Raw genomic sequence first — 68,664 nt, 5'->3', positions numbered from 1 at the left:
TTGGGGGGGATTTGGGGAAATCTGGGGGGTCCTGGGCGGGATTTAGGGAGAATTTGGGGGGTCTTGTGGGGGATTTGGGGGGGGATTTGGGGAAATCTGGGGGGGTTTGGGGGGGTCCTGAGGGGGTTTGGGGAGAATTTGGGGGGTCCTGGGGGGGATTTAGGGAGAATTTGGGGGGTCCTGGGCGGGATTTAGGAGAATTTGGGGGGTCTTGGGGGGGATTTGGGGGGAATTTGGGGAAATCTGTGGGGGTCCTGGGGAGGATTTAGGGGGTCCTGGGGGGATTGGGGGGGTTTTGGGGGGTCCTGGGGGGGGGATTTGGGGGGGCCTGGGGGTGTTGGGGAGAATTTGGGGGGTCCTGGGAGGGATTTGGGGAGAATTTGGGGGGATTTGGGGGGTTTGGGAATTTGGGGGGTCCTGGGAGGGATTTGGGGAGAATTTGGGGGGTCCTGGAGGGGATTTGGGGAAATCTGGGGGGGATTTGAGGGGTCCTGGGGGGATTTTGGGGGAATTTGGGGGGTCCTGGGGAGGTTTGGGTGGATTTGGGGGGAATTTCGGGGTCCTGGGGGGGATTTGGGGAAATCTGGGGGGATTTGGGGGGTCCTGGGGGGTTCGGGGCGATTTGGGGAATTTGGGGTTTTTTGGAGGGGTTTTGGGGGTCTGACCCCATTTTTGGGGTGCTGACCCCGATTTTTGGATAATTTTGGGTGATTTTGGGATGATTTTGGGATGATTTGGGATGATTTTGGGGTGATTTTGGGTGATTTTGGGTGATTTTGGGTGATTTTGGGTGATTTTGGGTGATTTGGGGTGATTTTGGGAGGATTTTGGGATGATTTTGGGGTGATTTTGGGTGATTTGGGGTGATTTTGGGAGGATTTTGGGAGGATTTTGGGATAATTTTGGGTGATTTTGGGATGATTTTGGGGTGATTTGGGATGATTTTGGGATAATTTTGGGTGATTTAGGGATGATTTTGGGGTGATTTTGGGTGATTTTGGGATGATTTTGGGTGATTTTGGTGTGATTTTGGGTGATTTTGGGATGATTTGGGTGATTTTGGGGTGATTTTGGGATGATTTTGGGGTGATTTTGGGGTGATTTTTAGGTAATTTTGGGGTGATTTGGGGGTTCTGACCCCCCCATTTCCCCCCCCAGCCGCCCAACGCGCTCGGGACGATTTGGGGCCGGGTTTGGGGGGGATTTGGGGATTTTGGGGGGGCTCAGGGGTTTTTTGGGGGGCTCAGGGGGGTTTTTGGGGGTGCTGACCCCATTTTTGGGGGTGCTGACCCCGATTTTGGGGTGATTTTGGGGTGATTTTGGGGTTCTGACCCCCCCATTTCCCCCCCCAGCCGCCCAACGCGCTCGGGACGATTTGGCCGCGGCCGAGCGGGAGCTGAAGGAGGCCGAGGAGGGGATCAGGTGGGGACCCCAAAAAATCACCTGGGACACCCCAAAAATCACCTGGGACACCCCAAAAACCACCTGGGACACCCCAAAAATGGATCTGGGACCCCAAAAATCACCTGGGACACCCCAAAAATGGATCTGGGACCCCAAAAACCACCTGGGACACCCCAGAAATGGATCTGGGACCCCAAAAATCCACCTGGGACCCCAAAAATCCACATGGGACCCCCCAAAAATGGACCTGGGACCCCAAAAATCACCTGGGACACCCCAAAAATGGATCTGGGACCCCAAAAATCACCTGGGAGACCCCAAAAATCACCTGGGACACCCCAAAAACCACCTGGGACACCCCAAAAATGGATCTGCGACCCCAAAAATCCACCTGGGACACCCCAAAAATCACCTGGGACACTCCAAAAATGGATCTGGGACCCCGAAAATCACCTGGGACACCCCAAAAACCACCTGGGACACCCCAAAAATCCACCTGGGACCCCAAAATCCACCTGGGACCCCAAAAATCACCTGGGACACCCCAAAAATCACCAGGGGACCCCAAAAACTCCCTGGGGGAATCCCTAAACTGGGGGAGGGGACCCTGAAACCCCCCCATGGACCCCAAAATCTGTGTGGGGGACCCCAAAAATCACTTGAGGCACCCCAAAATCTGCCCCAGAACCCCAAAATCCCCCCTGGGGACCCCAAAATCTGCGCCATGACCCCAAAATTCCCCCTGGGCACCCCAAAATTTGCCCCAGAACCCCAAAATCTGCCCCAGGACCCCAAAATCCCACCCAGGGCACCCCAAAATCTGCCCCAGAACCCCAAAATCTGCCCCAGGACCCCAAAATCCCACCCAGGGCACCCCAAAATCTGCCCCAGAACCCCAAAATCTGCCCCAGAACCTCAAAATCCCCCCTGGGCACCCCAAAATCTGCCCCAGGACCCCAAAATCCCCCCTGGGCACCCCAAAATCTGCCCCAGGACCCCAAAATCCCCCCTGGGCACCCCAAAATCTGCCCCAGAACCCCAAAATCCCACCCAGGACCCCAAAATCCCACCCAGGGCACCCCAAAATCTGCCCCAGAACCCCAAAATCTGCCCCAGGACCCCAAAATCCCCCCTGGGCACCCCAAAATCTGCCCCAGAACCCCAAAATCCCACCCAGGACCCCAAAATCCCACCCAGGGCACCCCAAAATCTGCCCCAGAACCCCAAAATCTGCCCCAGGACCCCAAAATCCCACCCAGGGCACCCCAAAATCTGCCCCAGAACCCCAAAATCTGCCCCAGGACCCCAAAATCCCACCCAGGACCCCAAAATCCCACCCAGGGCACCCCAAAATCTGCCCCAGAACCCCAAAATCCCACCCAGGACCCCAAAATCCCACCCAGGGCACCCCAAAATCTGCCCCAGAACCTCAAAATCCCCCCTGGGCACCCCAAAATCTGCCCCAGGACCCCAAAATCCCCCCTGGGCACCCCAAAATCTGCCCCAGGACCCCAAAATCCCCCCTGGGCACCCCAAAATCTGCCCCAGAACCCCAAAATCCCACCCAGGACCCCAAAATCCCACCCAGGGCACCCCAAAATCTGCCCCAGAACCCCAAAATCTGCCCCAGGACCCCAAAATCCCCCCTGGGGACCCCAAAATCTGCCCCAGAACCCCAAAATCCCACCCAGAACCCCAAAATTCCCCCCTGGGCACCCCAAAATCTGCCCCAGAACCCCAAAATCCCACCCTGGGCACCCCAAACCCCCTTTAGGGCTCCCCCGTGCCTCAGTTTCCCTGAGTCCCAGCAGGAATTTGGGGCGGTTTGAGGCTCTGGGGGGGGGTTTGGAGATCGGGATTTTTTTGGGGGGGGTCCGGGGGGGGTTTGAGGACCCCCCCTGACCCCCCCCCAATTTGTGCCCCCCCCCAGGGCCCTGGAGCTGGAATTGGGGTTGGATTTCGGGCCCGAGGGGGAATTCTCCTACCTGTACAACCAGTGCTGGGAGCTGGGCACCAGCGAGTGCGTGCGGGGCGGGGGTCCGGGGGGGGATTTGGGGGGGATTTGGGGGGTCCCGGGGGGGATTTGGGGGTCCTGGAGGGATTTTGGGGAGTGCTGGGGAATCTGGGGGGTACCTGGGAAGTTCGGGGGGAATTTGGGGGGTCCTGGGGGGGATCTGGGGGGTCCTGGGGGGGTTTGGGGGGTCCTGGGGGGGTTTGGGGGGTCCCGGGGGGTTTGGGGGGTCCTGGGGGGGGATTTTGGGGGATTTTGGGGGGGGATTTGGGGAGAATTTGGGGCGTCCTGGGGGGGATTTTGGGGGGTCCTGGGGGGGGATTTTGGGGGGTCCTGGGGGGATTTGGGGAGAATTTGGGGGGTCCTGGGGGGGATTTGGGGGGTCCCGGGGGAGTTTGGGGGGTCCCGGGGGGGTTTGGGGGGTCCTGGGGGGGATTTTGGGGGATCCTGGAGGGATTTAGGGGAGTTTGGGGGGATTTTGGGGGGTCCCAGGGGGGATTTTGGGGGCATTTGGGGGGTCCTGGGGGGATTTTGGGGGGTCCCGGGGGGTTTGGGGGGGTCCTGGAGGGATTTTGGGGGGTCCTGGGGGGAATTTGGGGAGAATTTGGGGGTCCTGGGGGAATCTGGGGGTGTCCCTGGGAAGTTCGGGGGGAATTTGGAGGGTCCTGGGGGGATTTGGGGGGTCCTGGAGGGGATTTTGGGGGGTTTGGAGGGGTTTGGGGGGAATTTGGGGGGTCCCGGGGGGGGTTTGGGGGTCCTGGGGGGGATTTTGGGGAGTGCTGGGGGAATCTGGGGGGGTGGTACCTGGGAAGTTCGGGGGGAATTTGGGGGGTCCTGGGGGGGATCTGGGGGGTCGTGGGGGGGTTTGGGGGGTCCCGAGGGGTTTGGGGGGTCCTGGGGGGGATTTGGGGGGTCCTGGGGGGAGTTTGGGGAGAATTTGGTGGGTTCTGGGGGGATTTTGGGGGAGTTGGGGAGGGATTTGGGGAGAATTTGGGGGGTCCTGGGGGGGATTTGGGGGGTCCTGGGGGGGATTTTGGGGGGTCCTGGGGGGATTTTGGGGGGTCCTGGGGGGGATTTTGGGGAGTGCTGGGGGAATCTGGGGGGTACCTGGGAAGTTCGGGGGGAATTTGGGGGGTCCTGGGGGGGATTTGGGGGGTCCTGGGGGGGATTTTGGGGGGTCCCGGGGGGGTTTGGGGGGGATTTTGGGGGGGGGATTTGGGGAGAATTTGGGGGGTCCTGGGGGGGTTTGGGGGTCCTGGGGGATTTTGGGGGGTCCCGGGGGGGTTTGGGGGGTCCTGGGGGGATTTTGGGGGGTCCTGGGGGGATTTTGGGGGGTCCCGGGGGGGTTTGGGGGGTCCTGGGGGGATTTTGGGGGGTCCCGGGGGGGTTTGGGGGGTCCTGGGGGGAGTTTGGGGGGTTTTGGGAGGTTATGTGGGGGTTTTGGGGCGGTTTTTGGGGGGGTTTTGGGGAGTTTTGGGGATATTTTTGGGAGGTTTTTGGGGCAGTTTTTGGGGCAGTTTTTGGGAGGTTTTTGGGCGGTTTTGGGGATATTTTTGGGAGGTTTTGGGGGGATTTTTGGGATGTTTTTGGGCTGTTTTTGGGGCAGTTTTTGGGAGATTTTTGTGGAGGTTTTTGGGAGGTTTTGGGGATGCTTTTGGGGTGAATTTGCGACGGTTTTTGGGTGGTTTTGGGGATATTTTTGGGAGGTTTTTGGGTGGTTTTGGGGATATTTTTGGGAGGTTTTTGGGGGGTTTTTGGGGCAGTTTTTGGGGGGATTTGGGATATTTTTGGGGTTTTTTGGGGCTGTTTTTGGGAGGTTTTAGGGGGGTTTTTTGGGCTGTTTTTGGGAGGTTTTAGGGGATATTTTTGGGAAGTTTTTGGGAGGTTTTTGGGTGGTTTTTGGGGCAGTTTTTGGGGTTTTTTTGCGGCAGTTTTTGGGAGGTTTTTCGGGGGTTTTTGGGATGTTCTTGGGAGGTTTTTGGGGCAGTTTTTGGGATATTTTTGGGGTGGCTTTGGGGTGGTTTTTGGGAGGTTTTTGGGGTGACTTTGGGGCAGTTTTTGGGAGGTTTTTGGGAGTTTTTTGGGATGTTTTTGGGAGGTTTTTGGGGCAGTTTTTGGGAGGTTTTTAGGGGGTTTTGGGATTTTTTGGGGAGGTTTTTGGGGCAGTTTTTGGGAGGTTTTTAGGGGGTTTTGGGATTTTTTTGGGAGGTTTTTGGGCGGTTTTTGGGGCAGTTTTTGGGAGGATTTCGGGGCAGTTTTTGGGAGGTTTTTAGGGGGTTTTGGGATTTTTTTGGAGGTTTTTGGGGGGTTTTTGGGGCAGTTTTTGGGAGGTTTTTGGGGGGTTTTGGGACATTTTTGAGAGGTTTTTGGGGTGATTTTGGGGCGGTTTTTGGGATTTTTTGGAGCAGTTTTTGGGAGGTTTTTGGGGCAGTTTTTGGGAGGTTTTTGGGATATTTTTTGGGTGGCTTTGGGGCGGTTTTTGGGAGGTTTTTAGGGGGATTTGGGATATATTTGGGAGGTTTTTGGGGCAGTTTTTGAGAGTTTTTTGGGGTGATTTTGGGGCAGTTTTTGGGGGGGTTTTGGGCGGTTTTTGGGAGGTTTTTGGGCGGTTTTTGGGAGGTTTTTGGGATGTTTTTGGGAGGTTTTTGAGAGTTTTTGGGGTTCTCTCCCCCCAGGTACCTGTACCGGCTCTGCCCCTTCCAGCGCGTCACCCAGAGACCCAAAAACGGCGGCGCCGAGACCAGCCTGGGGTCAGGGCACCCCCAAAACCGCCCTGGGCACCCCAAAAACTGCCATGGGCACCCCAAAAACCAACATGGGAACCCCAAAAACCGCCCTGGGACCCCCAAAAACTGCCCTGGGACCCCCAAAAACTGCCCTGGGAACCCCAAAAACCGCCCTGGGAACCCCAAAAACTGCCCTGGGAACACCAAAAACTGCCCTGGGAACCCCAAAAACCGACATGGGAACCCCAAAAACTGCCCTGGGCACCCCAAAAACCAACATGGGAACCCCAAAAACTGCCCTGGGCACCCCAAAAACCAACATGGGAACCCCAAAAACTGCCCTGGGAACCCCAAAAACCGCCCTGGGCACCCCAAAAACTGCCCTGGGCACCCCAAAACTGCCCTGGGAACCCCAAAAACCAACATGGGAACCCCAAAAACCAACATGGGAACCCCAAAAACTGCCCTGGGAACCCCAAAACTGCCCTGGGAACCCCAAAAAGTGCCCTGGGCACCCCAAAAAACTGCCCTGGGAACCCCAAAAACTGCCCTGGGCACCCCAAAAACCAACATGGGAACCCCAAAAACCGCCCTGGGCACCCCAAAAACCAACATGGGAACCCCAAAAACTGCCCTGGGAACCCCAAAAACCGCCCTGGGCACCCCAAAAACCAACATGGGAACCCCAAAAACTGCCCTGGGAACCCCAAAACTGCCCTGGGAACCCCAAAAACCGCCCTGGGCACCCCAAAAACCAACATGGGAACCCCAAAAACTGCCCTGGGAACCCCAAAAACTGCCCTGGGAACCCCAAAAACCGCCCTGGGAACCCCAAAAACTGCCCTGGGAACCCCAAAAACCGCCCTGGGAACCCCAAAAACCAACATGGGAACCCCAAAAACTGCCCTGGGAACCCCAAAAACTGCCATGGGCACCCCAAAAACCAACATGGGAACCCCAAAAACTGCCATGGGCACCCCAAAAACCAACATGGGAACCCCAAAAACCGCCCTGGGCACCCCAAAAACCAACATGGGAACCCCAAAAAACTGCCCTGGGAACCCCAAAAACCGCCCTGGGCACCCCAAAAACCAACATGGGAACCCCAAAAACTGCCCTGGGAACCCCAAAACTGCCCTGGGAACCCCAAAAACCGCCCTGGGCACCCCAAAAACCAACCTGGGAACCCCAAAAACTGCCCTGGGAGCACCAAAAAACTGCCCTGGGAATCCCAAAATCCCCCTGGGAATCCCAAAAACTGCCCTGGGAATACCAAAAACCGCCCTGGGAACCCCAAAAACCAACATGGGAACCCCAAAAACTGCCCTGGGAACCCCAAAAACTGCCATGGGCACCCCAAAAACCAACATGGGAACCCCAAAAACTGCCATGGGCACCCCAAAAACCAACATGGGAACCCCAAAAACTGCCATGGGCACCCCAAAAACCAACATGGGAACCCCAAAAACTGCCCTGGGAACCCCAAAACTGCCCTGGGCACCCCAAAAATCATCTTGGGGGAACCCAAAAACTGCCCTGGGGACACTCAGGGACAACCCCCGGTGTCACCTGAGCCCCCCGCCCCTCCCACAGCTGTAACCTGACCCCCCCCAAATGTCCCCTGACCCCCCCCAAATGTCCCCTGACCCCCCCCAAATGTCACCTGTCCCCCCCAGTGTCACCTGACCCCCCCCAAATGTCCCCTGTCCCCCCCAAATGTCCCCTGACCCCCCAAATGTCCCCTGACCCCCCCAAATGTCCCCTGACCCCCCAAATGTCACCTGACCCCCCCAAATGTCCCCTGCCCCCCCCCAATGTCCCCTGACCCCCCAAATGTCACCTGACCCCCCCAAATGTCCCCTGCCCCCCCCCCAATGTCCCCTGACCCCCCCAAATGTCACCTGACCCCCCCCCAATGTCCCCTGTCCCCCCCCCAAATGTCACCTGCCCCCCCCCAAATGTCACCTGTCCCCCCCCCAGGTGTCCCCTGCCCCCCCCCAAATGTCACCTGACCCCCCCCAAATGTCACCTGACCCCCCAAATGTCCCCTGCCCCCCCAAATGTCACCTGACCCCCCCCAATGTCCCCTGACCCCCCCCCAATGTCCCCTGTCCCCCCCCCAAATGTCACCTGCCCCCCCCCCAAATGTCACCTGTCCCCCCCCCAGGTGTCCCCTGCCCCCCCCCAAATGTCACCTGACCCCCCCCAAATGTCCCCTGACCCCCCAGGTGTCCCCTGCCCCCCCAAATGTCACCTGACCCCCCCCAGTGTCACCTGACCCCCCCCAAATGTCCCCTGTCCCCCCCAAATGTCCCCTGACCCCCCCCCAAATGTCACCTGCCCCCCCCCCAAATGTCACCTGTCCCCCCCCCAGGTGTCCCCTGTCCCCCCCCAATGTCCCCTGCCCCCCCCCGGTGTCCCCTGACGCGCTGCCCCTCCCCCGCAGGCTCTGGGGCTCCTGGGCGGGGCCCGAAGGCGACAAATTCGGGGCCCAGAAATACGAGGGGGGCACGGGGTGCTGGCAGGGCCCCGCCCGCGCCACCACGGTGAGTGGCACACCTGGGGGACACCTGGGTGACACCTGTGTCACCTGTGTGTCACCTGTGTGCCCCCAAACCCCACCCCAAACCCGCCCGCGCCACCACGGTGAGTGGCACACCTGGGGGACACCTGGGTGACGTCACCTGTGTGACACCTGGGTGTCCCCAAACCCCACCCCAGACCCGCCCGCGCCACCACGGTGAGCGGCACACCTGGGTGACGTCACCTGTGTGACATCACCTGTGTGACATCACCTGTGGCACACCTGTGTGACGTCACCTGAGCCCCCCCTGTGTCCCCAAACCCCCCCCCATCCCTGTCCCTGTCCCCAGGTGTGTCAGGTGCCCCCAGGTGTGCCCCAAGTGTGTCTCAGGTGTGTCCCAGGTGTCCCTGTCCCCTCCCAAGTGTCCCCAGGTCTGTCCCAGGTGTCCTCAGGTGTCCCCAAGTGTCCCCAGATGTCTCAGGTGTGTCTCAGCTGTCCCCAGGTGTCTCAGGTGTGTCCCCAGGTGTGTCAGGTGTCCCCAGGTGTGTCCCAGGTGTGTCCCAGGTGTGTCCCAGGTGTGTCAGGTGTGTCCCAGATGTCTCAGGTGTGTCCCAGGTGTCTCAGGTGTGTCTCAGGTGTATCTCAGGTGTATCCCAGGTGTGTCCCAGGTGTCTCAGGTGTGTCCCAGGTGTCCCCAGGTGTGTCCCAGCTGTCCCCAGCTGTCTCCAGGTGTGTCCCAGGTGTGTCAGGTGTCCCTGTCCCCTCCAGGTGCGCCTCAGGTGTGGCCGGGACACGGCGCTGACGGCGGCCACGGAGCCGAGCCGCTGCGAGTACCTGCTGGAGCTGCAGACACCGGCGGCCTGCCGGGAGCCGCCGGCGGGGCACGAGGAGCACGACGAGCTCTGAGCCCCAAAATTATCCAAAATCATCCCAAAATATCCTGAAATTATCCCAAAATATCCCAAAATATCCCGAAATTATCCCAAAATATCCCGAAATTATCCCAAAATTATCCCAAAACCCTGCCGGGAGCCGCCGGCGGGGCACGAGGAGCACGACGAGCTCTGAGCCCCAAAATTATCCCAAAAATATCCCAAAATGTCCTGAAATTATCCCAAAATATCCCAAAATTATCCCAAAATTATCCCAAAACCCTGCCGGGAGCCACCGGCGGGGCACGAGGAGCACGACGAGCTCTGAGCCCCAAAATTATCCAAAATCACCCCAAAAATATCCCAAAATATCCCGAAATTATCCCAAAATATCCCGAAATTATCCCGAAATATCCCGAAATTATCCCAAAGTTATCCCCAAAACCCTGCCGGGAGCCGCCGGCGGGGCACGAGGAGCACGACGAGCTCTGAGCCCCAAATATCCCGAAATTATCCCAAAATATCCCGAAATTATCCCAAAATATCCCGAAATTATCCCAAAATATCCCAAAATATCCCGAAATTATCCCAAAATATCCCGAAATTATCCCAAAATATCCCGAAATTATCCCAAAGTTATCCCAAAGTTATCCCCAAAACCCTGCCGGGAGCCGCCGGCGGGGCACGAGGAGCACGACGAGCTCTGAGCCCCAAAATTATCCCAAAACTGCCCCAAAATCACCCCAAAAATAGCCCCCAAAGAGCCAAAAATTATCCCAAAAATAGCCCCGAAATATCCTGAAATGATCCCAAAACCAGCCCTGAAATAGCTGTGAAAACAGCCCAAAAATATCCCAAAACCATCCCAAAAATCACCCCAAAAATAGCCCAGAAATAATCACTAAACATCCCAAAAATATCCCAGAATTATCCCCAAAATAGCCCTGAAAATTGCCCAAAATTATCCCAAAATATCCTCAAAATATCACAAAACTGTGCCCAAAATAGACCAAAAATAGCCCAAAACTGTCCTGAAATTATCCCCAAAATACCCCCAAAATATCCCCAAATTATGCCCAAAATATTCCCAAAAGAGCCCTAAAAATAACCCAAAAATATCCCTGAAAATCCCCAAAATATCCCAAAATTCCCCCCCCAAAAATCCCCGAAAATCCCCCAAAACCACCCCAAAAACTGCCCCAGAGGAACATTCCAACCCCCCAAAATCCCCCCAAAAACCCCAAATCCCTCCTGAAAAAAAAATCCCAAATCCCCCTCGTGCCTCAGTTTCCCCGGGGGGAGGGGCTTCCCTGCCTCAGTTTCCCTTTTCCTGGGATCCCAAATTTGGGGATTTTTTTGGGGGCGTTTTTCCAACATTCCGAGGGCTCCCTGCCTCAGTTTCCCTTCTCTGTTGGAGCCTGACTTTGGGAATTTTGAGGGAGGGGAGGGGGGTGTTCCCTGCCTCAGTTTCCCTCTCATCCCCAACTCCCAGATCCTGGAATTTCGAGATGGGGAGCGGCCCAAAATCCCAAAAAAAAAAAAAAAAAAAAGGGGGGGGGGAAGGGGAAAAACCCCAAACCGGGAATAAAAATAAAAAGTTTATTTGGGAATAAAATGGGGAAAAATAAAAAAACCAAACCAGAATTAAAAATAAAAACTTTATTTGGGAATAAAATGGGGAAAAAAAACCTGAACTGAAATTAAAAATAAAAAATTTATTTGGGAATAGAAGAGTGAGAAAAAAAAAATCAAACCAGAATTAAAAATAAAAACTTTATTTGGGAATAAAATGGGGGAAAACCAACCCCAAACTGGGATTAAAAATAAAAATAAAAACTTTATTTGGGAATAAAATGGGGAAAAAACCCTGAACTGAAATTAAAAATAAAAAATTTATTTGGGAATAGAAGAGTGAGAAAAAAAAAAACCAGAATTAAAAATAAAAACTTTATTTGGGAATAAAAACCCCCAGATTTTGGGGATTTTGGGGTCAGAGCTCCTCGTGCCGGGGCTGGGAATTCCGGGATTCCTGCAGGAACTGTTCCCAAATTTCGGGGGGCTCCGGGGGGCTCTCAGTGTTGCTCTGGGAATTCCGGAATTCCCCTGGGAATTTTTCCCAAATTTCGGGGGGCTCCCGGTGTCTCTGCCCTGCTGGGGCTGGGAATTCTTCCCAAATTTTGGGGATTTTGGGGTCAGAGCTCCTTCCACTGGGGCTGGGAATTCCAGGATTCCCACGGGAATTCTTCCCAAATTTCGGGAGGCTCTGGGGCTGGGAATTCCGGGATTCCCGTGGGAATTCTTCCCAAATTTTGGAGATTTTGAGGTCAGAGCTCCTCGTGCCGGGGCTGGGAATTCCGGGATTCCCGCGGGAACGGCTCCCAGATTTCGGGGGGCTCCGGGGGGCTCTCAGTGTTGCTCTGGGAATTCTGGGATTCCCGTGGGAACTGTTCCCAAATTTTGGGGTCAGAGCTCCTCGTGCCGGGGCTGGGAATTCCGGGATTCCCGTGGGAACTGTTCCCAGATTTCGGGGGGCTCTCGGTGTCTCTGCCCTGCTGGGGCTGGGAATTCTTCCCAAATTTTGGGGATTTTGGGGTCAGAGCTCCTTCCACTGGGGCTGGGAATTCCAGGATTCCCGTGGGAACTGTTCCCAAATTTTGGGGATTTTGGGGTCAGAGCTCCTCGTGCCGGGGCTGGGAATTCCGGGATTCCCGTGGGAACTGTTCCCAAATTTTGGGGATTTTGGGGTCAGAGCTCCTCGTGCCGGGGCTGGGAATTCCGGGATTCCTGCGGGAACTGTTCCCAGATTTCGGGGGGCTCCGGGGGGCTCTCGGTGTCGCTGACGTAGCCGGGCTCGCCCGTGTAGTGCGTGGGGAAGAGCAGCAGCGGCTCCGCCGAGAACGCCACGAGGTCCCGCCGGGAAAAGTGCCGGGAGTACTCGGGGCTGGGGGAAAACGGGGGGAAAAGGTCAAAATTGGGGAAAAGGGGGAAAAAAACGGGGGGGAAATGGGGGAAAATGGGGGGAAAAGGTCAAAATTGGGGAAAATGGGGAAGAAACTGGGAGGGAATGGGGGAAAAAAGGTCAAAATTGGGGAAAAGGGGGAAAAAACTGGGGGGGAAATGGGGGAAAATGGGGGGAAAAGGTCAAAATTGGGGAAAAGGGGGAAAAAACGGGGGGGGAAATGGGGAAAATTGGGGGAAAAGGTGAAAATTGGGGAAAAGGGAAAAATCGGGGGAAGGGGGGAAAATGGGGGAAAGGTCAAAATTGGGGAAAATGGGGAAAAAACGGGGGGGAAATGGGGGGAAAAGGTCAAAATTGGGGAAAAGGGGGAAAAACGGGAGGGGGAAATGGGGAAAAATGGGGGGGAAAAGGTCAAAATTGGGGAAAATGGGGAAAAAACGGGGGAAGGGGGGAAAAGGTCAAAATTGGGGAAAAGGGGGAAAAAAACGGGGGGGGAAATGGGGAAAATTGGGGGAAAAGGTGAAAATTGGGGAAAATGGGGAAAAATCGGGGGGGGAAATGGGGAAAAATGGGGGGAAAAGGTGAAAACTGGGGAAAATGGGGAAAAATCGCGGGAAGGGGGAAAAATAGGGGCAATGGGGAAAATTGGGGAAAATTAGAACCTGGGGGCGCCGGTCGAACATGAGGGGCAGGAACTCATCCCTACATCCCATATCCAGTATTCCCAATCCCATTTATCCCATAAATCCCATAAATCTTTGTGGTACCTGGGGTGCCGGTCGAACATGAGGGGCAGGAACTGATCCCTGTGTCCCATATCCAGTATTCCCAATCCCACAAATCCCATATCCACTATTCCCAATCCCATAAATCCCATTTTTCCTGTAAATCCCATAAATCTTTGTGGTACCTGGGGTGCCGGTCGAACATGAGGGGCAGGAACTCGTCCCTGTGCCCCATATCCACTATTCCCAATCCCATAAATCCCATATCCACTATTCCCAATCCCACAAATCCCATATTCACTATTCCCAATCCCATTAAATCCCATATCCACTATTCCCAATCCCACAAATCCCATGGATGTGGTACCTGGGGTGCCGGTCGAACATGAGGGGCAGGAACTCGTCCCTGTGTCCCATATCCACTATTCCCAATCCCATAAATCCCATAAATCCCATATCCACTATTCCCAATCCCACAAACCCCACAAATCCCATGGATGTGGTACCTGGGGTGCCGGTCGAACATGAGGGGCAGGAACTCGTCCCTGTGTCCCATATCCAGTATTCCCAATCCCAGAAATCCCACAAATCCCATATCCACTATTCCCAATCCCACAAATCCCATATCCACTATTCCAATCCCATAAATCCCATATTCACTATTCCCAATCCCACAAATCCCATATCCACTATTCCAATCCCATAAATCCCATATCCACTATTCCCAATCCCACAAATCCCATATCCACTATTCCCAATCCCATAAATCCCATATCCACTATTCCCAATCCCACAAATCCCATTTATCCCATAAATCCCATAAATCCCGTAAATCTTTGTGGTACCTGGGGTGCCGGTCGAACATGAGGGGCAGGAACTCGTCCACCGGGATCATCTTGCCCAGGGGCTCGGCCGCCAGGAGCTTGCGGGCGCCGCGCAGGGACAGCGCGTAGCCCAGGCTCCAGTAGGAGTAGCCCGGCCGCAGCAGCTGCCGCACGCCGGGCACGCCGCGCTCCGAGCGCTCCGGCTCCAGCCGCTTCCGGCCCAGGTAGCTGGGAACAGCGGGAGCAGTGGGGTCAGTGGGGACAATGGGGTCAATGGGGTCCATGAGGTCATTGGGATCAATGGGGTCAATGGGGTCAATGCAATCAATGGGGTCAATGGGGTCATTGGGATCAATGGGATCAATGAGGTCAATGGGGTCATTGGGATCAATAAGGTCAATGAGGTCAATGGGGTCAATGGGGTCAGTGGGGTCAATGGGGTCATTGGGATCAATGGGATGAATGAGGTCAATGGGGTCATTGGGATCAATGAGGTCAATGGGGTCATTGGGATCAATGAGGTCAATGGGGTCATTGGGGTCAATGGGATCATTGGGATCAGTGGGTTTTGGATCATTACAATCAATGGGATCAATGAGGTCAATGGGGTCAATGGGGTCATTGGGATCATTGGGATCATTGGGGTCAGTGGGTTTTCGATCATTACAATCAATGGGATCAATGGGATCAATGGGATCAGTGGCACTGGCACAGCACGTAGCCCAGGCTCCAGTAGGAGTAGCCCGGCCGCAGCAGCTGCCGCACGCCGGGCACGCCGCGCTCCGAGCGCTCCGGCTCCAGCCGCTTCCGGCCCAGGTAGCTGGGAACAGCGGGAGCGGTGGGGTCAGTGGGGTCAGTGAGGTCAATGGGGTCATTGGGACCAATGGGGTCAATGAGGTCAATGGGGTCATTGGGATCAATGAGGTCAGTGGGGTCAATGAGGTCAATGGGATCAATGAGGTCAGTGGGGTCAATGAGGTCAATGGGGTCAATGAGGTCAATGGGGTCATTGGGATCAATGAGGTCAATGGGGTCATTGGGATCAATGAGGTCAGTGGGGTCAATGAGGTCAATGGGATCAATGAGGTCAGTGGGGTCAATGAGGTCAATGGGGTCAATGAGGTCAATAGGGTCATCAGGGTCAATGCGATCAATGGGGTCAATGGGGTCATTGGGATCAATGGGGTCAGTGCGGTCAATGGGGTCATTGGGGTCAATGAGGTCATTGGGATCAATGGGGTCATTGGGGTCAATGGGGTCAATGGGACCAATGGGGTCAATGGGGTCAATGAGGTCAATGGGGTCAATGCGGTCATTGGGATCTATGGGGTCAATGGGGTCATTGAGGTCATCAGGGTCAATGCGATCAATGGGGTCAATGGGGTCAATGAGGTCAATGGAGTCATCAGGGTCAATGCGATCAATGGGGTCAATGGGGTCAATGGGGTCATTGGGATCAATGGGGTCAATGGGGTCAATGAGGTCAATGGGATCAATGAGGTCAATGGGGTCATTGGGATCAATGGGATCAATGAGGTCAATGGGATCAATGGGGTCAATGAGGTCAATGGGATCATTGGGATCAATGGGATGAATGAGATCAGTGGGGTCATTGGGATCAATGGGGTCATTGGGATCAATGGGGTCATGGGGTCAGTGAGGTCAATGGGGTCATTGGGATCAATGGGGTCATAATTGGTATTCAGTGGGATCAATGGGATCATTGGGATCAATGGGATCCACAGGGTCAATGCGATGAATGAGATCAATGAGATCAATGGGGTCAATGAGGTCAATGGGGTCATTGGGATCAATGGGATGAATGGGATCAGTGGGGTCATTGGGATCAATGGGGTCAATGGGGTCATTGGGATCAATGGTATTCAGGGGGTCATTGGGATCAATGGGGTCAATGGGGTCAATGAGGTCAATGGGGTCAATGAGGTCAATGGGGTCATTGGGATCAATGGGATGAATGAGATCAATGGGGTCATTGGGATCAATGGGGTCATTGGGATCAATGAGGTCAATGGGGTCATTGAGGTCAATAGGATCAATGGGGTCTATGGGATGAATGAGATCATTGGGATCAATGGGATCATTTGGATCAATGGGATCCAAGAGGCCTCAGGGAATGGGGAGCAGCGGGATGAGGATGAGGAGGATGAGGATGAGAGGATGAACGCTCGCACGAGGTCCCAGGGGACCGGGATGAGTTTTGGGATGAGGATGATAATGAGGATGAGGATGATGGGATGAAGGCTCACACGAGAACCCAAGGGATTAGGATTGGGATGAGTTTTGGGATGAGGATGAGGATGAGGATGAGGATGACGAGGACAATGACAAGGATGATGACGACGACACGATGAAGGCTCACACCAGAACCCGGGGGATTGGGGTTGGGGTTGGGATTGGGACGAGGATGATGAGGACGAGGATGAGGAGGAGGGGACGAAGGCTCACATGAGGTCCCAGGGGACTGGGATGAGTTTTGGGATGAGGCTGAGGATGAGGAGGAGGGGACGAAGGCTCACATGAGGTCCCAGTCGATGGCCGCCTCCTCCAGCTGCTCCATCAGCTCCTGCAGGCGGCTGCGGAAGAAAACCTCGAAGCGCAGATCGTCCTCGAACACCAGCGAGCGCTGCAGGCCCCGCGCCGAAATCTGGGAACGACGGCGGCGCCGGCAGTGCCGGGATTGGGCGTGGACACCGGGAATGACGGGATTGGGGAATGACGGACACCGGGAATGCCGGGATTGGGGAATGACGGACACCGGGAATGACGGGATTGGGGAATGACGGACACCGGGAATGACGGGATTGGGGATGGACCCCGGCAGTGCCGGGATTGGGCGTGGACACCGGGAATGACGGGATTGGGGAACGACAGCAGTGCCGGGATTGGGGATGGACACCGGGAATGCTGGGATTGGGGATGGACCCCGGCAGTGCCGGGATTGGGGATGGACACCGGGAATGACGGGATTGGGGAATGACAGCAGTGCCAGGAATGACGGGATTTGGGATGGACCCCGGCAGTGCCGGGATTGGGGAATGACGGACACCGGGAATGCCGGGATTGGGGAATGACGGCAGTGCCGGGATTGGGCGTGGACACCGGGAATGCCGGGATTTGGGATGGACCCCGGGAATGCTGGGATTGGGCATGGACCCCGGGAATGCCGGGATTTGGGAATGGACACTGGGAATGCCAGGATTTGGGAATGACGGCAGTGCCAGGATTGGGGATGGACACCGGGAATGCCGGGATTTGGGAATGATGGCAGTGCCGGGAATGGGGATGGACACCGGGAATGCCGGGATTTGGGATGGACACGGGGAATTCCGGGATTTGGGATGGACCCCGGGAATGCCGGGATTTGAGAATGACGGCAGTGCCGGGATTGGGGATGGACACGGGGAATTCTGGGATTTGGGATGGACCCCGGCAGTGCCGGGATTTGGGATGGACCCCAGGAATTGCCCGCCCACCCTCTGGAATTCCTTGGACCACCCCAAAATCCCAGATTCCCCCAGGCGCCCTCCCAGCCCCCGATTCCCAAATTTTCCCTTCCTCACTTCCTGCCAGACCCGGAAGTGGCTGAGGAAGCAGCAGCTCCTTTGGAATTCCCTGGAATTCCCTGAACTCCCTGAACCCTCTGGATCCTTCCAGACCCCCCAGATTCCCAAAAATTCCCGAATTTCCCGCTCCTCACCTCCTGCCAGACCCGGAAGTGGCTGAGGAAGCAGCAACTCCTTTGGAATTCCCTGGAATTCCCTGAACTCCCTGGATCCTTCCAGACCCCCCAAATTCCCATCCCAAATTCCCGAATTTCCTGCTCCTCACCTCCTGCCAGACCCGGAAGTGGCTGAGGAAGCAGCAACTCCTTCCCACCCTTTGGAATTCCCTGGAATTCCCTGAACTCCCTGGATCCTTCCAGACCCCCCAGATTCCCAAATTCCCATCCCAGATTCCCAAAAATTCCCGAATTTCCCGCTCCTCACCTCCTGCCAGACCCAGAAGTGGCTGAGGAAGCAGCAACTCCTTCCCACCCTTTGGAATTCCCAGGATCCCTCTGGACCCCCTGAACCCCTGGACACTCTGGATCCTTCCAGACCCCCCAGATTCCCAAATTCCCATCCCAGATTCCCAAAAATTCCCGAATTTCCTGCTCCTCACCTCCTGCCAGACCCGGAAGTGGCTGAGGAAGCAGCAACTCCTTTGGAATTCCCTGGAATTCCCTGAACTCCCTGGATCCTTCCAGACCCCCCAAATTCCCATCCCAAATTCCCGAATTTCCTGCTCCTCACCTCCTGCCAGACCCGGAAGTGGCTGAGGAAGCAGCAACTCCTTCCCACCCTTTGGAATTCCCTGGAATTCCCTGAACTCCCTGGATCCTTCCAGACCCCCCAGATTCCCAAATTCCCATCCCAAATTCCCAAATTCCCGAATTTCCCGCTCCTCACCTCCTGCCAGACCCGGAAGTGGCTGAGGAAGCAGCAACTCCTTCCCACCCTTTGGAATTCCCTGGATCCCTCTGGACCCCCTGAACCCCTGGACACTCTGGATCCTTCCAGACCCCCCAGATTCCCAAATTCCCATCCCAGATTCCCAAAAATTCCCGAATTTCCCGCTCCTCACCTCCTGCCAGACCCGGAAGTGGCTGAGGAAGCAGCCCACCTCGCCGCGGGTCAGGGGTCTCCCGTGGAAGGGATCCCGATATCCCGGCAGCATCCGCACCCCCAGCGCCTCCACCTGGCTGCTGTTCAGGGCCCTGCGGAGCCCGGAACGTTCCAGAAGGGAATTCTGGGGGGGATTCGGGGGCAATTCCGGGAATTCCCCACCCCCCCCCCCCCCCCGGGGCTCACCGGCCGTCCACGGCCTCCACCAGTTTGGGGGAGATTCCCAGTTCGTGCAGCGTGCGGAGCATCCGCGCCCGGCGGTCCGGGCGGCGCCGCAGGTTGATCAGGAACACCTGGGAACGGGGAAATCCGGGGGGAAATGGGGAATTCTGGGGGGATCTGCCCAAAATCTGTGGGGAAATGGGGAGATCTGGGGGGATTCGCCCAAAATCTGTGGGGAACTGGGGAATTCTGAGGGGATTTGCTCAAAATCCAGGGGGAAATGGGGAGATCTGGGGGGATTCACCCGAAATCCGGGGGGAAATGGGGAAATCTGGGGGGATTTGCCCGAAATCTGTGGGGAAATGGGGAAATCTGGGGGGATTCACCCGAAATCCGGGGGGAAATGGGGAAATCTGGGGGGATTTGCCCAAAATCTGGGGGGAAATGGGGAAATCTGGGGGGATTCACCCGAAATCCGGGGGGAAATGGGGAAATCTGGGGGGATTCACTTAAAATCCAGGGGGAAATGGGGAAATCTGGGGGATTCACCCAAAATCTGGGGGGAAATGGGGAAATCTGGGGGGATTCACCCGAAATCCGGGGGGAAATGGGGAAATCTGGGGGGATTCACTTAAAATCCAGGGGGAAATGGGGAAATCTGGGGGATTCACCCAAAATCCAGGGGGAAATGGGGAAATCTGGGGGGATTCGCTCAAAATCCAGGGGGAAATGGGGAAATCTGGGGGGATTCACCCGAAATCCAGGGGGAAATGGGGAAATCTGGGGGGATCTGCTCAAAATCCGGGGGGAAATGGGGAAATCTGGGGGGGATTTGCTCAAAATCCAGGGAAATGGGGAAATCTGGGGGGATTCACCCAAAATCCAGGGAAATCTGGAGGGAAATCCAGGGGAAAATCCAGGGGGAAATGGGGAAATCTGGGGGGATTCACCCGAAATCCAGGGGGAAATGGGGAAATCTGGGGGGATTCACCCGAAATCCGGGGGGAAATGGGGAAATCTGGGGGGATTTGCCCAAAATCTGTGGGGAAATGGGGAAATCTGGGGGGATCTGCTCAAAATCCAGGGAAATGGGGAGATCTGGGGGGATTCACCCAAAATCCGGGGGGAAATTGGGAAATCTGCGGGGATTCACCCGAAATCCAGGGGGAAATGGGGAAATCTGGGGGGATTCACCCGAAATCTGTGGGGAAATGGGGAGATCTGGGGGGATTCACCCGAAATCCAGGGGGAAATGGGGAAATCTGGGGGGATTCACCCAAAATCCAGGGGGAAATGGGGAAATCTGGGGGGATCTGCTCAAAATCCGGGGGGAAATGGGGAAATCTGGGGGGATTCACCCGAAATCCAGGGAAATCTGGAGGGAAATCAAGGGGAAAATCCAGGGGGAAATGGGGAAATCTGGGGGGATTCACCCGAAATCCAGGGAAATGGGGAAATCTGGGGGGATTCACCCGAAATCCGGGGGGAAATGGGGAAATCTGGGGGGATCTGCTCAAAATACGGGGGGAAATGGGGAATTCTGGGGGGATTCACCCAAAATCCGGGGGGAAATGGGGAAATCTGGGGGGATTCACCCGAAATCCAGGGAAATGGGGAAATCTGGGGGATTCACCCAAAATCCGGGGGGAAATTGGGAAATCTGGGGGGATTCACCCGAAATCCAGGGAAATGGGGAAATCTGGGGGATTCACCCAAAATCCAGGGGGAAATGGGGAATTCTGGGGGGATTTGCCCGAAATCCGGGGGGAAATGGGGAAATCTGGGGGGATTTGCCCGAAATCCAGGGGGAAATGGGGAAATCTGGGGGGATTTGCCCGAAATCCGGGGGGAAATGGGGAAATCTGGGGGATTCACCCAAAATCTGGGGGGAAATGGGGAAATCTGGGGGGATTCACCCGAAATCCGGGGGGAAATGGGGAAATCTGGGGGGATTCACCCAAAATCTGGGGGGAAATGGGGAAATCTGGGGGGATTTGCCCAAAATCTGTAGGGAAATGGGGAAATCTGGGGGGATTCACCCGAAATCCAGGGAAATGGGGAAATCTGGGGGGATTCACCCAAAATCCAAGGGGAAATGGGTAAATTTGGGGGGATTCACCAAAAATCTGGGGGGGAAATGAGGAAATTCACCCCAAAATCCAGATTAGAATGGGATAATCTGCCCCAAATCCAGGGGAATCCAGATGGGAACAAGAAAGTCCCACTGAAATCCAGAGAAAAAGGTGAAAGACCAGCCAAAAGGGCAGAAAATGACCCAAAAACCAGGGAAAAAGTTGGAAAAGAAACCATAAATCTAAAAAAAGGACATGAATTAACACAAAATCCAAAGGAAAAAGGAGGGAAACAACCCAAAATCCGGAGGAAAAAGAGAAACTTATTAAAAATCCCGAAATAAAGGAGGAAAACTACCCGAAGTGCAGAAAAAATGGAGGAAACGACCCAAAATCCTGAGGGAAAGGAGGAAAACGACCCAAAATCCCAAATTAAAAGAGGAAAACGAGCCAAAATCCCAAAGAAAAGGTGGGAAAAGGTCCCAAGTGCTGAGGGGGAGGCGGGAATTCCGAGGGAGGGGCTCCCACCTCATCGAATCCCAGCTTGTCCAGGACCTTGGGAGGGACCCACACGTGGGGAGAGGGCTCGGCCGGAGGGAGCTTCACTGCGGGAAGGGAACGGGAGAATCCCGTGGGAACGGGCCCCAGATCCCGTGGGAATGGGCCCCAAATCCCATGGGAATGGGCCCCAGATCCCGTGGGAATGGAGCACAAATCCCATGGGAATGGAGCACAAATCCCACGGGAATGGAGCACAAATCCCATGGGAATGGAGCACAAATCCCATGGGAATGGAGCACAAATCCCACGGGAATGGGCCCCAAATCCTGTGGGAATGAGCCACAAATCCTGTGGGAACGGGCCCCAAATCCCGTGGGAATGAGCCACAAATCCCGTGGGAATGGGCCCCAAATCCCATGGGAATGGAGCACAAATCCCATGGGAATGGAGCACAAAACCCATGGGAACGAGCCCCAAATCCCATGGGAATGGAGCACAAATCCCACGGGAATGGGCCCCAAATCCTGTGGGAATGAGCCACAAATCCCATGGGAATTGAGCACAAATCCCATGGGAATGGAGCACAAATCCCGTGGGAATGGAGCACAAATCCCGTGGGAATGGAGCACAAATCCCATGGGAATGGAGCACAAATCCCACGGGAATGGAGCACAAATCCCATGGGAATGGGCCCCAAATCCCATGGGAATGAGCTTCAAATCTCGTGGGAATGAGCCCCAAATCCCATGGGAATGAGCCCCAAATCCCGTGGGAATGAGCCACAAATCCCGTGGGAATGAGCCCCAAATCCCGTGGGAATGAGCACGAAATCCCATGGGAATGGGCCCTAAATCCCGTGGGAATGGGCCCTAAATCCCGTGGGAATGAGCCCCAAATCCCATGGGAATGGAGCACAAATCCTGTGGGAATGAGCCCCAAATCCCATGGGAATGGACCCCAAATCCCGTGGGAATGGGCCCCAAATCCCATGGGAATGGAGCACAAATCCTGTGGGAATGAGCCCCAAATCCCACAGGAATGAGCCCCAAATCCCATGGGAATGGGCCCTAAATCCCATGGGAATGGACCCCAAATCCCGTGGGAATGAGCCCCAAATCCCAAAGGAATCGTCCCCAAATCCCAAAGGAACATTTCCCATCCTGGGGGTGAAGAATTCCCGATCCCAAGGATCCCATCCCAGGATCCTTCTCCTCCCCCAGGATCCCGAGGCCCTGGATCCAGTGGGATCCATTGGGATCCTTCCCTCCCACAATCCCAAAGCCCTGGATCCTTTGGGATCCACTGGGATCCTTCCCTCCCACAATCCCAAAGCCCTGGATTCTTTGGGATCCACTGGGATCCTTCCCTCCCACAATCCCAAGGCCCTGGATTCTTTGGAATGATCCCAAAGCCCTGGATCCTTTGGGATCCACTGGGATCCTTCCCTCCCGCACAGTCCCAAGGCCCCGGATCCCTTGGGATTCTTTGGGATCCACTGGGATCCTCCTCTCCCCCACAACCCCGAGGCCCTGGGTGATCCCTCGGGCCGACCCCGAGGCCCCGGATCCCTCGGGATCTGCTGGGATCCCTCGGGATCTGCTGGGATCCCTCGGGATCTCACCCATGATCTCCAGCTGGACGTGCAGGAAGTTCTCGGCCTCGTCCCGCACGGAGCTCTGGGAGCGCAGCGGCACCGGCAGGAACCCGAACTGCTCCCGGTTGGTGACGAACATCTGCACGCCTGGAACGCCGGGAATGGCGTCAGGGATAACGGGAATGGGATCAGGGATAATGGGATCAGGAATGGGATCAGGGATAACGGGAATGGGATCAGGGATAACGGGATCGGGAATGGGATCAGGGATAACGGGAATGGGATCAGGGATAACGGGAGCGGCACCGGCAGGAACCCGAACTGCTCCCGGTTGGTGACGAACATCTGCACGCCTGGAACGCCGGGATCGGGATCAGGGATAACGGGATCGGGGATAACGGGAACGGGACCAGGGATAACGGGATCAGGATCGGGAATGGGATCAGGGATAACAGGATCGGGAATGAAATCCCTCAGGATTGGGATCGAGAATGTTGGGATGGGGAATGTTGGGATGGGGAATGTTGGGATGGGGATCGGGAATGGGAGCAGGGCGGGATCAGGATGGGGGAGTCATTCCTACGTTGGGATCACCCAAAGTTGATCTCAAATCCCAGCCCAATCCCAATCCCAACTGGACCCAACACAACCCAACCCAACCCAAACCCGACCCAACCAAACCCAACCCAACCCAACCCAATCCAAACCAACCCAAACCCAACCCAACCCAAACCCGACCCAACCCAACCAACTCAACCAACTCAACCCAACCCAACCCAAACCCAACCCAACCCAACCAACTCAACCAAACCCAACCCAACCCAACCCAACCCAACTCAACCCAACCCAACCCAACTCAACCAAACCCAACCCAACCCAACTCAACCCAACCCAACCCAACTCAACCAAACCCAACCCAACCCAACCCAACCAACCCAACCCAACCCAACTCAACTCAACCCAACTCAACCCAACCCAACTCAACCCAACCCAACCCAACCCAACCAACTCAACTCAACCCAACTCAACCCAACCCAACTCAACCCAACCCAACTCAACTCAACCCAACTCAACACAACTCAACCCAACCCAACCCAAACCAACCCAAACCAACCCAAACCCGACCCAACCCAACCAACTCAACCAAACCCAACCCAACACAACACAACCCAACCCAACTCAACCCAACCCAACCCAACTCAACACAACCAACTCACCCAAACCCAACACAACCCAACTCAACACAACCCAACACAACCCAACGCAACTCCATCCCAACTCAACACAACCCAACGCAACTCAACTCAACCCAACCTAACGCAACCCAACCCAACCCAACCCAACACAGCCCAACCCAACTCAACCCAACCCAACCCAACCCAACCCAACTCAACCCAACCCATCCCAACCCAACCCAACCCAACCCAACGCAACTCAACCCAACCCAACCCAACACAACCCAACGCAACCCAACCCAACCCAACCCAACGATCCCGTGCCGCTGCGCACCGGCGTGCCGGCAGGCGGCGGCGAAGACGATGATGTCGTCGAAGGCGCCGCTGTAGCCGGGCGGCGGCGGGTGGAAGGCCAGGCTCCGCGAGCGCTCCCGGCGCAGGTCCAGCAGGAACGTGGAGTGAACCATCGGCACCGCAAAGCAGCCCCGGCGCTCCCGGCGCCGGATCGGCAGGTAGGCGGGGGTGCGGCGGTAATAGCCCTGGGAACGGGGAGTGGCCACTGGGAACGGGGAGTGGCCACTGGGAATGGCCACTGGGAATGGGGAGTGGCCACTGGGAACAGGGAATGGCCACTGGGAACAGGGAATGGCCACTGGGAATGGGGAGTGGCCACTGGGAACGGGGAGTGGCCACTGGGAATTGGGAGTGACCACTGGGAATGGGGAGTGGCCACTGGGAATGGCCACTGGGAATTGGGAGTGACCACTGGGAACGGCCACTGGGAATTGGGAGTGACCACTGGGAATTGGGAGTGACCACTGGGAATGGGGAGTGACCACTGGGAATTGGGAGTGACCACTGGAAATGGAGAGTGGCCACTGGGAACAGGGAGTGACCACTGGGAAAGGGGAGTGGCCACTGGGAACGGGGAGTGGCCACTGGGAATGGCCACTGGGAATGGGGAATGGCCACTGGGAATGGAGAGTGGCCACTGGGAATGGGGAGTGACCACTGGGAATGGGGAGTGGCCACTGGGAATGGGGAGTGGCCACTGGGAATGGGGAGTGGCCACTGGGAATGGCCACTGGGAACAGGGAGTGGCCACTGGGAACGGGGAGTGGCCACTGGGAATGGGGGAGTGGCCACTGGGAACGGGGAGTGGCCACTGGGAATGGGGAGTGGCCACTGGGAATGGGGAGTGGCCACTGGGAAAGGTGAATGGCCACTGGGAACGGGGAGTGGCCACTGGGAATGGGGAGTGGCCACTGGGAAAGGTGAATGGCCACTGGGAACGGGGAGTGGCCACAGGGAATGGGGAGTGACCACTGGGAATGGGGAGTGGCCACTGGGAATGGGGAGTGACCACTGGGAATGGGTGAATGGCCACTGGGAACAGGGAATGGCCACTGGGAATGGGGAGTGGCCACTGGGAATGGGGAGTGGCCACTAGGAATGGGGAGTGACCACTGGGAATGGGGGAGTGGCCACTGGGAATGGGGAGTGACCACTGGGAATGGGGGAGTGGCCACTGGGAATGGGGAGTGGCCACTGGGAATGGCCACTGGGATGCAGGAATGACCACACCCTCACCTGTCCCCGCCCCGAGGCGGCCCCGCCCTCACCTGGGGGGTGATGCCGCACCAGAAGTTGGAGTAGGCCGCGCGCGAGTCGAGCATCGGGGCCACCACGGTTCTGTTCTCGGCCACCAGCACGGCCAGCGTGTCCGGGTTCACCAGGACATTGTCCGCGTCCAGGAACTGGGGACAGGGACACACCTGGGACACCTGGGCACACCTGGGACACACCTGGGACACACCTGGGACACACCTGGGCACACCTGGGCACACCTGGGACACACCTGGGACACACCTGGGACACACCTGGGCACACCTGGGACACCTGGGACACACCTGGGCACACCTGGGCACACCTGGGCACACCTGGGACACACCTGGGACACCTGGGACACACCTGGGCACACCTGGGACACACCTGGGCACACCTGTGTCACACCTGGGACACCCCCAGCGTGTCCGGGTTCACCAGGACATTGTCCGCGTCCAGGAACTGGGGACAGGGACACACCTGAGACACACCTGGGACACACCTGGGACACACCTGGGACACACCTGGGACACACCTGGGACACACCTGGGCACACCTGGGCACACCTGGGACACACCTGGGACACACCTGGGACACACCTGGGCACACCTGGGACACCTGGGACACACCTGGGCACACCTGGGCACACCTGGGCACACCTGGGCACACCTGGGACACACCTGGGACACCTGGGACACACCTGGGCACACCTGGGACACACCTGGGCACACCTGTGTCACACCTGGGACACCCCCAGCGTGTCCGGGTTCACCAGGACATTGTCCGCGTCCAGGAACTGGGGACAGGGACACACCTGAGACACACCTGGGACACACCTGGGACACACCTGGGACACACCTGGGACACACCTGGGACACACCTGGGACACACCTGGGCACACCTGGACACACCTGTGTCACACCTGTGTCACACCTGGGACACGCCTGGGACACCCCCAGCGTGTCCGGGTTCACCAGGACATTGTCCGCGTCCAGGAACTGGGGACAGGGACACCTGAGACACACCTGAGACACACCTGGGACACACCTGAGACACACCTGGGCACACCTGGGACACACCTGGGTCACACCTGGGCACACCTGTGTCACACCTGTGTCACACCTGGGACACCCCCAGCGTGTCCGGGTTCACCAGGACATTGTCCGCGTCCAGGAACTGGGGACAGGGACACACCTGGGACACCTGGGCACACCTGGGACACACCTGGGCACACCTGGGCACACCTGGGCACACCTGGGCACACCTGGGACACACCTGGGACACACCTGGGACACCTGGGACACACCTGTGTCACACCTGTGTCACAACTGGGACACCTGGGCACACCTGGGACACACCTGTGTCACACCTGTGTCACACCTGGGACAGCCCCAGCGTGTCCGGGTTCACCAGGACATTGTCCGCGTCCAGGAACTGGGGACAGGGACACCTGAGACACACCTGGGCACACCTGGGACACACCTGGGACACACCTGGGACACACCTGAGACACACCTGGGCACACCTGGGACACACCTGGGCACACCTGGGCACACCTGGGACACACCTGGGACACACCTGGGACACACCTGGGCACACCTGGGACACCTGGGACACACCTGGGCACACCTGGGCACACCTGGGCACACCTGGGACACACCTGGGACACCTGGGACACACCTGGGCACACCTGGGACACACCTGGGCACACCTGTGTCACACCTGGGACACCCCCAGCGTGTCCGGGTTCACCAGGACATTGTCCGCGTCCAGGAACTGGGGACAGGGACACACCTGAGACACACCTGGGACACACCTGGGACACACCTGGGACACACCTGGGACACACCTGGGACACACCTGGGCACACCTGGACACACCTGTGTCACACCTGTGTCACACCTGGGACACGCCTGGGACACCCCCAGCGTGTCCGGGTTCACCAGGACATTGTCCGCGTCCAGGAACTGGGGACAGGGACACCTGAGACACACCTGAGACACACCTGGGACACACCTGAGACACACCTGGGCACACCTGGGACACACCTGGGTCACACCTGGGCACACCTGTGTCACACCTGTGTCACACCTGGGACACCCCCAGCGTGTCCGGGTTCACCAGGACATTGTCCGCGTCCAGGAACTGGGGACAGGGACACACCTGGGACACCTGGGCACACCTGGGACACACCTGGGCACACCTGGGCACACCTGGGCACACCTGGGCACACCTGGGACACACCTGGGACACACCTGGGACACCTGGGACACACCTGTGTCACACCTGTGTCACAACTGGGACACCTGGGCACACCTGGGACACACCTGTGTCACACCTGGGACAGCCCCAGCGTGTCCGGGTTCACCAGGACATTGTCCGCGTCCAGGAACTGGGGACAGGGACACCTGAGACACACCTGGGCACACCTGGGACACACCTGGGACACACCTGGGACACACCTGAGACACACCTGGGCACACCTGGGACACACCTGGGCACACCTGGGCACACCTGGGACACACCTGGGACACACCTGGGACACACCTGGGCACACCTGGGACACCTGGGACACACCTGGGCACACCTGGGCACACCTGGGCACACCTGGGCACACCTGGGACACACCTGGGACACCTGGGACACACCTGGGCACACCTGGGACACACCTGGGCACACCTGTGTCACACCTGGGACACCCCCAGCGTGTCCGGGTTCACCAGGACATTGTCCGCGTCCAGGAACTGGGGACAGGGACACACCTGAGACACACCTGGGACACACCTGGGACACACCTGGGCACACCTGGGCACACCTGGGACACACCTGGACACACCTGGGCACACCTGGGCACACCTGGGACACCTGTGTCACACCTGTGTCACACCTATGTCACACCTGGGCACACCTGGGACACACCTGGACACACCTGGGCACACCTGGGCACACCTGGGCACACCTGGACACACCTGGGACACCTGTGTCACACCTGTGTCACACCTGTGTCACACCTGGGACACACCTGGGACACACCTGAGACACACCTGGGCACACCTGGGACACACCTGGGCACACCTGGGCACACCTGGGACACACCTGTGTCACACCTGGGACACACCTGGGACACCTGGGACACACCTGTGTCACACCTGGGACACACCTGGGACACACCTGGGCACACCTGAGACACCTGGGCACACCTGGGACATCCCAAGGACCCCTCCCCAAATTCAGGACCCCCCCCAAATCAGTCACAGCCACACCCATCCCTTGGTGTCCCCAGTGCCCCCCACCCCGGGGCTGGCTTTGTCCCCTCTGGGGTGACTTTTCCCCCCAACCCCGGGGCTCAGAGACCCTTGGGGACACTTGGGGACCCCTCCCCTAATTGGGGACCCCTCCCCAAATTCAGGACCCCCCCCAAATCAGACACAGCCACACCCATCCCTTGCTGTCCCCCACCCCAGCGCTGCGTTTGTCCCCTCTGGGGTGACCTTTCCCCCCCACCCCGGGGCTCAGGGACCCTTGAGGACCCCCTGGGGACCCTTGGGGACCCCTCCCCGAATTGGGGACCCCTCCCCAAATTCAGAATTCCCCCCAAATCAGTCACAGCCTCACCCATCCCTGGGTGTCCCCAATGTCCCCCACCCTGGGGCTGGCTTTGTCAGCTTTGAGGGGGCTCAGGGACCCTTGAGGACCCCCTGGGGACCCCTCCTCAAATTCGGGGACCCCTCCCCGAATTGGGGACCCCTCCCCAAATTCAGAACCCTCCCAAATCAGTCACAGCCACACCCGGGCCGGGGTGTCCCCAATGTCCCCCACCCCGGGGCTGGCTTTGTCAGCTTTGAGGGGGCTCAGGGACCCTTGGGGACCCCCTGGGGACCCTTGGGGACCCCTCCCCGGATTGGGGACCCCTCCCCAAATTCAGGACTCCCCCCAAATCAGTCACAGCCTCACCCATCCCTGGGTGTCCCCAGTGTCCCCCACCCCGGGGCTGGCTTTGTCAGCTTTGAGGGGGCTCAGGGACCCCTTGGGGACACCTGGGGACCCTTGGGGACCCCTCCCCTAATTGGGGACCCCTCCCCAAATTCAGGCCCCCCCCCGTACCAGCAGGTAATCGGCCCACATGGCCCGGGCGGCCTCCAGGGCCTCCTGGCGCAGCCTCATCACGTGCTCGTAGCGGGCGGGGCTCCAGTGCTTGGGCCCCTCCTCGTCTGGGAACGACCTGGGGGGCACCGGGGGGGCGCCTCAGACACCCCCAATTCCGGGGAGACCCCCCCCCAAATTCCTAGGGAGCCCCCCGAAATCTGGGGAGCCACAGGGACCCTCAAAACCTGGGGACAGGCCCAAAATTTGGGGACTCCTCCCCCCAAATTTGTGCCCCTCCTCACTGGGGAATGACCTGGGGGGGCACCTCAGACACCCCCAATTCCGGGGAGACCCCCCCCCAAAATCCTGGGGAGCCCCCCGAAATCTGGGGACCCTCAAAACGTGGGGAATCCCCAAAATTTGGGGACCCACAAGAGATTCCTCCCCCCAAATTTGGGGCTCTCCCCATTGAGGAATGACCTGGGGGGCACCGGGGGGGCACCTCAGACACCCCCAATTCCGGGAAGACCCCCCCCCAATTTTGGGGAGACCCCCTCAAAGTCGTAGAGACCTTCCAAAAATTCGGGGGACCCTCAAAACGTGGGGAATCCCCAAAATTTGGGGACCCACAAGAGATTCCTCCCCCCAAATTTGGGATTCTCTCCATTGGGGAATGACCTGGGGGGCACCTGAGACCCCCGGGACACCCCCAAATTCTGGGGAGACCCCAAAACATCCCCAGGACACCCCAAAATTTGTTCTGAGACCCCCCCAGGACCCCCAAAACCCCCCAGGACCCCTCCTGGTGCCTCCCCTCCCTAAAGTGACCGAACCCCCAAGACATGGGGACCCCCAAAACCCCCCCAGGACCCCCCAAACACCCCCAGGACCCCCCAAACACCCCCAGGACCCCCCAAATTTCTCCTGTGCCCACCCGACACCCCCCAAGGTCCCCTCAAATCCCCCCAAAATCCCCCCAGGACCCCCCTCAAGCCCCTCCTGGCGCCTCCCCTCCCCAAAATGACCAAACCCCTTAAAAAAACCCCAAAATTCCTCCCTGAACACCCCCAGACCCCCCAAAAATCCAGCAGGAACCCCCCAAAAATGTGACTGAGCCCCCCCAAAAATGTGACTGAGCCCCCCAAAATGTGTCTGAGCCCCCCAAAATGTGTCTGAGCCCCCCAAAATGAGACTGAGGACCCCAAAATGTGACTGAGCCCCCAAAATGTGTCTGAGCCCCCCAAAATGTGACTGAGCCCCCCAGAATGTGACTGAGGACCCCAAAATGTGACTGAGCCCCCCAAAAATGTGTCTGAGGACCCCCAGACCCACGTGGGCTCCTCCTGGTGCCTCCCCTCCCCAAAATGACCAAACCCCTTAAAAAAAACCCCAAAATTCCTCCCTGGACACCCCCAGACCCCCCAAAAATCCAGCAGGAACCCCAAAAATGTGACTGAGACCCCCAAAATGTGTCTGAGCCCCCCAAATGTGTCTGAGCCCCCCAAAATGTGACTGAGCCCCAAAATGTGTCTGAGCCCCCCAAAAATGTGACTGAGCCCCCCAAAATGTGACTGAGCCCCCCAAAAATGTGTCTGAGCCCCCAAAATGTGTCTGAGCCCCCAAAATGTGTCTGAGCCCCCCAAAAATGTGACTGAGGACCCCAAAATGTGACTGAGCCCCCCAAAAATCCAGCAGGAACCCCCCAAAATGTGTCTGAGCCCCCCAAAATGTGTCTGAGATCCAAAATGTGACTGAGCCCCCCAAAAATGTGACTGAGCCCCCCAAAAATGTGACTGAGCCCCCAAAATGTGACTGAGCCCCCAAAATGTGTCAGAGGACCCCAAAATGTGACTGAGGACCCCCAGGACCCCCCTCAAGCCCCTCCTGGTGCCTCCCCTCCCCAAAATGACCAAACCCCCTAAAAAAACCCCAAAATTCCTCCCTGGACACCCCCAGACCCCCCAAAAATCCAGCAGGACCCCCCAAAAATGTGTCTGAGCCCCCCAAAATGTGACTGAGCCCCCCAAAATGTGTCTGAGACCCCCAAAATGTGACTGAGACCCCCCAAAATGTGTCTGAGCCCCCAAAATGTGTCTGAGCCCCCAAAATGTGACTGAGCCCCCCAAAATGTGACTGAGACCCCCAAAATGTGTCTGAGCCCCCAAAATGTGTCTGAGCCCCCCAAAATGTGTCTGAGCCCCCCAAAATGTCTCTGAGGACCCCCAGACCCACGTGGGCTCCTCCTGGTGCCTCCCCTCCCCAAAATGACCAAACCCCCCAAAAAAAACCCCAAAATTCCTCCCTGGACACCCCCAGAGCCCCCCAAAAATCCAGCAGGAACCCCCAAAAATGTGACTGAGCCCCCCAAAATGTGTCTGAGATCCCCAAAATGTGACTGAGACCCCCAAAATGTGACTGAGGCCCCCAAAAATCCAGCAGGAACCCCCCAAAAATGTGACTGAGCCCCCCAAAAATGTGTCTGAGCCCCCAAAATGTGACTGAGGACCCCAAAATGTGACTGAGCCCCCCAAAATGTGTCTGAGCCCCCCAAAAATGTGACTGAGCCCCCCAAAAATCCAGCAGGAACCCCCCAAAAATGTGTCTGAGCCCCCCAAAAATGTGTCTGAGCCCCCCAAAATGTGACTGAGGACCCCCAGGACCCCCCTCAAGCCCCTCCTGGTGCCTCCCCTCCCCAAAATGAACAAACCCCCCCAAAAAAAACCCCAAAATTCCTCCCTGAACACGCCCAGACCCCCCCAAAAATCCAGCAGGAACCCCCCAAAAATGTGACTGAGCCCCCAAAAATGTGACTGAGCCCCCCAAAATGTGTCTGAGCCCCCCAAAATGTGTCTGAGGACCCCCAAAATGTGACTGAGCCCCCAAAATGTGACTGAGGACCCCCAAAATGTGACTGAGCCCCCCAAAATGTGACTGAGCCCCCAAAAATGTGACTGAGCCCCCCAAAAATGTGTCTGAGCCCCCCAAATGTGTCTGAGGACCCCCAAAATGTGACTGAGCCCCCCAAAATGTGACTGAGCCCCCCAAAATGTGACTGAGCCCCCCAAAATGTGTCTGAGGACCCCCAGACCCACGTGGGCTCCTCCTGGTGCCTCCAGAGCACGCGGTGGTAGTGGCCCCGCACGCGGCCCAGCCACGCGGCCAGCAGCGCCGAGGTGTTGTCCACACTGTGGTCAGCGGCCACCCTGAGGGGACACGGGGTCACCAGGGGTCACCAGGGGTCACCAGGGGTCACTCGGGGGTGACACGGGGTCACTCAGGGGTCACTCGGGGTCACTCAGGGGTCACTCGGGGTCACTCAGGGGTCACAGGGGTCACCAGGGGTCACTCAGGGGTCACCAGGGGTCACCAGGGGTCACCAGGGGTCACTCAGGGGTCACTCGGGGGTGACACGGGGTCACTCAGGGGTCACTCGGGGTCACTCAGGGGTCACTCAGGGGTCACTCAGGGGTCACTCAGGGGTCACCAGGGGTCACTCAGGGGTCACTCAGGGGTCACTCGGGGTCACACAGGGGTCACACGGGGGTCACTCAGGGGTCACTCGGGGTCACACAGGGGTCACACGGGGTCACTCGGGGTCACTCAGGGGTCACTCAGGGTCACACAGGGTCACTCATTGGTCACTCAGGGGTCACTCAGGGTCACTCAGGGGTCACTCAGGGGTCACTCAGGGTCACTCAGGGGTCACTCATTGGTCACTCAGGGGTCACTCAGGGTCACTCAGGGGTCACTCAGGGGTCACTCATTGGTCACTCAGGGGTCACTCAGGGTCACACAGGGTCACTCATTGGTCACTCAGGGGTCACTCAGGGTCACTCAGGGGTCACTCAGGGGTCACTCAGGGGTCACTCAGGGTCACTCGGGGTCACTCAGGGGTCACTCAGGGGTCACTCAGGGTCACTCGGGGTCACTCAGGGGTCACTCAGGGTCACTCAGGGTCACTCATTGGTCACTCAGGGGTCACTCAGGGTCACTCAGGGTCACTCAGGGGTCACTCATTGGTCACTCAGGGGTCACTCAGGGGTCACTCAGGGGTCACACGGGGTCACTCGGGGTCACTCGGGGTCACTCAGGGTCACACGGGGTCACTCAGGGTCACTCGGGGTCACTCGGGGTCACTCAGGGTCACTCAGGGTCACTCGGGGTCACTCGGTGACAGTGTCACACTCAGGGGTCACTCAGGGTCACTCAGGGTCACTCGGGGTCACTCAGGGTCACTCAGGGTCACTCAGGGTCACACGGGGTCACTCAGGGTCACTCGGGGTCACTCAGGGGTCACTCGGTGACAGTGTCACACTCAGGGGGTGTCACCCAGAGCCCCTCCCTGAGCGTTCCCCACCCTCCCCTCACTCACTCACACAGCTCCCCACGGTGTCCCCAGTGACCCCCAGTGTCCCCCCAGTGTCCCCAATGTCCCCTCAGTGTCCCCAGTGTCCCCAGTGTCCCCAGTGTCCCCAGTGTCCCCAGTGTCCCCACACCCCCCAATGTCCCCAATGTCCCCCCAGTGTCCCCCAGTGTCCCCAGTGCCCCCAATGTCCCCAATGTCCCAGTGTCCCAGTGTCCCCCAATGTCCCCAATGTCCCCCCAATGTCCCCACACCCCCCAGTGTCCCCAGTGCCCCCAATGTCCCCAATGTCCCAGTGTCCCAGTGTCCCCCAATGTCCCCCCAATGTCCCCAATGTCCCCCCAATGTCCCCACACCCCCCAGTGTCCCCCCAGTGTCCCCAATGTCCCCAATGTCCCCAATGTCCCAGTGTCCCCAATGTCCCCAGTGTTCCCAATGTCCCCACACCCCCCAATGTCCCCAGTGTCCCCAGTGTCCCCAATGTCCCCACACCCCCCAATGTCCCCAATGTCCCAGTGTCCCCCCAGTGTCCCCAGTGCCCCCAATGTCCCCAATGTCCCAGTGTCCCCCAGTGTCCCCAATGTCCCCAATGTCCCAGTGTCCCAGTGTCCCCCAATGTCCCCCCAATGTCCCCAATGTCCCCCCAATGTCCCCACACCCCCCAGTGTCCCCCAGTGTCCCCAATGTCCCCAATGTCCCCCAATGTCCCAGTGTCCCCAATGTCCCCACACCCCCCAGTGTCCCCCCAGTGTCCCCGGTGTCCCCAGACCCACCACAGCGCCATCCTGTCCTTGGGGTGCCGCAGCCTCTCGAGCCCGCCCAGCACCAGCGGCAGCGCGTGGGCCGCGTTCCGCGCCAGCAGCGCCACGGCCACGCGCGGCGGCCGCAGCGGCGACTCCGGGTTCCAGCGCTCCTCGGGGAAGTACGCGGCGGCCGGGCCGGGCCCGAGCCCCGCGCGGAGCCGCCCGGAGGAGCCGCCGGGGCCCCGGCCCGGCGCCGCCAGCAGCAGCAGCAGCAGCAGCAGCGGCCACGGCCGCGCCGCCATCTTGGGCCGCCCTCACGGCAGGCCACGCCCTTCTCCCTCAGGCGCCTCACGCTGGGCACGCCCCCGCGCGCGCTGATTGGTCAATCCGCGCTGCGACCACGCCTATGAACGCCATATATGGGGAGGGCCGCGAAGCCGCGCCCGCGTTGTTGCCATATATGGGGATAGCGCGTGGCCACGCCCACTAGGCGGGTGTGGGTGTTGAGGCCACGCCCCGTCGGCAGCTATAGATGGGTGCTGTGCTGGCCACGCCCACAGAACCATATATGGGGGCGGTAGCACGAGGTCACGCCCACTATGTGTCCATATATGGGATGCGTGGTGGGCGCGCCCCCTCGTGGCCACGCCCCCTCGTCCACTCGGATTTTCCCTGGGAATTTTCCTTTTTCCGAGGATTTTTTAAACTCCGAATTTCCCCGATTTTTCCAAGGGTTTCACCAGCAGAATCCCAAACGGGAAAAAAGGGAAAGAAACGGGAGAAAAGGAGGGGAAAAAAAAAAAGGGGGAGAATGGGGAAAAAAGGGGAAAAAAGAGGAAAAAAAAGGGGGGAAAAATGGGGGGAAATGGGAAAAAAGGGGGAAAAAAGAGGAAAAGAAAAGAGAAGAGAAGGGGAATACATAGAAATAAATGGGAATACAGGAATAAAAAATGGGAATAAAGGGGGGGGAAGGGAAAAAAAGTGGGGAAAAAAGGGGGAAAAGGGGAGAAAAAGAGAAATAAGGAAAAGAAATGGAAATAAAGGAGGAAAAATGGGATAACTGGAAATAAATGGGAATCAAGGGGGGAAAAGGGGGAGGAAAAGAGGAAAAAAGTGGGGAAAAAAGGGGGGAAATTGGAAAAAAAGGGAAAAAAAGAAGAAAAAAAGGGGAAATAAGGGGGGAAAAAAGAAGGAAAAAAGGGATAAAAGTGAAAAAAATAAGTCAAAAAGGAATAAAAGCGGGAAAAAAAGGGATTAAAAGTGAAAAAAAGGAAAAAGGGAATAAAAGTGAAAAATAAAAGAAAGAAAAAAGAATAAAAGTGAAAAAAAAGAAGGCAAAAAAAGGGAATAAAAGTGAAAAAAAGAAGGAAAAAAGGAATAAAAGTGGGAAAAAAAATCAAAGAAAAAAATTCCCGATTTTCCCATGGATAAAAAAGGAAAATTTTTCCAATTTCTGCTCCCAAACGGACCCAAAATCTGCTTTTTTCAGCCCATTTTTCCTCCTTTCCACCCCTCCCAGTTCATCCCAGTCCCTCCCAGTTCATCCCAGTTTATCCCAGTTCAAATTCCCAATTTTCCCATGGATAAAAAAGGAAAATTTTTCCAATTTCTGCTTCCAAACAGACCCAAAATCTGCTTTTTTCAGCCCATTTTTGCTCCTTTCTACCCCTCCCAGTCCATCCCAGTTCATCCCAGTCCATCCCAGTTTATCCCAGTTTATCCCAGTTTATCCCAGTTCATCCCAGTTCAAATTCCCAATTTTCCCATGGATAAAAAAGGAAAATTTTCCAATTTCTGCTTCCAAACAGACCCAAAATCTGCTTTTTTCAGCCCATTTTTGCTCCTTTCCACCCCTCCCAGTTCATCCCAGTTTATCCCAGTTCATCCCAGTTTATCCCAGTCCATCCCAGTTCAAATTCCCAGTTTTCCCATGGATAAAAAAGGAAAAATTTCCAATTTCTGCTTCCAAACGGACCCAAAATCTGCTTTTTTCAGCCCATTTTTACCCCTCCCAGTTCCTCCCAGTTCATCCCAGTTCATCCCAGTTTATCCCAGTTCATCCCAGTCCATCCCAGTTTAACCCCCCAAATCCAAGGAATTCTCACCCCACTTCCAGCTCATCCAAAGCTCCGTTTATTCCCCCAAAAAAAATCAAAATAAAAGCTCCCAAAACGCCAAAATCCGGATTTTTTGGCCCATTTTCCTCTCCCAGTCCATCCCAGTTCCTGCTGGGATTCCCAGCCCCGCTCCCCATCCCAGAAATTTTTGATTTCTCTGATTTTTTTTTTTTTTTTTTTTTTTTTTTTCACGGAATTTCGAGGATTTCCAGCTCAGCCAAAGCGGCTCCAGGTCCCAAAAAATCCAGTCCAGAATCCCAAAAAATCCAGGGAATTTCTCCATTTTACAGACATTTTTTTTCCCATTTTTCCATGGAATTTCTGGATTTTAAAGACATTTTTTTCCTGGTTTTCCATGGAATTCTCTGTGTCAGGGCCGCTGTTCCCGGTTTTCCATGGAATTTCTTGATTTTAAAGACATTTTTTCCCATTTTTCTATGGAATTTCTTGATTTTAAAGACATTTTTTTCCGGGTTTTCCATGGAATTCTCCGTGTCAGGGCCGCTGTTCCCGGTTTTCCATGGATTTTATCCATTTAAAAGACGTTTTTTCCCATTTTTCCATGGAATTTCTCCATTTTAAAGACATTTTTTTCCCATTTTTCCATGGAATTCCCCCATTTCAAGGCCGTTTTTCCATGGAATTCTCTGTGTCAGGGCCACTGTTCCCGGTTTTCCATGGAATTTCTTGATTTTAAAGACATTTTTTCCCATTTTTCCATGGAATTTGTCCATTCTAAAGATTTTTTTTCCCATTTTTCCACGGATTTCTCCGTTTCAGGGCCGCTGTTCCAGGTTTTCCATGGAATTCCCGTTTCAAAGCCGCTATTCCCATTTTTCCATGGAATTTCTCCATTTTAAAGACATTTTTCTCCCATTTTTCCATGGAATTTCTCAATTTTAAAGACATTTTTCTCCCATTTTTCCATGGTATTTCTCCATTTTAAAGACATTTTTTCCCAGTTTTCCATGGAATTCCCATTTCAAGGCTGCTGTTCCGGGTTTTCCATGGAATTTCTCGATTTTAAAGACATTTTTTCCCATTTTTCCATGGAATTTATCAGACATTTTTTTTCCCAGTTTTTCATGGAATTTCTCGATTTTAAAGACATTTTTCTCCCATTTTTCCATGGTATTTCTCGATTTTAAAGACATTTTTTTCCCCGGTTTTCCATGGAATTTCTCCATTTTAAAGACATTTTTCTCCCATTTTTCCACAGATTTCTCCGTTTCAAAGCCGCTGTTCCGGGTTTTCCATGGATTTCTCCGTGTCAGGGCCGCTATTCCCGGTTTTCCATAAAATTTCTCAATTTTAAAGACATTTTTTCCCATTTTTCCATGGAATTTCTCCATTTTAAAGACATTTTTTCCCATTTTTCCACAGATTTCTCCGTTTCAGGGCCGCTGTTCCGGGTTTTCCATGGAATTCTCTGTTTCAAAGCCGCTATTCCCCTTTTTCCATGGAATTCTCCGTGTCAGGGCCGCTATTCCCGGTTTTCCATAAAATTTCTCAATTTTAAAGACATTTTTTTCCCATTTTTCCATGGAATTTATCCATTTTAAAGACATTTTTCTCCCATTTTTCCACGGATTTCTCCGTTTCAAAGCCGCTGTTCCGGGTTTTCCATGGAATTCTCTGTGTCAGGGCCGTTTTTCCCGGTTTTCCATAAAATTCCTCGATTTTAAAGACTTTTTTTTCCCATTTTTCCATGGAATTTCTCAATTTTAAAGACATTTTTCTCCCATTTTTCCACGGATTTCTCCGTTTCAAAGCCGCTGTTCCGGGTTTTCCATGGAATTCTCTGTGTCAGGGCCGCTATTCCCGGTTTTCCATGAAATTTCTCGATTTTAAAGACATTTTTTCCCATTTTTCCATGGAATTTCTCCATTTTAAAGACATTTTTTCCCATTTTCCCGTGGATTTCTCTGTTTCAAAGCCGCTGTTCCGGGTTTTCCATGGAATTCTCTGTGTCAGGGCCGCTATTCCCGGTTTTCCATGAAATTTCTCGATTTTAAAGACATTTTTTCCCATTTTTCCATGGAATTTGTCCATTTTAAAGACATTTTTTCCCATTTTCCCGTGGAATTCTCCGTTTCAAAGCCGCTGTTCCCGGTTTTCCGTGGATTTCTCCGTGTCAGGGCCGCTGTTCCCGGTTTTCCGTGGATTCCTCCGTGTCCTCGTGGCCGCTGCTCCCGGGGCTCTGCAGCTCCTTGGCCGCCTCCCGGTCCAGGAGCCAGCGGAGCCGGCCCGAGCGCGGGCGCAGCCGCGCCGCCGGCAGCGACGGCGACGCCTCCGGGCGCGGCTCCAGAATGCGCTGCGGGACACCCAAAACCCAAAACCCGGGATTGAGACCCAAAAATGGGGAATGGAACCCCAAAATCTGGGATTGAGACCCAAAAATGGGGAATGGAACCCCAAAATCTGGGATTGAAACCCAAAAATGGGGAATGGAACCCCAAAATCTGGGATTGAAACCCAAAAAATTGGGATTGAAACCCAAAACCCGGGATTGGACCCAAAATCCGGGATTGAGACCCAAAAATTGGGATTGAGACCCAAAATCTGGGATTGAAACCCAAAAATGGGGAATGGAACCCAAAAATTGGGAATGGAACCCAAAAATTGGGATTGGACCCAAAATCTGGGATTGAAACCCAAAAATTGGGATTGAGACCCAAAATCTGGGATTGAAACCCAAAATCTGGGATTGAAACCCAAAAATTGGGATTGAAACCCAAAAATTGGGAATGGAACCCAAAAATGGGGAATGGAACCCCAAAATCCGGGATTGAAACCCAAAAATTGGGATTGAAACCCAAAACCCGGGATTGGACCCAGAAATGGGGAATGGAACCCCAAAATCTGGGATTGAAACCCAAAAACTGGGATTGAAACCCAAAACCCGGGATTGAGACCCAAAAATGGGGAATGGAACCCCAAAATCTGGGATTGAAACCCAAAAACTGGGATTGAAACCCAAAAAATTGAGATTGAAACCCAAAAAATTGAGATTGAAACCCAAAATCCGGGATTGGACCCAAAATTGGGATTGAAACCCAAAATCTGGGATAGAAACCCAAAACCCGGGATTGAGACCCAGAAATGGGGAATGGAACCCCAAAATCTGGGATTGAAACCCAAAAATTGGGAATGGAACCCCAAAATCTGGGATTGAAACCCAAAAACTGGGATTGAAACCCAAAAACTGGGATTGAAACCCAAAAAATTGAGATTGAAACCCAAAAAATTGAGATTGAAACCCAAAATCCGGGATTGGACCCAAAATTGGGATTGAAACCCAAAATCTGGGATTGAAACCCAAAAATTGGGATTCAGACCCAAAATTGGGATTGAAACCCAAAAATTGGGATTGAAACCCAAAAATCTGGGAATTAACCCCAAAATCCTGAGAATTAACCCCATCATCCCCAAATCCCAGCCCAAAATCCCCAGAAATAACTCGAAAAAATCCAGGATTTCACCCAAAAAAACCAGAATTTAACCCCAAAAATTCAGGATTTCACCCCAAAAATTGGGGATTTCACCCAGAAATGGGGGACTGGACCCAAAATCCCAGGATTTTGCCCCAAACCTTGATGACGGGGCCTTGGCGGCGCCGGTGGCCACGAGCAGCAGGGCCTTGGCCACGCTGAGAAATGGGAATGAACCCCAAAAATCTGGGAATGAACCCCAAAAATCTGGGAATTAACCCCAAAAATCTGGGAATTGACCCCAAAAATCTGGGAATGAACCCCAAAAATCTGGGAATTAACCCCAAAAATCTGGGAATTAACCCCAAAAATCCCAGGATTGAACCCCAAAAATCTGGGAATTGACCCCAAAAATCCCAGGATTGAACCCCAAAAATCTGGGAATTAGCCCCAAAAATCCTGAATTTAACCCCAAAAATCCTGAATTTCACCCCAAAATCCTGAGAATTAACCCAATAATCCCCAAATCTCAGCCCAAAATCCCCAGAAATAACTCGAAAAAACCCAGGATTTCACCCAAGAAAACCAGAATTTAACCCCAAAAATTCAGAATTTCACCCCAAAAATTGGGGATTTCACCCCAAAATCTGGGACTGGACCCAAAATCCCAGGATTTTGCCCCAAACCTTGATGACGGGGCCTTGGCGGCGCCGGTGGCCACGAGCAGCAGGGCCTTGGCCGCGCTGAGAAATGGGAATGAACCCCAAAAATCTGGGAATTGACCCCAAAAATCCTGAATTTAATCCCAAAAATCTGGGAATTAACCCCAAAAATCCCAGGTTGAACCCCAAAAGTCTGGGAATTAACCCCAAAAATCCCAGGATTGAACCCCAAAAATCCTGAATTTAATCCCAAAAATCTGGGAATTAACCCCAAAAATCCCAGGATTGAACCCCAAAAATCCTGAATTTAATCCCAAAAATTTGGGAATTAACCCCAAAAATCCTGAATTGAACCCCAAAAATCCTGAATTTAATCCCAAAAATCTGGGAATTAACCCCAAAAATCCCAGCTTGAGCCCCAAAAATCTGGGAATTAACCCCAAAAAATCCTGAATTTAACACCAAAAATCCTGAATTTAACCCCAAAATCTGGGAATTAACCCCAAAAATCCCAGGATTGAACCCCAAAAATCTGGGAATTAACCCCAAAAATCCTGAATTTAACCCCAAAAATCTGGGAATTAACCCCAAAAATCCTGAATTTAACCCCAAAAATCCTGAATTTCACGCCAAAATCCTGAGCATTAACCCCATCATCCCCAAATCTCAGCCCAAAATCCCCAGAAATAACTCGAAAAAAACCAGGATTTCACCCAAAAAAACCCAGAATTTAACCCCAAAAATTCAGGATTTCACCCCAAAAATTGGGGATTTCACCCAGAAATTGGGGACTGGACCCAAAATCCCAGGATTTTGCCCCAAACCTTGATGACGGGGCCTTGGCGGCGCCGGTGGCCACGAGCAGCAGGGCCTTGGCCACGCTGAGAAATGGGAATGAACCCCAAAAATCTGGGAATTGACCCCAAAAATCCTGAATTTAATCCCAAAAATCTGGGAATTAACCCCAAAAATCCCAGGATTGAACCCCAAAAATCCTGAATTTAATCCCAAAAATTTGGGAATTAACCCCAAAAATCCCAGCTTGAGCCCCAAAAATCTGGGAATTAACCCCAAAAATCCCAGGATTGAACCCCAAAAATCTGGGAATTAACCCCAAAAAATCCTGAATTTAACACCAAAAATCCTGAATTTAACCCCAAAATCTGGGAATTAACCCCAAAAATCCCAGGATTGAACCCCAAAAATCTGGGAATTAACCCCAAAAATCCTGAATTTAACCCCAAAAATCCTGAATTTCACCCCAAAATCCTGAGAATTAACCCCATCATCCCCAAATCTCAGCCCAAAATCCCCAGAAATAACTCGAAAAAACCCAGGATTTCACCCAAGAAAACCAAAATTTAACCCCAAAAATTGGGGATTTCACCCCAAAAATTGGGGATTTCATGCCAAAAATTGGGGATTTCACCCAGAAATGGGGGACTGGACCCAAAATCCCAGGATTTTGCCCCAAACCTTGATGACGGGGCCTTGGCGGCGCTGGTGGCCACGAGCAGCAGGGCCTTGGCCGCGCTGAGAAATGGGAATGAACCCCAAAAATCTGGGAATTAACCCCAAAAATCTGGGAATTAACCCCAAAAATCCCAGGATTGAACCCCAAAAATCTGGGAATTGACCCCAAAAATCCCAGGATTGAACCCCAAAAATCTGGGAATGAACCCCAAAAATCTGGGAATTAACCCCAAAAATCTGGGAATTGACCCCAAAAATCTGGGAATTAACCCCAAAAATCCCAGGATTGAACCCCAAAAATCTGGGAATTGACCCCAAAAATCCCAGGATTGAACCCCAAAAATCTGGGAATTAGCCCCAAAAATCCTGAATTTAACCCCAAAATCCTGAGAATTAACCCCATCATCCCCAAATCCCAGCCCAAAATCCCCAGAAATAACTCGAAAAAACCCAGGATTTCACCCAAAAAAACCAGAATTTAACCCCAAAAATTGGGGATTTCACCCCAAAAATTGGGGATTTCATGCCAAAAATTGGGGATTTCACCCAGCAATGGGGGATTGGACCCAAAATCCCAGGATTTTGCCCCAAACCTTGATGACGGGGGCCTTGGCGGCGCCGGTGGCCACGAGCAGCAGGGCCTTGGCCGCGTTGAGCAGCGGCAGCGTCATCGTCACCCGCTGGGGAGGGGCCTTGGGAGAGTCCAGCAGGAAAGAAACCAGGGAATGCTGCTCCTGGAAACGGGGCAAAACCACGGGAAATCGGGAAAAATCCCGGGGAAACACGGGGGGAATCACGGGGGAAAAACATGGGGGGAAAATGGGGGAAAAACGGGAAAAATGGGGCAAAAAATGGGGAAAATAACGGGAAAAATGGGGGAAAAATGGGAAAAATAACAGGAAAAAATGGGGGAAAAAATGGGAAAATAACGGGAAAAATGGGGGGGAAATGGGAAAAATAACAGGAAAAAATGGGGGAAATGGGGCAAAAAATGGGGGGAAAATGGGAAAAATAACAGGAAAAAATGGGGGAAAATGGGGCAAAAAATGGGGAAAACAACAGGGAAAAATGGGCGAAAATAGGGCAAAAAATGGGGGAAATAACAGGAAAAAATGGGGGAAATGGGCAAAAAATGGGGGAAATAACAGGGAAAAATGGGGGGAAATAGGGCAAAAAATGGGGGAAATAACAGGAAAAAATGGGGGAAATGGGCAAAAAATGGGGGAAATAATGTGAAAAAAATGGGGAAAATAACAGGGAAAAATGGGGGAAATATCGGGAAAAACATGGGGGAAAATGGGACAAAAAATGGGGGAAATAACGGGAAAATGGGGGAAAATGGGGCAAAAATGGGAAAAATAATGGGAAAAAAACAGGGGGAAATGGGGCAAAAAATGGGGAACATAACAGGGAAAAATGGGGGCAAAAATGGGGCAAAAATGGGGAAAATAACAGGGAAAAATGGGGAAAATGGGGCAAAAAATGGGGAAAATAACAGGGAAAATGGGGGGAAATAGGGCAAAAAATGGGGAAAATAACAGGGAAACATGGGGGGAAATAGGGCAAAAAATGGGGAAAATAACAGGGAAAAAAGGGGGGAAATAGGGCAAAAAATGGGGAAAATAACAGGGAAAAATGGGGGGAAATAGGGCAAAAAATGGGGAAAATAACAGGGAAAAATGGGGGGAAATAGGGCAAAAAATGGGGAAAATAACAGGGAAAAATGAGGGGAAAAATGGGGAAAATAACAGGAAAAAATGGGGGAAATGGGGCAAAAAATGGGGGAAATAACGGGAAAAAAATGGGGGAAATGGGCAAAAAATGGGGGAAATACCGGGAAAAATGGGGGAAAATAACTGGAAAAAAATGGGGGAAATAACGAAAAAATATGGAGAAAATGGGGCAAAAAATGGGAAAAATAACAGGAAAAAATGGAAAAAAACCCGGGAAAAATGGGGGAAATGGGGCAAAAAATGGGGGAAATAAGGGGAAAAAATGGGGGAAAATAGGGCAAAAAATGGGGAAAAAAACGGGAAAAATGGGGAAAATTGAGCAAAAAAATGGGGGGGAAAATGGGAAAAATAACAGAAAAAATGAGGAAAATGGGACAAAAAATGGGGGAAATAACAGAAAAAAATGGGGCAAAAAATGGGGGAAATAACAGAAAAAATAGGGAAAATGGGGCAAAAAATGGGAAAAATAACAGAAAAAATGGGGGAAATAGGGCAAAAATGGGGGGGAAATGGGAAAAATAACAGAAAAAAATGGGGAAAATGGGGCAAAAAATGGGAAAAATAACGGGAAAAAAATGGGGAAAATAACAGGAAAAAATGGGGGAAATAGCTGGAAAAAATGGGGGAAATAACGAGAAAATATGGGGAAAATGGGGCAAAAAATGGGAAAAATAACATGAAAAATGGGAAAAAATGGGGCAAAAACTGGGGAAATAATGGGGGGAAATGGGGAAAAAAATGGGGGAAATAACAGGAAAAAATGGGGGAAATAATGGGAAAACGGGGAAACAATGGGAAAATGGGGAAATAATGGGAAAAATTGGGAAAATAATGGGAAAATGGGGGAAATAATGGGAAAATGGGGAAATAATGGGGCAAATAATGGGAAAAAATGGGGAAAAATGGGGAAAATAATGGGGAAATGGGAGAAATAATGGGGAAATGGGGAAAATAATGGAAAAAAATGGGGGAAATAATGGGAAAAATGGGGGAAATAATGGGGGAAATGGGGGAAATAATAGGAAATGGGGGGAAATAGGAAAAATAAAGGGAAAGTAACAGGAAAAGTGGAGGAAATACCAGAAAATGGGGAAAATAATGGAAAAAATGGGGGAAATAATGGGAAAAAATGGGAAAAATAAATGGGAAATAACAGGGAAAATGGGGAAAATCATCGGGAAATGGGAAAAACAATGGGGAAATGGGGAAAATAATGGAAAAATGGGGGAAATAATGGGGAAATGGGAAAAATAAACGGGAAATAACAGGAAAAATGGGGAAAATAATGGGGAAATGGGAGAAATAATGGGGAAATGGGGAAAATAATGGGAAAATGGGGGAAATAACGGGAAAAATGGGAAAAATAAACGGGAAATAACAGGAAAAATGGGGAAAATAATGGGGAAATGGGAAAAATAATGGGGAAATGGGGAAAATAATAGAAAAAATGGGGGAAATAATGGGAAAAAATGGGAAAAATAATGGGGAAATGGGGAAATAATAGGAAATTGGGGGAAAATAGGAAAAATAAAGGGAAAGTAACAGGAAAAGTGGAGGAAATACCAGAAAATGGGGAAAATAATGGAAAAAATGGGGGAAATAATGGGAAAAATGGGAAAAATAAATGGGAAATAACAGGGAAAATGGGGAAAATCATCGGGAAATGGGAAAAACAATGGGGAAATGGGGAAAATAATGGAAAAATGGGGGAAATAATGGGGAAATGGGAAAAATAAACGGGAAATAACAGGAAAAATGGGGAAAATAATGGGGAAATGGGAGAAATAATGGGGAAATGGGGAAAATAATGGGAAAAATGGGGGAAATAACGGGAAAAATGGGAAAAATAAACGGGAAATAACAGGAAAAATGGGGAAAATAATGGGGAAATGTGGAAAATAATGGAAAAATGGGGGAAATAATGGGAAAAACGGGAAAAATAAACGGGAAATAACAGGAAAAATGGGGAAAATAATGGGGAAATGGGAGAAATAATGGGGAAATGGGGAAAACAATGGGAAAGTAACAGGAGACATGGGGAAAACCTGGGAAATTGGGGGATCTGAGGGCAGAGCAGGAGGACGGCGCCATGGCCCGAGCGGTGAGGGCTCCGCCCTTACCTGGAGCAGGGCGTGGCCCGGGAACAGCGAGCAGGTGTGGCCGTCCGGCCCCACCCCCAGCAGCAGCAGGTCAAACTGGGGCGTGGCCTCGCCCGGGAACGCCTGCCGGCACCAGTTCAGACCAGTTGGGACCAGTACGGACCAGTTTGGGTCAATACTGATCACTATGGACCAGTTCAGACCAGTTGGGACCGGTACGGACCAGTTTGGATCAATACTGATCAATACGGACCAGTTCACACCAATATGGACCAATACTGATCAGTACGGACCAGTTTGGATCAATACTGATCACTATGAACCAGTTCAGACCAGTTGGGACCAGTATGGACCAGTTTGGGTCAATACTGATCAATACGGACCAGTTCAGATCAGTTTGGATCAATACTGATCACTATGGACCAGTTTGGATCAATACTGATCAATATGGACCAGTTCAGACCAATATGGACCAATACTGATCAGTACGGACCAGTTTGGATCAATACTGATCACTATAGACCAGTATGGATCAATACTGATCAATACGGGCCCGTTCAGACCACTTTGGATCGATAATGATCAATATGAATCAGTTCAGACCAATATGGACCAATACTGATCAATATGAACCAGTTCAGACCAGTTTGGATCAATACTGATCACTAGGGACCAGTTTGGACCAGTTTGGATCAATACTGATCACTGTGGACCAGTTCAGACCAATATGGACCAATACTGATCAATATGAGCCAGTTCAGACCAGTTTGGATCAATACTGATCACTATGGACCAGTTTGGATCAATACTGATCAATATGGACCAGTTCAGACCAATATGGACCAATACTGATCAGTACGGACCAGTTTGGATCAATACTGATCACTATAGACCAGTATGGATCAATACTGATCAATACGGGCCCGTTCAGACCACTTTGGATCGATAATGATCAATATGAACCAGTTCAGACCAGTTTGGATCAATACTGATCACTATGGACCAGTTCAGACCAGTTTGGATCAATACTGATCAATATGGACCAGTTCAGACCAGTTTGGATCAATACTGATCAATATGGACCAGTTCAGACCAGTTTGGATCAATACTGATCAATATGGACCAGTTCAGACCAGTTTGGATCAATACTGATCACTATGGACCAGTTCAGACCAGTTTGGATCAATACTGATCACTATGGACCAGTTCAGACCAGTTTGGATCAATACTGATCACTGTGGACCAGTTCAGACCAGTTTGGATCAATACTGATCACTATGGACCAGTTCAGACCAGTTTGGATCAATACTGATCACTGTGGACCAGTTCAGACCAGTTTGGATCAATACTGATCACTATGGACCAGTTCAGACCAGTTTGGATCAATACTGATCACTGTGGACCAGTTCAGACCAGTTTGGATCAATACTGATCACTATGGACCAGTTCAGACCAGTTTGGATCAATACTGATCACTGTGGACCAGTTCCCCCCACTGTTCCCAGTTCCCCCAATCCCCATTCCCAGTGCTCCCAGTCCCTCCCAGTTCCCCCAGTCCCATTCCCAGTGCTCCCAGTCCCTCCCAGTTCCCCCAGTCCCATTCCCAGTGCTCCCAGTCCCTCCCAGTTCCCCCAGTCCCATTCCCAGTGCTCCCAGTCCCATTCCCAGTGCTCCCAGTGCTCCCAGTTCCCCCAGTCCCATTCCAAGTTCCCATTCCCAGTTCCCCCAGTCCCTCCCAGTGCTCCCAGTCCCATTCCCAGTTCCCATTCCCAGTGCTCCCAGTCCCATTCCCAGTCCCATTCCCAGTACTCCCAGTCCCTCCCAGTGCTCCCAGTCCCATTCCCAGTGCTCCCAGTGCTCCCAGTTCGCCCAGTCCCATTCCAAGTTCCCATTCCCAGTTCCCCCAGTCCCATTCCCAGTGCTCCCAGTCCCATTCCCAGTGCTCCCAGTCCATTCCCAGTCCCTCCCAGTGCTCCCAGTCCATTCCCAGTCCCATTCCCAGTGCTCCCAGTCCATTCCCAGTCCCTCCCAGTGCTCCCAGTTCCATTCCCAGTGCTCCCAGTCCATTCCCAGTCCCTCCCAGTGCTCCCAGTTCCCCGTACCCTCCTCAGCTGCTCCTCGTAGTCCCGGGCGGCCTCGGCCGGGCCCAGCCCGGGGGTGACCCAGAGCACCTGGGGGCCGGGGGGGGCAAACTGGGCCAGCAGCTGGGACTGGGAAAGGGTTAAACTGTTACTGGGAGCACTGGGAGGGAACTGGGGGCAAACTGGGCCAGCAGCTGGGACTGGGAATGGGATACAGAGTCATACTGGGAGCACTGGGAGGGAACTGGGGGCAAACTGGGCCAGCAGCTGGGACTGGGAAAGGGTTAAACTGTTACTGGGAGCACTGGGAGGGAACTGGGACTGGGCCAGGGACTGGGAGGAACTGGGAGCACTGGGAAGGGGGAATGGGAACAGGGACTGGGAGAGAGCAGGCCAGGCTTACTGGGCCAAACTGGGCCAAACTGGGAGCACTGGGAGAAGCTGAGGGAAACCAGGAGAGACTGGGAGGAAAATGGGGGGAACTGAGGGGGGGAACTGGGGGAGAACTGGGAGGAACTGGGGGGGAACCGGGCCGAACTGGGAGAGACTGGGCCAAACTGGGAGAGACTGGGCCAAACTGGGAGCACTGGGATGGACTGGGAGGGCCTGAGGGGAGTCAGGAGAGACTGGAAGGGAAATGGGGAGAACTGAGGGGGGAACTGGGGGAGAACTGGGCCAAACTGGGAGGAACCGGGCCGAACTGGGAGGAGCTGGGGGGGAACTGGGCCGAACTGGGAGGAACTGGGGGGGAATCGGGCTGAACTGGGAGGAGCTGGGGATGAACTGGGAGGGAACTGGGGAGAACTGGGCCGAACTGGGAGGAACCGGGGGAGAACCGGGCCAAACTGGGAGGAACTGGAAGGGATCTGGGCCAAACTGGGAGGAACCGGGGATGAACTGGGCTAAACTGGGAGGAGCTGGGGGGGAACTGGGCTAAACTGGGAGGAACCGGGGATGAACTGGGCTAAACTGGGAGGAACTGGGGGGAACTGGGCCGAACTGGGAGGAACCGGGGATGAACTGGGCCAAACTGGGAGGAACTGGGAGGGATCTGGGCCGAACTGGGAGGAACCGGGGATGAACTGGGCTAAACTGGGAGGAACCGGGGATGAACTGGGCTAAACTGGGAGGAGCTGGGGAGGAACTGGGCTAAACTGGGAGGAGCTGGGGGAGAACCGGGCCGAACTGGGAGGAACTGGGGGGGAACTGGGCTGAACTGGGCTAAACTGGGAAGAACTGGGCCAAACTGGGAGGAACCGGGGATGAACTGGGCTAAACTGGGAGGAACCGGGGATGAACTGGGCTAAACTGGGAGGAACCGGGGATGAACTGGGCCGAACTGGGAGGAACCGGGGATGAACTGGGCCGAACTGGGAGGAACCGGGGGAGAACCGGGCCGAACTGGGAGGGACCTGGGCCGAACTGGGAGGAACCGGGGATGAACCGGGCCGAACTGGGAAGAACCGGGGGAGAACCGGGCCGAAGTGGGAGGAGCCGGGCCAGCCCCGCTGCCCGCGCGGGCCCCGCTCACCCGGTAGGCGCCGCCGGTGCTCTCGGGGTGCTCGGGCGGCACCAGGCGCTCGTCGCAGAACGCCACGAGCCAGCGCGAGGGGTCGGCGCCGGGAGCCGCGCTGAGGGCGGGCGGCAGCTCCCGCGCCAGCAGCGGCACCAGCGAGCCCCCGGACAGCCCCAGCGTGAAGCGGCCGCCGCTCGCCACCGCCTCGGCCGCCGCCTCCACCACCGAGCGCGCCAGGGCCGCGCCGAGCTCGCGCGGGGACGGGAACACCGACACGGCCGCCATGATGGCGCCGCCGCTGAGGGGAGAGCGAAGGAGGAGGAGGAAGTGACGTCACGCGTCGCTAAGCGACCGCTGGGCCGTTAACGGAAGCCGCGTCAGAGCGCGACGCGTTGCTTAGCAACGCGCGGCCTAGCGCGGCCTAGCGAAGCCTGGGCCTTGCGTGGCGGCGCTGCCCGGAGGAGCGCGGCCGCCCTCGCTGCCCTCGCTGCCCTCGCTGCCCTTCTCCCCCTCCACAGCCGCGCAAAGCCCCGCTCGCCCCCGCAGCACAGCCGCTGCTTTTTAATGGCCTCGCGGTCAGGCACAAGCGAAACGCGGCAAATGGGGTTCAAAAGGGCCCGAAGGGGTTCATTGCAATCGGCACAAAGGCGTCCCCGGGGGGTTCATTAGGCACGAATTAGTCGTTAATTAGCGCTGTCGGAGTTAATTAGCGCCGCTGAGGGCGACTCTCGGCCAGTCCTTGGAATTCCGCCGTTTCCCCTCTGCAAAAAGTCCGGATTTTCCCGGAATTCTGCTGGGAATTCCTGGATCCTTGGGAACGCCGCTGCTCCACATTCAAATCCTGCTTTTTTTCTTCCAAGTCCCACCGTTTTCCCCAGGAATTCTGCGATTTCCCAGGAAATCCCACAATTTCCCTGGGAATTCCTGCTGTTTTCAAGGAATTTCTGCCGTTTTCCAGGAAATCCAGGGGGGTTCCCAACAGGATTTTTGAGTTTTTGGGATCCCCGGGAGGTTTTTCCATGGGAATTTTGGGATTTTTGGGATCCCAGGGAGGTTTATCCATGGGAATTTCGGGTTTTCGGGATCCCAGCGAGGTTTTCCAGCAGGAATTTCAGGATTTTTGGGATCCCAGCGAGGTTTTCCCATGGGAATTTTCGTTTTTTGAGATCCCCGGGAGGTTTTCCCATGGGAATTTCAGTTTTTTCGGGATCCCAGGGAATTTTTCCAGCGGGAATTTTGGGATTTTGGGGTTCCTCAGAACCCGGATTTCCCGGAGCAGAGCCTGGCGTGCATCTCCCCTTCAGTGGGAATTTTGGGATTTTTGGGATCCCAGGGTGATTTTTTCATGGGAATTTCGGGATTTTCAGGATCCCAGGGAATTTTTCCAGTGGGAATTTTGGGATTTTTGGGTTCCTCAGAACCCGGATTTCCCGGAGCAGAGCCTGGCGTGCATCTCCCCTTCAGTGGGAATTTCGGGATTTCCGGGATCCCAGGGTGATTTTTCCTTGGGAATTTCAGGATTTTGGGATCCCAGGGAATTTTTCCAGCGGGAATTTGGGGATTTTGGGGTTCCTCAGAAGCCGGATTTCCCGGAGCAGAGCCTGGCGTGCATCTCCCCTTCCGTGGGAATTTCGGGATTTCCGGATCCCAGGGTGATTTTTCCTTGGGAATTTCGGGATTTTGGGATCCCAGGGCGGATTTCCAGCCGGAATTTTGGGATTTTGGGGTTCCTCAGAAGTCGGATTTCCCGGAGCAGAGCCTGGCGTGCATCTCCGCGTCCAGTGGGAATTTCGGGATTTTGGGATCCCAGGGTGATTTTTCCAGCGGGAATTTGGGGATTTTGGGGTTCCTCAGAACCCGGATTTCCCGGAGCAGAGCCTGGCGTGCATCTCCCCTTCCGTGGGAATTTCGGGATTTCCGGATCCCAGGGTGATTTTTTCATGGGAATTTCGGGATTTTGGGATCCCAGGGAATTTTTCCAGCGGGAATTTGGGGATTTTGGGGTTCCTCAGAAGCCGGATTTCCCGGAGCAGAGCCTGGCGTGCCTCTCCGCGTCCAGGGGGACGTAGCGCCCGCGCTGGGGGTCCAGCACGAAGAGGGGGTCGGGGACCAGCCGGGGGTCCCAGCCCTCCTTCCGCAGCCGCGTCTTCTGCAGCTTGAAGGTGCCTGGGGCGGGGGAATAACCCGCTTAGGCCACGCCCCTTTGGGGCCACGCCCCGTTAAGCAACACCCCTGCAAGCCCCACCCTTTAGCCCCCATTCTCCTCACAGGTCACGCCCCTTTTGGCCACGCCCCATTAGGCCACACCCATATCAAACCCCACCCCTTTAAACCCCACCCCTTTAGCCCCCATTCTCACAGGTCACGCCCCCTTTTGACCCCACCCCGTTAAACCACACCCTCATCAAACCCCACCCCTTTAGCCCCCATTCTCATAGGTCACGCCCCTTTTGACTGCACCCCGTTAAGCCACACCCTCATCAAACCCCACCCCTTTAGCCCCCCACCCCTTTAAACCCCACCCCTTTAGCCCCCATTCTCCTCACAGGTCACGCCCCTTTGGGCCACGCCCCGTTAAGCAACACCCCTGCAAGCCCCACCCCTTTAGCCCCCATTCTCCTCACAGGCCACGCCCCCTTTTGACCCCACCCTGTTAAGCCACACCCTCATCAAACCACACCCCTTTAGCCCCCATTCTCATAGGCCACGCCCCCTTTTTACCGCACCCCGTTAAGCCACACCCTCATCAAACCCCACCCCTTTAGCCCCCATTCTCCTCACAGGTCACGCCCCTTTTGGCCACGCCCCATTAGGCCACACCCATATCAAACCCCACCCCTTTAAACCCCACCCCTTTAGCCCCCATTCTCATAAGCCACGCCCCCTTTTGACCCCACCCCGTTAAGCCACAGCCTCATCAAACCCCACCCCTTTAAACCCCACCCCTTTAGCCCCCATTCTCCTCACAGGTCACGCCCCTTTGGGCCACGCCCTGTTTAGCAACACCCCTGCAAGCCCCACCCCTTTAGCCCCCATTCTCCTCACAGGTCACGCCCCTTTTGGCCACGCCCCGTTTAGCAACACCCCTGCAAGCCCCACCCCTTTAGCCCCCTTTATCCTCACAGGTCACGCCCCTTTTGGCCACGCCCCGTTAAGCAACACCCCTGCAAACCCCACCCTTTTAGCCCCAATTCTCCTCACAGGTCACGCCCCTTTTGGCCACGCCCCATTAAGCCACACCCGTATCAAACCCCACCCCTTTAAACCCCACCCATTTAGCCCCCATTCTCATAGGCCACGCCCCCTTTTGACCACACCCCATTAAGCCACACCCTCATCAACTGTTATTTTGGGGGTAAAAATGGGGATTTTGGGGGTAAAAATGGGGATTTTGGGGGTTCTTAGATCCAATCCCATCCCTGGCACGGCCCCGTGCCCGCCCGGCCCTCCACGCCTGCGGGGGGAACAAACGGGAATTGGGGAGAAAAACCGGGAATTTGGGAAAAAACATTGGGAATTTGGGGAGAAATGGGGAATTTTGGGGGAAAAAATGGGGATTTGGGGGGAAAAATGGGATTTTGGGGAAAAAATGGGAATTTGGGGAAAAAAATCCAGGATTTTGGGGGGAAAATGGGATTTTAGGGGGAAAAAACGGGGATTTGGGGAAAAAACCTGGGATTTTGGGGGGAAAAAACGGGGATTTGGGGAAAAAAAAACCGGGATTTTGGGGAAAAAACTAGGGAATTTGGGGAAAAAATGGGATTTTGGGGGGAAAAAAAGGGGCGTGGTTTGGATTAACGGCGCATTTCTATTGGTTGGCAGCGCCGCTGGCGGCAGCTGATTGGGTGAGGCGAAGGACAGGGGGAAGAGGGCGGGGCTAGGAGTTGATACGGGGCGGGGTTATGCAAATGTAGGGTGGAGTTAATGGGGCCGTGCGCTGTTGGCGCCCCCTAGCGGGGGGAGGAGGGCACGGGAACCCTCCAGGCTTGGGGACCCCCCCCCAAAATCGGGACCCCCCAAAATCGGGACCTCCCCCAAAATCGGGACCCCCCCCAAAATCGGGACCTCCCCCAAAATCGGGACCTCCCAAATCGGGATCTCTCCAGGTATGGGGACCCCCCAAAATCGGGACCCCCCAAATCGGGACCCCCCAAATCGGGACCTCTCCAGGTATGGGGACCCCCCCCCCAAAATCGGGACCCCCCAAATCGGGATCTCTCCAGGTCTGGGGACCCCCCCCAAAATCGGGACCCCCCAAAATCGGGACCCCATAACCCCGGGACCCCCCCCCCCCCCAAAGTCGGGACCCCCAAACTGGACCCCACAGTCCTGCGACCCCAAAATCGGGACCCCTCCAGGTCTGGGACCCCAAAATCGGGACCCCACATCCCCAGGACCCCCAAAATTGGGACCCCACATCCCCAGGACCCCCAAAATTGGGACCCCACATCCCCAGGACCCCCCCCCGGCCTTGGGGACCCCTCCCCCACCGCTCCCGCCCCTCCCCCACCGTCCCGTTAATCCGATTTCCCGGAATCCCAAATCCCAAATCCCAAATCCCAAATCCCAAATCCGCGACCGGAGGCGACCCCGGGGGGGGCTCCACCCTTTTTTTTATCCTTTATTTTGGGGTTTTCCATCCCTTTTTTGGGGTTTCCATCCCATTTTTGGGGTTTCCATCCCATTTTTGGGGTTTTCCGTCCCATTTTTGGGGTTTCCATCCCATTTTTGGGGTTTTCCGTCCCATTTTTGGGGTTTCCATCCCATTTTTGGGGTTTTCTATCCCTCTTTTGGGGTTTCCATCCCTTTTTGGGGTTTTCATCCCATTTTGAGGTTTCCATCCCATTTTTGGGGGATCTCAATCCCTTTTTTGGGGGTTTCCATCCCTTTTTGAGGTTTTCATCCCATTTTGGGGGGGATTTCCATCCCATTTTTTGGGGTTTCCATCCCCATTTTTAACCCCCGATCCTTTATTTCGAGATTTCCATCCCATTTTTATGGGGTTTTGCATCCCTTTTTTGGGGGTTTCCATCCCTTTTTTGGGGTTTCCATCCCTTTTTTGGGGTTTTCATCCCATTTTTGGGATTTCCACCCCTTATTTTTTTGAGGTTTTTGTCCCATTTTGGGGGGATTCTATTCCTTTTTTGGGGTTTTCATCCCATTTTTGGGGGTTTCTATCCCATTTTTGGGGTTTCCATCCCTTTTCTTGCGGTTTTCGTCCCATTTTTTGGGGTTTCCATCCCCATTTTTATCCCCCGATCCTTTATTTTGAGGTTTCCATCCTTTTTTGGGGGGTTTTCATCCCTTTTTTGGGGTTTCCATCCCATTTTTTGGGGTTTCCATCCCTTTTTGGGGGTTTTCATCCCATTTTTTGAGGGTCTCAATCCCTTTTTGGGGGGTTTTTGTCCTATTTTTTGGGGCTTCCTTCCCATTTTTGGGGTTTCCATCCCTTTTTTGGGGGGTTTGTCCCATTTTTTTTTTTAGGTTTTCATCCCTTTTTTGGGGTTCTATCCCATTTTTGGGGGTTACCATCCCATTTTTGGGGGGTTTCCATCCAAATTTATGGGATTTCTATCTCATTTTTGGGGTTTCCACCCCCATTTTTATCCCCCGATCCTTTATTTTGGGGTTTCCATCCCCTTTTTGGGGTTTCCATCCCATTTTTGGGGGGGGTCTCCATCCCCTCTTCCCCCCACGAACTTTTGGGGATAAAAAAATCCCATTTCCCCCATCCCCAATCCACTTTTGGGGCATAAAACCCCAATTTTCTCACCTCTTTTTTACCCCCATAAGGAGGATAAAGCCCCCATTTTTTGAGATAAAAATCCCTTTTTTTTTTTTCCTATAAAAATCCCCATTTTTGAGGTTAATCCCCCATTTTTTTGGGGGGGATAACCCCCTAATTTTTCAGGGGCAAAAGCCCCTTTTTTAAAATTAACACCCCATTTTTAGAGGATTAAAATCCCAATTTTTAGGGATTAACCCCCCATTTTTACCATAAAACCCCAAATTTTGAGGGCTAAAAGTTCTCTTTTTTTTTTTTTTGCCTATAAAATCCTCATTTTTTTTTGGGATTTATCCCCATTTTTGGGGATAAAACCCCATTTTTTGGCATAACCCCCATTATTTTTATAAAACCTTACTTTTTTAGGATAAATCCCAATTTTTTAGGATAAAACCCCCACTTTTTTTTTCATAAAACCCCCACTTTTTGGGATAAAACCCCATTTTTTTATAAACCCCCCAATTTTAAGGATAAACCCCCATTTTTTGTATAAACCCACAATTTCTCGAGCTAAACCCCCTATTTTTTTGGGATAAAATCTGACTTTTTTGGGATAAACCCCCATTTTTAGGGATAAATCCCCACTTTTTGGATAAAAAACCTTTTTTTTTTTTTTTAACCCCAATTTTTGGTAGAAAAACCGACATTTTTTGATAAACCCTCCCATTTTTAGGGATAAACCCCCATTTTTGGGGAATTAAATCCCAATTTTTGGGGATAAACACCCATTTTTTGGGGATAAATCCCTATTTTTTGTTATTAAATCCCGCATTTCTGGGGATTAAATCCCAATTTTGGGGGATAAACCCCAATTTTTTGGGGATAAACCCCCATTTCTGGGGATTAAATCCCAATTTTTGGGGATTTAATCCCAATTTTTGGGGATAAACCCCCATTTTGGGGGGCTAAATCCCACTTTTTTAGGGATAAACCCCCGTTTTTGGGATTAAATCCCAATTTTTGGGGATTAAATCCCGACTTTTGAGGATAAACCCCCATTTTTGGGGATTAAATCCCAATTTTTGGTGATAAACCCCCACTTTTGGGGATTAAATCCCACTTTTTTAGGGATAAACTCCCATTTTGGGGATAAACCCCCATTTTTGGGGATAAACCCCCATTTTTAGGGATTAAATCCCAATTTTTGGGATAAACCCCCATTTTTGGGGATTAAATCCCGACTTTTGAGGATAAACCCCCAATTTTTGGGGGTAAACCCCCATTTTGGGGGGATTAAATCCCAATTTTGGGGGATAAACCCCCATTTTTGGGGATTAAATCCCAATTTTTTGGGGATAAACGCCCAGTTTTTCGGGATAAACCCCTATTTTTTTGTATTAAATCCCCCATTTTTGGGGATAAACCCCCATTTTTGGGGATTAAATCCCAATTTTTTTGGGGATAAACGCCCATTTTTTCGGGATAAACCCCTATTTTTTTGTATTAAATCCCCCATTTTTGGGGATAAACCCCCATTTTTGGGGATTAAATCCCAATTTTTGAGGATAAACCCCCTTTTTTGGGGATTAAATCCCACTTTTTTAGGGATAAACCCCCAATTTTTGGGATAAAACCCCTTTTATTTTTTAATATAAAACCCCCACCCCCAGAATTCCCATGGCCCTGGGACCCCTCCCCCAGCAGCTCCCGCCCCTCCCCCTCTCCTGCCGTTAATTAACGCGTTAATTAATCCCTTAATGAATCCGCTCGCTCCAAATCCGCGCTCGCCGGGGCCGCTGCGGCGGCAGCTGCGGCCCCTTTGATCCCGCGATTTTTTCGGGATAAAATTCCCATTTTTCCTCATCCTTTTCTTCCACCGCAACCCCTTTTTTTTTTAGGGAAAAAATCCCCATTTTTTAGGGATAAACCCCCTTTTTTTTTTTTAATAAACCCCCATTTTTAAGGGATAAACTCCCCATTTTTTAGGGCTAAACCCTCTGTTTGCAGAGATAAACCCTCCACTTTTTAGCGACATTTTTAGGGACAAATATCCCATTTTTTGTGGGATAACCCCCCCCCCATTTTTTAGAGATATCCCCGCCCCCCCGTTTTGAGATAAAACCCTTTATCTCTTAACATAAAAACCTTTTTTTTTTTTCAGACAAAATCCCCATTTTTTCGGGCTAAAACCTCCCGATTTTTAAAATAAAATCCCGATTATTATTATTATTATTATTATTATTATTATTATTATTATTATTAACACTACTATTCCTATCTTTTTTACTGCCATTATTACTGCTATTATTATTATCTTTCCTATCATTTTTATTCCCATTTTCCCGCTATTTTTATTACTGCTATTCCTATCATTTTTACCACCCTTATTCCCACTATTCCCGCTATCATTCCCACTATTCCTATCACTTTTATTCCCATTATTCCCGCGATTATTATTATCATTCCCGCCCCTGTTCCACCCGTCATTCCCGCTCTCATTCCTCCCATTCCCACCCCTTTTATTCCCATTATTCCCATTATTATCCCTACTATTATTCCCCCCATTCCCGCCCCTGTTCCCCCCGCTATTCCCGCTGCCATTCCCACTACTCTTACCATTTTTATTCCCATTATTCCCGCGGTTATTATTGTCATTCCCACCCCTTTTCCCCGCGCTATTCCCGCTGCCATTCCCGCTGCCATTCCCACTACTCTTACCATTTTTATTCCCATTATTCCCGCGGTTATTATTATCATTCCCACCCCTTTTTCCCCCGCTGCCATTCCCACTACTCCTATCACTTTTATTCCCATTATTCCCGCGATTATTGTTATCATTCCCACCCCTTTTCCCCGCGCCATTCCCGCTGCCATTCCCGCTACTCCTATCGCTTTTATTCCCATTATTCCCGCGATTATTACTGTTATCATTCCCGCCCCTGTTCCCCCCGCTGCCATTCCCGCTGTTCTTACCACTTTTATTCCCATTACTCCCGCGATTATTACTGTTACCACTCCCGCCCCTGTTCCCCCCGCTATTCCCGCTCTCATTCCCACTACTCCTATCACTTTTATTCCCATTACTCCCGCGGTTATTATTATCATTCCCACCCCTTTTCCCCGCGCTATTCCCGCTCTCATTCCCACTACTCCTATCACTTTTATTCCCATTACTCCCGCGGTTATTATTATCACTCCCGCCCCTGTTCCCCGCGCTATTCCCGCTGCCATTCCCGCTGTTCCTATCACTTTTATTCCCATTACTCCCGCGGTTATTGCTGTTACCACTCCCGCCCCTGTTCCCCGCGCTATTCCCGCTCTCATTCCCGCTGTTCCTACCACTTTTATTCCCATTACTCCCGCGGTTGTTGCTGTTCCCGCTCCCGGCCCTGTTCCCCGCGCTATTCCCGCTCTCATTCCCACTACTCCTACCACTTTTATTCCCATTACTCCCGCGGTTGTTGCTGTTCCCGCTCCCGGCCCTGTTCCCCGCGCTATTCCCGCTCTCATTCCCACTACTCCTATCACTTTTATTCCCATTACTCCCGCGGTCATTGCTGTTCCCGCTCCCGGCCCGGTTGCCCCCGGCATGGCCTGGGCGCTGTTCTCGGGGCGGGCGCTGCTGGCGCGGCGCTCCGAGCGCCGCCTGGACACGGAGCGGGAGCTGCGCGCGGCGCTGGAGAACCGCGTGCTGCTGCTGCTCTTCGCGGCGCGCCGCTGCCCGCGCTGCCGCGAGTTCGAGCCCCGCCTGCGCCGCTTCTGGCGCCGCCTCACCGACCCCGCGCACGTGGAGCGGCCCGAGCAGCTCGGCCTGGTCTACGTGGGGAGGGACAGGTACGAGCAGGAGCACCGCGCCTACCTGAGGGACATGCCCCGCACCTGGATGGCGCTGCCCTACGGGGATGACTTCGGCAGGTGAGTGCAGCTGGGGATGGGTGGGGACACCTACAACAGGTGAGGGACGGGTGGAGACACCTTTGGTAGGTGAGGACAGGTGGGGACAGGTGCGAGCAGGAGCACCGAGACTACCTGAGGGACATGCCCCGCACCTGGATGGCGCTGCCCTACGGGGATGACTTCGGCAGGTGAGCGCACCTTGGGCAGGCGAGCACAAGTGGGGACACCTTTGGTAGGTGAGGGACAGGTGGGGGCACCTTTGGTAAGTGAGGACAGGTGGGGACAGCTTTGGTAGGTGGGACAGGTGAGGACAGGTGGGGACAGGTGCGAGCAGGAGCACCGCGACTACCTGAGGGACATGCCCCGCACCTGGATGGCGCTGCCCTACGGGGATGACTTCGGCAGGTGAGTGCAGCTGGGGATGGGTGGGGACAGCTTTGGTAGGTGGGACAGGTGAGGACACGTGGGGACAGCTTTGGTAGGTGAGGGACAGGTGGGGACAGCTTTGGTAGGTGAGGACAGGTGGGAATGGGTGGGGAAGGTGAGGACAGGTGAGGACAGGTGCGAGCAGGAGCACTGTGAGTACCTGAGGGACATGCCCCACACCTGGATGGCGCTGCCCTACAGGGATGACTTCGGCAGGTGAGCACAGCTTTGACAGGTGAGCACAGGTGGGGACAGCTTTGGTAGGTGAGGACAGGTGGGGATAAGTGAGGACAGCTGGGGACAGGTGCGAGCAGGAGCACCGAGACTACCTGAGGTACCCACACCTGGATGGCGCTGCCCTACGGGGATGACTTCGGCAGGTGAGTGCAGGTGGGGATGGGTGGGGACAGCTTTGGTAGGTGGGACAGGTGAGGACAGGTGGGGATAAGTGGGGACAGGTGCGAGCAGGAGCACCGCAAGTACCTGAGGGACATGCCCCGCACCTGGATGGCGCTGCCCTATGGGGATGACTTCGGCAGGTGAGCGCACCTTGGGCAGGCGAGCACAGGTGGGGACACCTATGGCAGATGAGCACAGGTGGGGACACCTTTGGTAGGTGGGACAGGTGGGAATGGGTGGGGAAGGTGAGGACAGGTGAGGACAGGTGCGAGCAGGAGCACCGCGACTACCTGAGGGACATGCCCCGCACCTGGATGGCGCTGCCCTACGGGGATGACTTCGGCAGGTGAGCGCAGGTGGGGATGGGTGGGGACACCTTTGGTAGGTGAGGACAGGTGAGGACAGGTACGAGCAGGAGCACCGCGCCTACCTGAGGGACATGCCCCACACCTGGATGGCGCTGCCCTACGGGGATGACTTCGGCAGGTGAGCACAGCTTTGACAGGTGAGCACAGGTGGGGACAGCTTTGGTAGGTGAGGACAGGTGGGGATAAGTGAGGACAGCTGGGGACAGGTGCGAGCAGGAGCACCGAGACTACCTGAGGTACCCACACCTGGATGGCGCTGCCCTACGGGGATGACTTCGGCAGGTGAGTAACTCTGGGGATGGGTGGGGACAGCTTTGGTAGGTGAGGACAGGTGAGGACAGGTGGGGACAGGTGGGGATAAGTGGGGACAGGTGCGAGCAGGAGCACTGTGAGTACCTGAGGGACATGCCCCGCACCTGGGTGGCGCTGCCCTATGGGGATGACTTCGGCAGGTGAGCGCACCTTGGGCAGGTGAACACAGGTGGGGACAGCTTTGGTAAGTGAGGACAGGTGGGGACAGCTTTGTTAGGTGGGACAGGTGAGGACAGGTGCGAGCAGGAGCACCACGAGTACCTGAGGGACATGCCCCGCAACCGGGTGGCGCTGCCCTACGGGGATGACTTCGGCAGGTGAGCACACCTTGGGCAGGCGAGCACAGGTGGGGACACCTATGGCAGATGAGCACAGGTGGGGACACCTTTGGTAGGTGAGGACAGGTGGGAATGGGTGGGGAAGGTGAGGACAGGTGGGGACAGGTTCGAGCAGGAGCACCACAAGTACCTGAGGGACATGCCCCGCACCTGGATGGCGCTGCCCTATGGGGATGACTTCGGCAGGTGAGCGCAGGTGGGGATGGGTGGGGACACCTACAACAGTTGGGGACAGGTGAGCACAAGTGGTGACAGTTGGGACAGGTGGGGACAGGTGGGGACACCTTTGCTAGGTGCGGGACAGGTAGAACAGGGAGGTCAGCTGGGGATGGGTGGGAACACCTACAACAGATGAGGGATGGGTGGGGACACCTTTGGCAGGTGAGGACAGGTGAGGACAGGTGGGGACAGGTGGGGATAAATGAGGACAGGTGGGGACAGGTGCGAGCAGGAGCACCGTGAGTACCTGAGGGACATGCCCCGCACCTGGATGGCGCTGCCCTACGGGGATGACTTCGGCAGGTGAGCGCACCTTGGGCAGGCGAGCACAGGTGGGGACAGGTGGGGACACGTATGGTAGGTGAAGGACAGGTGGGGAGAGCTTTGTTAGGTGGGACAGGTGAGGATAGGTGAGGACAGGTGGGGACACCTTTGGTAGGTGGGACAGGTGGGAATGGGTGGGGAAGGTGAGGACAGGTGAGGACAGGTGCGAGCAGGAGCACCGCGAGTACCTGAGGTACCCACACCTGGGTGGCACTGCCCTACGGGGATGACTTCGGCAGGTGAGCGCACCTTGGGCAGGCGAGCACAGGTGGGGATGGGTAGGGACAGGTGAGCACAGGTGGGAACAGGTGAGGGACAGCCGTTCCCCTTTTCACACTTTTTCTCCTCTTCCCATTTTTCCCCATTTCCCCCCATTTTTCCCCATTTTTCCCTTTTCCCACTTTCCCTTTCCCCCCTTTCCCCCCATTCCCCCATCCCAATCCCCCAATCCCATTTCCCCCATTCCAAATTCCCCCAATTCCAAATTTCCCCAATCCCCCAATCCCATTTTCCCCATTTCCCCCAATTTCCTCAATCCCCAATTCCCATTTCCCCAATCTCCCCATTTTCCCATTTCCCCCAATCCCATTTTCCCATTTCCCCCATTCCAATCCCCCCATTTCCCAATCGCCAATCCCATTTTCCCCAATCCCCATCTTCCCATTTCCCAAATCCCCCAATCCCATTTTTCCAATTTCCCCCAATTTCCTCAATCCCTCAATCCCATTTTCCCATTTCCCCATTTCCCATCCCCCAATCCCATTTTCCAATTTCCTCCATTCTAATTTCCCCAATCCCCCAATTTTCCCCCAATCCCCCAATCCCCCAATTTTCCCCAATCCCTCAATTCGCCCATTTCCCATTCTCCAACCCAATTTTCTCCCAATCCCCCAACCCCATTCTCCCATTTCCTCAATCCCAATCCCCCCAATTTCCCAATTTCCCATTCCCAAACTCCCCCATTTCCCCATTTCCCATTCCCCAATGTCCCCATTTTCCCCAATTTCCCCAATCCCATTCCCCAACTCCCCAATTTCCCCAATTTCCCCATTTCCCATCCCCAAACTCCCCCATTTTCCTCAATTTCCCCATTTCCTGTTCCCCAATCTCCCCCAATTTCCCCCATTTCCCCATTTCCCATTCCCAAACTCCCCCATTTTCCCCAACTCCCCCATTTCCCCCATTTCCCCCATTTCCCCATTTCCCATTCCCCAATTTCCCCATTTCCCATTTCCCAACTCCCCCATTCCCCAATCTCCCCCAATTTCCCCATTTTCCCCATTTCCCGTTCCCCAACTCCCCCATTTCCCCCATTTCCCCATTTCCCCATTTCCCCCATTTCCCCCATTTCCCCATTTCCCCTTCCCAATTTCCCCATTTCCCATTCCCCATTTTCCCAATTTCCCCATTTCCTATTCCCCAACTCCCCCATTTCCCCATTTTCCCGTTCTCATTCCCCATTTCCCCCAATTTCCCCATTTCCCCTTCCCCGTTTCCCCTTCCCCATTTCCCCAATTCCCCGTTTCCCATTCCCCATTTCCCCATTTCCCCTTCCCCATTTCCCCAATTCCCCGTTTCCCATTCCCCATTTTCCCCATTTCCCTTCCCCATTTCCCCAATTTCCCCATTTCCCCTTCCCCATTTCCCCAATTTCCCCATTTCCCCTTCCCCATTTTCCCCATTTCCCCATTTCCCGTTCCCCATTTCCCCAATTTCCCCATTTCCCATTCCCCATTTTCCCCATTTCCCGTTCCCCATTTCCCCAATTTCCCCATTTCCCATTCCCCATTTTCCCCATTTCCCCTTCCCCATTCCCCATTTCCCCCATTTCCCTATTTCCCATTTCCCCATTTCCCCATTTCCCCATTTCCCGTTCCCCATTTCCCCATTTCCCCCATTTCCCCATTTCCCCTTCCCCATTTCCCCCATTTCCCCATTTCCCATTCCCCAACTCCCCCATTTCCCCATTTTCCTGTTTCTCATTCCCCATTTTCCCCAATTTCCCCATTTCCCCTTCCCCATTTCCCCCATTTCCCCATTTCCCCTTCCCCATTTCCCCCATTTCCCCATTTCCTATTCCCCAACTCCCCCATTTCCCCATTTTCCTGTTTCTCATTCCCCATTTTCCCCAATTTCCCCATTTCCCCTTCCCCATTTCCCCTTCCCCATTTCCCCCATTTCCCCATTTCCCCTTCCCCATTTCCCCAATTTCCCCATTTCCCATTCCCCATTTTCCCATTTCCCATTCCCCATTTCCCCAATTTCCCCATTTCCTATTCCCCAACTCCCCCATTTCCCCATTTTCCCGTTTCTCATTCCCCATTTTCCCCAATTTCCCCATTTCCCCTTCCCCATTTCCCCTTCCCCATTTCCCCAATTTCCCGTTCCCCATTTCCCCATTCCCCATTTCCCATTCCCCATTTCCCCAATTTCCCCATTTCCCATTCCCCATTTTCCCCATTTCCCCATTTCCCCTTCCCCATTCCCCATTTTCCCCAATTTCCCCATTTCCCCTTCCCCATTTCCCCCATTTCCCCCATTTCCCCCTTCCCCATTTCCCCCATTTCCCCATTTTCCCTTCCCCATTTCCCCCATTTCCCCCATTTCCCCATTTCCCCTTCCCAATTTCCCCCATTTCCCCACTTCCCATTCCCCAACTCCCCCGTTTTCCCCAATCTCCCCCAATTCCCCGTTTCCCCAGGGAGCTGGAGCGCCGTTTCGGGGTCTCGGAGCTGCCGGCCGTGGTGGTGCTGGCCCCGAGCGGGGCCGTGCTGGTGCCGGACGCCGTGCCGGAGATCCGGGATTCGGGAGCCGCCTGCTTCCACGGCTGGCGCCAGGCGGCCGAGCTGCTGGACCGCAACTTCCAGGAGCGCCAGGAGCCCGCGGGATTCGCGCCCCGCAGCCTCACCGAGCCCCTGCGGCGCCGCAAGTACCGCCCGCAGCCCCGCGGCGACGAGGAGGAGGAGGAGGAGGAAGGGCAGCGGCAGTAGAGGCTGCAGCCCAGATCCCGGAAAAGAGGGGGAAGAGAGGAGGAGGAAGAGGAGGAAGAGGAGGAAGAGGACCTGGATCCAGCTGGGAATGGCTGCTCCGGTTCTGGCTCCTCTGTTGGAGGAACTCACCCAAAATCCCGGCAGTTTTCCCAAAAATAGAGGAAGAGGAAGAGGAGGAAAAGGAAGAGGAAAAGGACCTGGGGTGGATCCAGCTGGGAATGGCCGCTCCGGTTCCGGCTCCTCTGTTGGAGGAACTCACCCAAAATCCCACCGGTTTTCCCAAAAATAATGGAAGAGGAAGAGGAGAAGGAGGAGGAAGAGGAGGAGGGGGACAGGGAGGAGGAAGGGCAGTGGGAGTAGAGGCTGGAGCCCAGATCCCGGAAAAGTGGGGGAAGAGAGGAGGAGGAGAAGGAGGAAGAGGAGGAAGAGGATCCAACTGGGAATGGCCGCTCCGGTTCCGGCTCCTCTGTTGGAGGAACTCACCAAAAATCCCATCGGTTTTCCCAAAAATAGAGGAAGAGGAAGAGGAGAAGGAGGAGGAAGAGGAGGAGGGCGACAGGGAGGAGGAAGGGCAGCGGGAGTAGAGGCTGGAGCCCAAATCCCAGAAAAGTGAGGGAAAAGAGGAGGAGGAAGAGGAGGAAGAGGAGGAAAAGGAAGAGGAAAAGGACCTGGGGTGGATCCAGCTGGGAATGGCCGCTCCGGTTCCGGCTCCTCTGTTGGAGGAACTCACCCAAAATCCCGGCAGTTTTCCCAAAAATAATGGAAGAGGAAGAGGAAGAGGAAGAGGAGGAGGAAGAGGAGGAGGGCGACCGGGAGGAGGAAGGGCAGCGGCAGTAGAGGCTGGAGCCCAAATCCTGGAAAAGTGGGGGAAGAGAGGAGGAGGAGAAGGAGGAAGAGGAGGAAGAGGATCCAACTGGGAATGGCCGCTCCGGTTCCGGCTCCTCTGTTGGAGGAACTCACCCAAAATCCCACCGGTTTTCCCAAAAATAATGGAAGAGGAAGAGGAGAAGGAGGAGGAAGATGAAGAGGAGGAGGGGGACAGGGAGGAGGAAGGGCAGCGGGAGTAGAGGCTGGAGCCCAAATCCCGGAAAAGTGGGGGAAGAGAGGAGGAGGAGGAGGAGGAAGAGGAGGAAGAGGATCCAGCTGGGAATGGCCGCTCCGGTTCCGGCTCCTCCGTTGGAGGAACTCACCCAAAATCCATCGGTTTTCCCAAAAATAGAGGAAGAGGAAGAGGAAGAGGAGGAAAAGGAAGAGGAAAAGGACCTGGAGTGGATCCAACTGGGAATGGCCGCTCCGGTTCCAGCTCCTCTGTTGGAGGAACTCACCCAAAATCCCATCGGTTTTCCCAAAAATAATGGAAGAGGAAGAGGAAGAGGAGGAGGAAGAGGAGGAGGGCGACAGGGAGGAGGAAGGGCAGTGGGAGTAGAGGCTGGAGCCCAGATCCCGGAAAAGTGGGGGAAGAGAGGAGGAGGAGGAGGAGGAGGAAGAGGACCTGGATCCAACTGGGAATGGCAGCTCTGGTTCCGGTTTCTCTGTTGGAGGAACTCACCAAAAATCCCATCGGTTTTCCCACAAATAGAGGAAGAGGAAGAGGAAGAGGAGGAAAAGGAAGAGGAAAAGGACCTGGAGTGGATCCAACTGGGAATGGCAGCTCCGGTTCCGGCTCCTCCGTTGGAGGAACTCTTCCAAAATCCCATCGGTTTTCCCAAAAATAGAGGAAGAGGAGGAGGAGGAGGAAGAGGAAGAGGAGGAGGAGGAGGAGGAGGAGGAAGAGGAGTAGCGGATTCTGGGATGGATCCAACCAGGAATGGCGTCTCCATTGGAGAAATCCACCCAAAATCCTGGTAATTTTCCCCAAAAATGTTTGGGAAGAGGGGGATGAAGAGGAAGGGAAGAGGAAGAAGAAGAGGAAGAAGAGGCCCTGTGGTGGATCCAACTGGGAATGAACCGGTCCCAGTTTGGGAATTAAACCAGTCCCAGTTTGGAAATGAACTGGTCCCAGTTTGGGAACTGAACTGGTCCCAGTTTGGGAATTAAACCAGTCCCAGTTTGGAAATGAACTGGTCCCAGTTTGGGAATGAACTGGTCCCAGTCTGGGAACTGAACTGGTCCCAGTTTGGAACTGAACTGGTCCCAGTCTGGGAACTGAACTGGTCCCAGTTTGGAACTCAACTGGTCCCAGTTTGGGAACTGAACTGGTCCCAGTTTGGAACTCAACTGGTCCCAGTCTGGGAACTGAACTGGTCCCAGTTTGGGAACTGAACTGGTCCCAGTTTGGAACTCAACTGGTCCCAGTCTGGGAACTGAACTGGTCCCAGTTTGGGAACTGAACTGGTCCCAGTTTGGGAATGAACTGGTCCCAGTTTGGGAACTGAACTGGTCCCAGTTTGGGAATGAACTGGTCCCAGTTTGGGAACTGAACTGGTCCCAGTCTGGGAATTAAACCAGTCCCTGTTTGGGAACTGAACTGGTCCCAGTTTGGGAACTGAACTGGGCTCAGTTTGGAACTGAACTGGTCCCAGTTTGGCATGAAAACTGGTCCCAGTTTGGAAATGAACTGGTCCCAGTCTGGGAACTGAACTGGTCCCAGTTTGGGAATTAAACCAGTCCCTGTCTGGGAACTGAACTGGTCCCTGTTTGGGAATGAACTGGTCCCAGTTTGAGAATTAAACCAGTCCCAGTTTGGGAACTGAACTGGTCCCAGTTTGGGAACTGAACCAGTCCCAGTTTGGGAACTGAACTGGTCCCAGTTCGGGATTGAATCGGTCCCAGTTCGGGAACTGAACCAGTCCCAGTTTGGAAATGAACTGGGCCCAGTTTGGGAACTGAACTGGTCCCAGTTTGGAACTCAACTGGTCCCAGTCTGGGAACTGAACTGGTCCCAGTTTGGGAACTGAACTGGTCCCAGTTTGGGAATTAAACCAGTCCCAGTTCGGGAACTGAACTGGTCCCAGTTTGGGAATTAAACCAGTCCCAGTTCGGGAACTGAACTGGTCCCAGTTTGGGAATTAAACCAGTCCCAGTTTGGAACTGAACTGGTCCCAGTTCGGGAACTGAACTGGTCCCAGTTCCGGATCCCGCTCCCGGAATTTTCCCCGGATCGGATTTTGGGTTCCCGGGATCGAATTTCAGGCCCCGCCCGGGGGCGGCTCCCGGAGGCTCCTCCGAGGAATTTTCCCCTTCCCGGATTTCTCCGCGAGCCTCCAACTTTTTTTTTTTTTTTTTTTTTTTTTTTTTTTTTTTTTTAATCCCAAAAAAAAGAACATTTTGGGGGATTTTTTTTTTCCCGCCGGGAAGCGCCGCTGGAAATGGGAATTCCCCCCCTGGAGCGCCGCGTGCTGATCCCAGGTGAGAATTCCCGGAATTTCATCCCAAAATTCCCCTCGGATCCTTAAAAATGGGGGAGGGGGAATTCTCGAGGCGGAAAAAAAAGGGGGAAAAAAGTGAGATTTTGGGGTTTTTATGGAGTTTTCCCAGGTTTTTTGGGGGGTTTGTTGGGAGGAGAATTCCAACCGAATTCCAG

The 68,664-nt window shown here is 54.2% G+C and overlaps 5 protein-coding genes and 2 long non-coding RNA genes across 10 annotated transcripts in view; 4 read left to right on the top strand and 3 right to left on the bottom strand.

The window, feature by feature from the left end:
• The first annotated feature begins 8,699 nt into the window (after nt 1–8,699).
• On the top strand, nt 8,700–11,108 carry LOC128802058 (uncharacterized). The gene is made up of 2 exons (XR_008435299.1): nt 8,700–8,881; nt 9,434–11,108. It is a non-coding gene; the product is annotated as an uncharacterized LOC128802058 (long non-coding RNA).
• Nucleotides 11,109–11,470: 362 nt separating this feature from the next.
• COLGALT1 (collagen beta(1-O)galactosyltransferase 1) lies at nt 11,471–35,333 on the bottom strand. The gene is made up of 12 exons (XM_053968253.1): nt 35,062–35,333; nt 33,018–33,128; nt 29,944–30,061; nt 25,857–25,991; nt 24,569–24,773; nt 23,087–23,206; nt 21,493–21,569; nt 18,917–19,023; nt 18,690–18,822; nt 16,583–16,710; nt 14,067–14,273; nt 11,471–12,478 (listed from the first exon to the last, which is right to left on the bottom strand). The coding sequence occupies exons 1-12, from the start codon at nt 35,331–35,333 to the stop codon at nt 12,283–12,285; spliced, it is 1,809 nt and encodes a 602-aa protein (XP_053824228.1). The 3' UTR covers nt 11,471–12,282.
• On the top strand, nt 15,699–16,314 carry LOC128802055 (homeobox-like protein HDP1). The gene is made up of 2 exons (XM_053968252.1): nt 15,699–15,733; nt 15,837–16,314. Exon 2 carries the CDS (start codon nt 15,864–15,866, stop codon nt 16,302–16,304), a length of 441 nt encoding a protein of 146 aa, XP_053824227.1. The 5' UTR covers nt 15,699–15,733; nt 15,837–15,863; the 3' UTR covers nt 16,305–16,314.
• LOC128802059 (uncharacterized) lies at nt 33,365–34,090 on the bottom strand. The gene is made up of 3 exons (XR_008435300.1): nt 33,985–34,090; nt 33,508–33,630; nt 33,365–33,429 (listed from the first exon to the last, which is right to left on the bottom strand). It is a non-coding gene; the product is annotated as an uncharacterized LOC128802059 (long non-coding RNA).
• A 1,815-nt stretch (nt 35,334–37,148) lies between the features above and the next one.
• On the bottom strand, nt 37,149–51,445 carry PGLS (6-phosphogluconolactonase). 3 transcript variants are annotated; one of them, XR_008435298.1, is made up of 6 exons: nt 50,159–51,443; nt 48,649–48,756; nt 46,568–46,669; nt 43,308–43,448; nt 38,881–39,462; nt 37,149–38,836 (listed from the first exon to the last, which is right to left on the bottom strand). XR_008435298.1 is itself a non-coding variant. In XM_053968247.1 (5 exons), the coding sequence occupies exons 1-5, from the start codon at nt 50,426–50,428 to the stop codon at nt 39,283–39,285; spliced, it is 801 nt and encodes a 266-aa protein (XP_053824222.1). In that variant the 5' UTR covers nt 50,429–51,443; the 3' UTR covers nt 37,149–39,282. The 3 variants fall into 3 exon arrangements, 2 of the variants coding, with proteins under 2 accessions (XP_053824222.1, XP_053824223.1); XM_053968247.1 differs by having other exon boundaries at nt 37,149–39,462; XM_053968248.1 differs by lacking the exon at nt 48,649–48,756 and having other exon boundaries at nt 37,149–39,462; nt 50,159–51,445.
• Nucleotides 51,446–59,381: 7,936 nt separating this feature from the next.
• On the top strand, nt 59,382–65,212 carry NXNL1 (nucleoredoxin like 1). The gene is made up of 2 exons (XM_053968254.1): nt 59,382–59,783; nt 64,853–65,212. The coding sequence occupies exons 1-2, from the start codon at nt 59,458–59,460 to the stop codon at nt 65,139–65,141; spliced, it is 615 nt and encodes a 204-aa protein (XP_053824229.1). The 5' UTR covers nt 59,382–59,457; the 3' UTR covers nt 65,142–65,212.
• Nucleotides 65,213–66,919: 1,707 nt separating this feature from the next.
• Nucleotides 66,920–68,664, top strand: part of LPAR2 (lysophosphatidic acid receptor 2) — a 9,293-nt gene continuing 7,548 nt past the window's right edge. The window contains exons 1-2 of one of the 2 annotated variants that reach the window (XM_053968249.1): nt 66,920–66,985; nt 68,403–68,489. The gene's annotated coding sequence lies outside the window, so the exon portion shown is untranslated. Of the gene's footprint in view, nt 66,986–68,399; nt 68,490–68,664 lie in introns of those variants that run through there. The other variant, XM_053968251.1, reaches the window with a different exon arrangement.

The sequence above is a fragment of the Vidua chalybeata genome, chromosome 33 (genome assembly GCF_026979565.1).
Source record: "Vidua chalybeata isolate OUT-0048 chromosome 33, bVidCha1 merged haplotype, whole genome shotgun sequence".
NCBI classification, from domain to species: Eukaryota; Metazoa; Chordata; class Aves; order Passeriformes; family Viduidae; genus Vidua; species Vidua chalybeata.
This window is presented reverse-complemented; position numbering and strand designations above follow the sequence as displayed.

What these genes read in the sequence shown, in the direction of transcription:
- COLGALT1 (XM_053968253.1), bottom strand. Translation starts at nt 35,333, where the DNA reads ATGGCGGCGCGGCCGTGGCCGCTGCTGCTGCTGCTGCTGCTGCTGGCG. An exon ending in GGTGCGGCATCACCCCCCAG is followed by an intron (nt 24,774 to 25,856) that starts GTGAGGGCGGGG and finishes CCCCGTTCCCAG; the next exon opens with GGCTATTACCGCCGCACCCC. An exon ending in ACTTCCGGGTCTGGCAGGAG is followed by an intron (nt 16,711 to 18,689) that starts GTGAGGAGCGGG and finishes CGTCGTTCCCAG; the next exon opens with ATTTCGGCGCGGGGCCTGCA.
- NXNL1 (XM_053968254.1), top strand. Translation starts at nt 59,458, where the DNA reads ATGGCCTGGGCGCTGTTCTCGGGGCGGGCGCTGCTGGCGCGGCGCTCC. An exon ending in TACGGGGATGACTTCGGCAG is followed by an intron (nt 59,784 to 64,852) that starts GTGAGTGCAGCT and finishes CCGTTTCCCCAG; the next exon opens with GGAGCTGGAGCGCCGTTTCG.
- PGLS (XM_053968247.1), bottom strand. Translation starts at nt 50,428, where the DNA reads ATGGCGGCCGTGTCGGTGTTCCCGTCCCCGCGCGAGCTCGGCGCGGCC. An exon ending in ACGAGGAGCAGCTGAGGAGG is followed by an intron (nt 46,670 to 48,648) that starts GTACGGGGAACT and finishes TGGTGCCGGCAG; the next exon opens with GCGTTCCCGGGCGAGGCCAC. An exon ending in CCAAGGCCCCCGTCATCAAG is followed by an intron (nt 39,463 to 43,307) that starts GTTTGGGGCAAA and finishes GGTGTCCCGCAG; the next exon opens with CGCATTCTGGAGCCGCGCCC.
- LOC128802055 (XM_053968252.1), top strand. Translation starts at nt 15,864, where the DNA reads ATGAATGGGATCAGTGGGGTCATTGGGATCAATGGGGTCAATGGGGTC.